This window comes from Contarinia nasturtii, unplaced genomic scaffold (assembly GCF_009176525.2).
Source record: "Contarinia nasturtii isolate CC-2019 unplaced genomic scaffold, AAFC_CNas_1.1 Cnas_scaffold_695, whole genome shotgun sequence".
NCBI classification, from domain to species: Eukaryota; Metazoa; Arthropoda; class Insecta; order Diptera; family Cecidomyiidae; genus Contarinia; species Contarinia nasturtii.
Window position 1 is genome coordinate 1,450,429 of NW_022198046.1, and position 72,089 is coordinate 1,522,517.

At 32.7% G+C, this 72,089-nt stretch overlaps 5 protein-coding genes, 1 long non-coding RNA gene and 1 pseudogene across 9 annotated transcripts; 3 read left to right on the forward strand and 4 right to left on the reverse strand.

The window, feature by feature from the left end:
- Window positions 1-1,012, reverse strand: part of LOC116341202 — a 1,650-nt pseudogene extending 638 nt beyond the window's left edge.
- Window positions 1,013-1,342: 330 nt separating this feature from the next.
- On the forward strand, window positions 1,343-2,762 carry LOC116341031 (mitochondrial ribonuclease P protein 1 homolog). The gene is made up of 4 exons (XM_031767877.1): window positions 1,343-1,566; window positions 1,630-1,782; window positions 1,846-2,000; window positions 2,066-2,762. Exons 1-4 carry the CDS (start codon window positions 1,414-1,416, stop codon window positions 2,631-2,633), a joined length of 1,029 nt encoding a protein of 342 aa, XP_031623737.1. The 5' UTR covers window positions 1,343-1,413; the 3' UTR covers window positions 2,634-2,762.
- Window positions 2,763-4,821: 2,059 nt separating this feature from the next.
- On the reverse strand, window positions 4,822-6,099 carry LOC116340505 (vacuolar protein sorting-associated protein 29). The gene is made up of 4 exons (XM_031767043.1): window positions 5,845-6,099; window positions 5,516-5,707; window positions 5,353-5,435; window positions 4,822-5,290 (listed from the first exon to the last, which is right to left on the reverse strand). The coding sequence occupies exons 1-4, from the start codon at window positions 5,845-5,847 to the stop codon at window positions 5,020-5,022; spliced, it is 549 nt and encodes a 182-aa protein (XP_031622903.1). The 5' UTR covers window positions 5,848-6,099; the 3' UTR covers window positions 4,822-5,019.
- A 615-nt stretch (window positions 6,100-6,714) lies between these two features.
- Window positions 6,715-19,875, forward strand: LOC116340502 (calcium uptake protein 1 homolog, mitochondrial-like). Of its 3 annotated transcripts, none has more exons than XM_031767038.1 (11): window positions 6,715-6,866; window positions 6,947-7,225; window positions 7,309-7,468; window positions 8,921-9,083; window positions 9,299-9,336; window positions 11,480-11,594; window positions 18,544-18,574; window positions 18,793-18,922; window positions 19,022-19,034; window positions 19,094-19,515; window positions 19,600-19,779. In XM_031767038.1, the coding sequence occupies exons 2-11, from the start codon at window positions 6,966-6,968 to the stop codon at window positions 19,777-19,779; spliced, it is 1,512 nt and encodes a 503-aa protein (XP_031622898.1). In that variant the 5' UTR covers window positions 6,715-6,866; window positions 6,947-6,965. The 3 variants fall into 3 exon arrangements, with proteins under 3 accessions (XP_031622898.1, XP_031622897.1, XP_031622899.1); XM_031767037.1 differs by having other exon boundaries at window positions 6,716-6,866; window positions 6,943-7,225; window positions 19,600-19,875; XM_031767039.1 differs by lacking the exon at window positions 8,921-9,083 and adding an exon at window positions 7,633-7,792 and having other exon boundaries at window positions 6,717-6,866; window positions 6,943-7,225; window positions 19,600-19,874.
- On the reverse strand, window positions 11,701-17,539 carry LOC116340504 (carbohydrate sulfotransferase 11). Of its 2 annotated transcripts, none has more exons than XM_031767041.1 (6): window positions 17,239-17,539; window positions 14,846-15,260; window positions 14,155-14,524; window positions 13,772-14,022; window positions 13,372-13,655; window positions 11,701-13,267 (listed from the first exon to the last, which is right to left on the reverse strand). In XM_031767041.1, exons 2-6 carry the CDS (start codon window positions 15,050-15,052, stop codon window positions 13,081-13,083), a joined length of 1,299 nt encoding a protein of 432 aa, XP_031622901.1. In that variant the 5' UTR covers window positions 15,053-15,260; window positions 17,239-17,539; the 3' UTR covers window positions 11,701-13,080. The 2 variants fall into 2 exon arrangements, with proteins under 2 accessions (XP_031622901.1, XP_031622900.1); XM_031767040.1 differs by having other exon boundaries at window positions 14,846-15,263.
- A 201-nt stretch (window positions 19,876-20,076) lies between the features above and the next one.
- Window positions 20,077-21,111, forward strand: LOC116341126 (protein cornichon homolog 4). The gene is made up of 3 exons (XM_031768004.1): window positions 20,077-20,261; window positions 20,358-20,680; window positions 20,756-21,111. The coding sequence occupies exons 1-3, from the start codon at window positions 20,187-20,189 to the stop codon at window positions 20,826-20,828; spliced, it is 471 nt and encodes a 156-aa protein (XP_031623864.1). The 5' UTR covers window positions 20,077-20,186; the 3' UTR covers window positions 20,829-21,111.
- Window positions 21,112-36,737: 15,626 nt separating this feature from the next.
- Window positions 36,738-37,532, reverse strand: LOC116341413. Its single transcript, XR_004201159.1, has 3 exons — window positions 37,389-37,532; window positions 37,247-37,299; window positions 36,738-37,105 (listed from the first exon to the last, which is right to left on the reverse strand). It is a non-coding gene; the product is annotated as an uncharacterized LOC116341413 (long non-coding RNA).
- Window positions 37,533-72,089: the final 34,557 nt, after the last annotated feature.

A 72,089-nucleotide genomic window follows, 5' to 3' on the forward strand; every position in this document is an offset into this window, starting at 1 on the left:
ACGATTGCCAATAAAACAATCGAATGACACTTGATTCGTACGTGTTTACCATCGATTGCACCACAACAAATAGGAAAATTCCATTTGATGAAGAAATCATCGATGACTTGTTTGAACGATACACTTGTTGGTGTCGGCATAGCTTTTTCGAGAAAATGAGTGATGATTGAGCCAAGACATTTCTCGACAATTCGACCGATTGTTGAATGGTGAGCTCGGTATTGAAATGCCAACGATCTGAAAGTTTCCCCAGTTGCCAAGTACCGCAATGTTATACACAATTTGTGATGCGAAGAGATTGGTTTCTGTACCCAATTTGTGGGAACACCTTCCAGGTCTTCCTTTAAAACATCCAACAATTTGGAAAAAAGAATCGGGCTGACTCGAAAATACTCTTTGAACTTTTTTTCATTGTCCATCAAGTGTCGATCAATCAAAATGTTGAGAGCACCTTCTTCGGCTCTTTGTCGGTACAATTTATGTAGACTCTTTCTTTTTTCTTGAGCAAAATAAGAAGAGCCACCAATGCTCTGAAATCGGATTCGAAGAAATAAATTGCAGCATTATATGCCGCAATTTGATCGGAATTTTGCATTTTTTAATCGAAAACACACAGACTACACAATGACAATGCAACAATGTAAAAAAAATTTATGGCTTTCTGTTCTGTTCTCTGTCTCACACCCCGAAAATTTTCTGTTTCTGTTTCTGAAAACAGATTTTTTGATTCTGTTTCTGGTTCTGTTTCTGTTTCTGTTGTTTGTGACAACCATGGTTTACTAAATTCTAAACACAAATTTAGACAAACAAAATGCAATTTTAGTTCAGTTTTTATGAATAAAATGGATTTTAAGCAAAGAATCTCCCTTTCTTACAGGAAATCGTATTTTTTTTTACCTTAAACATTTTAAATTTGTCAATTGTGTGAAATAACTAGCAAAGTTGGGAAATATTTAAAAAAAAAACCGTGTTGATCAATGACTTCGGCATAACTTTGTTGGCTATGATCAACATTTGACAACAACTGGTTCGGACAACAAATGTCAAATTCATTCTTTAAACTAAATAAATGTCTAAAGAAGTCGAGTGCGTGCGAATATTCAAACATTTATCTCATGAAATAAATATGTTTTTTTTATTGTTAATTTTAAAACTTTTTTGTTTTTATTTTTTCTCGAAAATTTTTAGTATAACATTTCAGTGTGAAAAGTAATAAAATAAAGACAAAAATTCAGTAAACATCAAAATAGCGATATGTGATTGATCTGTTATAACCATTTGAATGATCGAACCCTGCCCTGTGAACGACGTGAGCTGTCATTGAACAATACATTCTGTCAAAGTGTAACACGTGCATAACATATTTATTCATTCATTTATCATCGATAGAGCATTATTCCTTTGAAATAAAAAATGATCCGAAGCGTATTAAAAGACTTTTTGCGACCATTGCAATTAATTTCGTCATTGCATTTGCGAAGTTCGTATACAAATCAAACGGTTGAGGATTGGATAAAATCACTGCCAGAAGATAAACAAAAAAGGGTTAGATTAATTCAGAATGAGGTAAGTACAAAACGAATAGAGTCGCTTTCTTGTGGAAGGTATAAACAAGAGAAGTAATTTCAGATTGCTCTAAGACTGGCCGAAAAGAAAAAGATGCCACCAATAAATATGTTAACCATAGCCGATTATGAAGAAATGTTGGAGCAGTCAAACAATCGACGACAAAAGTATCACAATTATTTGCATTCATCAAAAATGGGCACTTCGAATGACGAGGTTTGAATGAACTCATTAACTATTCCACTATTTGATTTAATTTGAATTTTATCACATTCACAGATGAAGAGAATGATAGCAAAGAAAATCTATGATGAAAAAAAACAACTGGGCAAACTTGGTCAGCCGAAAACCGACCATATTCGATATGGCCTAGGACATAATACACAATTTTTCCAAATAACACAACAAACAATGAACAAATGGAGAAATTTCAAGTGAGACCCATATTAATGGCATATTCCTGCTAAAATTATCACAATTATTGTTATTATTTCCATAGATTGTGGCGTGCAATGAGACTAAATGAACCAGCTCTGATTTTGGACTGTGATTTCAATGACACAATGTCCAACTACGAACTTCGAGATTTGGCGCGTCAAATTAAATATTCCTTCAGTGAAAATCGGTTTGATCGTAAACCATTCGTACTAAATTTGTGTAACATGAATCCAAATTCAAAGCTATGGAATGAATTGTCAAACGTTATGCCAGGAGTTGAGAAATTACCGTGGAACATTTCGACAAACGACATTACGGATGTGTTTCCAGTTGAAAAACTAGTTTATTTATCACCGGATGCACCAGACGCACTGGAAGAATTTAATGCCGATGATTGCTATGTCTTGGGAGCTATTGTTGACAAAGGAAACCGACAACCATTGACACTGGCCAAGTCGAAGCGACTGGGAATTCGTGCAGCACGTTTACCATTAGAAAAATATATTAAATTCAATTCACACAAAACATTGACACTCGACCAAATGACACGAATTATGCTCGAGCTTAGGCGCACACAGGATTGGCGAAGAGCACTAAAACATGTACCAGCTCGACATACTTTTGGATAAATTGTAGTCCAACAGTAAGAATTAGTTACGAAAATTTTATAAAAACATTAATTGAAAAATTATCGACTCTGACTTGTGATGAAAAGATGTTTGACATAAATAAAAAAAATTGTTTAAGACTCATTCAAATGGGGATTTTGATTTTGTTGATGCACAATAATAGCGCGATGATTTGAACAAAACATTAACAATTTATGTTCACTAGATATATTGGTGTTAATTACGAATTTGTATGATAGAAGAATATTTTGAAATTAAACGAATAAAAACAAAGTGATGATAGGTACATATATCAGAGGAAATGCTTAATTTCAACTCAAACTTATAAGATCAGTAAACATCATTTCTTATGTGTATTGTCTAGTGTTTTTCATCATGGTCATATTTAAAAATTGTCATTTGAACGTCAATGACCTTAAACTCATAAGTAAACAATACACATAAGATTTTATGTTTACTGATCTTATAAGTTTGAGTGTAGTCGCGATTTTCGTCGATCATTTTCATCCCCATATTAACATGACCAAAAAACCGTTGCTCTGTGATTATCTCTAGGATTATCTAGACCCAAAACGCTTAGAAAAACAATCTTTAGCGATTTCAAAATTTTGGGCTGGTTACAATACTTTACTGCAATCAGTGCATGTGCTTAAAAGTAATAATGGATCTTACTGCAGTGAAACACATTTTTCACCGCGGTAGTCCATTCGCATTTTTCTTTGTTAGAGTGGTCAAAAAGAGTTTATGGTATCGAGATTGTCCATCCAGATCTCGAAAATACGACATAAATAAAGAGTCTTACGGGAGTAAGACGAACTTTTCCGCACGGTGGTAGATGCGTATGTTATTAAGCTAGTTCAAAATAATATTTGTTCGATTTTTCAAGCCTTTCAAGCGGCGTAAGGAAGACCAAAAATATAATAATAATAATAATATTTATTCACCGCCAAAGACTGGCTGAATCATGTATGTTTGAGTGTGTACGTAGTTTTTTATACATTTATTATATGTTCAAACGTTAGCATCGAAATATTCTTTAAATTAATAGCAGAAGTACTAGCAAGAGATTTTTCACACTTTCATGATGAACCCACTTGTACGACATTTGAAAGTATTCTATTTTCTAACAAAACACTATAAAAAAAATATTTCTGACGTTAATTTTGCCATGGGTGAAATCAAAGAAACTGTATCAAAAATTGATTGTATCTCAAAACTAACATCAGATTCGGTTTTCTCGTGCCAAAAGACCCCCAATACATATTTTTGAGTGTTTAAGTCTACATAAAGTATGACTTTTGGACGAAAATGGACTCTTTTTCATAAGTATCACATCAGACATGATTTATATTCCTCGCGACCTAGGGGACATTCATACTAGAAAAACTAGTAAAACTAGCAGCAACTAGCAGCGACTAGCAAGCACTAGCGTATTATAGTCCAAAGCAAATGAATTGAGGCATGTAAAATATATTGTAGCATGCGTAAGTCGCTTGCAAACGAACCAAGTGAATAGCGGAGACGCACGAAAACGAAGTGAGTGAATAGCGACAACGAACGTTGTTATCCGTTGCCGCAATACACTCATTTCGTTATCGTGCGTCTCCGCTATTCACTTGGTTCGTTTACAAGCGACTTAAGCATTACTGTTGTTTCTTTTATGTATCATTCTATCGTCTAGGTAATTTCAAAACACTAGAAAAACTAGCAGCTACTAGCAGCACTAGTGTACTCACTAGTAATACTAGTAAGCGATTAGCGAATACGTAAATAAAACTAGCTTACTAGAATTGCTACGAATGTCCCCTAGCTCGCGACCCCCGATCATCCTGTACAGTCAGATTTTAAATAGCTTTTCTGGGGGTTGAGAAAATCGATGGACAAATTTTGCGTACGGCGGTATAACGACCATGCTCAAATCGGCCTGATTCAGGTTCTCTGACCTCAGAAACGTTCAGAAAACATATTTTTGAGATGTTGTAAATTTTGACCCATTGCAATACTTTCCCCTTACATAAAAGCGTGTTTGGAAAAGTAAAAACGTACTTGAGACACTTTTGTTTAAAATACGTCATCGAATGCATTTACGAAATTGGAAAAATTTTAAAATCCAGCAAAAATGTCTTTTCCGCTGTAAAAAAATATGTATCGTTTATTGACACGATAAAATCGAATATCAAACAAAAAATTGTTTTAAAATTATTGTATATATTTGTTTATTGAGAGTCGATTTATATATCAATACAAATAAAATGTGTTTAATTCAGAAAGCATGTTTACAATGTTCAATTCATTCAATGAATTTAATTTGAAAACCGTAGCATAACATCTGTTCCAATGCAATTGATGGCCTTTATGCTCATTTTCATAAATGTCAATTTAATGCTCAGTTCTTTTTGTATTCTATTCTTTCGACCTTAACTTCATCACCGATTAATTGATACACATAAGTTACGACGATGGTACTTTGAATGTCCATTAGCACAAACGATGGTGTGATAAATGTTTCCAACGCATTATAAGCACCAGTTGCTGAACCAGGATTGATATAGAATTTATTTTCATGTTCATATGCTTCGAATTTATGTGTATGACCCGAAATTAGGATATCAACATCGAGTTGACGCTGCACCAGAGCTAGAGCTTCGGGGTCGGCCCTGAAATATGAAACTTTCGATTAATGTTCAAATTGAATAAATTTGAAATGAATCAATTTTACCACGGAACCACTTGATGGCCATGCGTTAATCCAATACGAAATTGACCAACAGTGACGACCTTCTGCTCTGGATAACTCAAATTCTGTAAAAATAATTGAAAGTGATTAAAATCCCAGCCTATATATAATATCGTTTCTTCTAAAAACACAACGCATATCATACCTCATCAAAATCACCACGAACGATGTGCACATCATTGGCGAGTGTTTTCAGGTAATCGTAGGATTCCTTTGTGCACAAATTCCCAGTGCATAAAATATGTTGAATTCGACCGGGAACCAACAATTTCTTGAATTTTGCTGGCAAACTACTGCAGCGATGTGGAATGTGTAAATCACCAAGAACTAAAACCAACTGCAAAAAGAAAACAACATAGAGCATCTGAATTAGTAACTTCCCATTCACTAGAAAAAATCCGATAACATTTATCATAAACACAAAGAAGAATTGACTACATATGTAAATCTAATTTACGTTCATCAAATACAAACCATTTTTAGCAACAAACAGATCCGGAATTAAAAGACAATAAAATCAAAACGATTTTAACGCGTTCGAGATACTGTGCAATGTAAATTTATTCCTGTAAACAATAAATGTATTATATTTTCTGGGGTGTATTTAAAGTGATATAGACGACGTTTTGACATTTACTATGACACATAATTGCTTCGTTCGGTTAGTCGTACTAGAACACAAACAACCATTTTTGTTTTTTGACATTTGACGGACATAGAGGTTATGTGTCATTGTTTTTCTTTTGGAATTATAAATTTTAGCATTGTCGATTGAACTGTACAAATAAAAAGAATGCGGTTCGTAGTTTATTCATTGCTAAGAAATTTTCCACGAAAACCAATTCAATACCATCGTTATGAACCAACAAATGTGCAAACAGTGAGATATTACAAAAATTTTGGTCATGCACGCCAAGAAGAGTCAAAGCTCAAAGTTGTCTGGACTGGATTTTTAACACTAACAATATTTGCAAGCACGCTTAGATGGTTTCAGTAAGTATATATGTGAGGAATATCTGTCTCTAGACACAAATCAGCATCGATAATAACGATCTTTCTTAAGTCGACATTTTTTTTTGTTGTTATTTTCTATTTCAGTGAGGTGAGTGACATATACGAGGAAGGAGATGATAAAGGAAAACCGGACGATGAAAGAGTGTACAAAGCATCATTTTAGAAATAAAAACGAATTAAATTATTTTTCTTTATTGTAGAAACTATGGAAAATAAAGTGAAAATCGATTAAAACGTTTTGAATTTACTTCAGGTTAAGAAACAGTACTCTTTTTGAACAGCTGTCAATGTTGTTGGAAAAAAACCATTAGATTTGACAGATCTCAGCTGTTATATTTATAAACTCTGATTTTTAATAGAGAAAAACGTCAAGACATAAGTTTCATAAAAGGTGCTTAGAAAAATGGTTTTTGTTATGAATTAACTCATGAAAAATTGTAAATTTTGTGTTTTTTAAGTGGCTTTCGATTTAAAACAAAATTGTAAGTAACTTCAAAAGAAGAAACATTTGAAACGATTCAATTGCCTGTATTTTGCTAAAATTTGTTGTTGTCTCAGAAAGATAGAGTTGATGCGATAGTATGTCGTCTGTGATCCGATTTGGCCAATTGGTTAGTGGTAATTTAACCACAATACAACGTCAATCAGCCCAAATAAATAAATGCCGTCGAATTTTGAGTGTTGTACCGATTTGTGGCCGTGATTCATGTGACATACGACGAAACTATTTCAATCAAAATGACTGGCATGAGAATCACAAACGAACATTTCCATTGGGATTGAACGTATTTCAACTAATTTCGATTGGGTGTGTTTCTGTTGCTCTTTATAATTGGAAATGGTAAGAAAAATCTACGAAAAAGCAATATTTTCAATGAAAATCAAGCAAGTATGTATGTGTAAGTAATATTGATTTTTAACCAGGTTCGATGAGTATATAGCTCCCGTTGTCAACGCAGATGCTGGAGCTGAGCCAAAATATTCATCAGTTGACGAAGACACAACCGACGATGAAGGTTTAAGCGACGATCAACAAGTGAGAAAGAAACAAAAACGTGAAAAAGTCGGCTTTCGAGACCGAAAGGTAATAAATATTTATGACGACTTGAAAAATTTACGGCAAACGGTCATATTCATTCTCTTAAGTTTTTTTTTTCGTTTATTTTTTTTAATGTTCCATTTACTTTTGTTCCATTTTCCTTTATGTGTAAAACCAAATTACCCATGACATTTTGATATGATCACAAGATTATTGAGTATGAAAATCGTATGCGAGCATTTTCTACCCCAGACAAAATTTTCCGGTATTTTTCAACCGTTCGAATTATAAGTGCCAACGCGACAGAAGTGTATATGACACCCGATGATTTTTTGCGTGCAATTACTCCGAATATGAAACAACCCGACGGTATTTACCATTTACTAATCAAACGGTCTACGTGTAATATAAGATCTATTGAAATTCATTCTCATTTGGATGCGGTATTAATTAGAGCTTTCGGTCGATTTAAGAAGAAACAATTGATTTAATTGACTTAATGATAAAATTAGGGCCATTTAACATTTAACGGGGTTTGCATCTCACTTCATTTTGGCTATTGGCTAAGGATTTCTATATCTGTCGTTTTAATTTGTTTTTATTTTATTTTTTGCATTCTCTTTAAAAAAAATACTTTTGTTTATCAATTCAATCATATCCTATTCTATCATTCGTTTGTTCATTAAACATTTTACACATACCTAATTGGCTAACCTTGCTCGTAATAATACAATAATAATAACAAAAATATTCGCTAAAACTATATTGTGTTGGGTAAGACCGTCAAATGTGAGCCGATGTTTTATTTTTTGGTCATAAAATTTTCAAATGGAAAGAAGTCATTTTTTCATTGTTCTGGAATTTTTACCAAAATTGACTTCGGACATGAATTTACCTTGAAAAATTGTTTAAGAAATTGTCAAATGTAAAATCAAAGAAAAAGTGTTATTTTGACATTTCAAGTGAACCGAAACCAAACCATTTCATTGGTTTCATTTACTGAACGAACCGGAGCAAGCGGAAAGTTTCGAAGATGGTTTGCACTGAGATGCGCAAATCACAATGTGCATAGAAGCAACGTTGTATACTCTTAAATTCAAAGCATCGCTATTCACGTACTCAAGCGTCGCCATACAAACCATTTTCGGAACGATCCGCTTGCTCCGTTTCGTTCAACACAAAGTGAAAACAATTCAAGATCGGTTTTTATGAGAAATGTCATAACGGTTCACTTTACTGGTAGAGATACTAAACATGCATCGATTCGCTTCGGAGTTCTACTAAAAATATGGAGTAGAAACGGTAGCGGTAAGCATTTGACCAAATAAAAAAATATGGTAGCGACTCACTTCGAACGATGGCTCACATTTGATGGTATTAACCTACTCTTGATTAGTCAATTCAAGGCGCCCCAATTCAATTTTGAATTTATCATTTTGATCATGGTTACTAAATCGGTAGCTTGCGTCTACTTGGCTTATATGTTTTTTCAAATAGATAATTGAATATGAGAATCGTATCCGACACTTTTCAACACCCGACAAAGTTTTTCGATATTTTGCTACGATTCAAGTGCCGCAACCGCACGGTGAAAATGAAGTATTTATGACGCCAGTCGATTTTCTTACAAGTATGACACCTGGAATGAAACAACCGGATGGTATTTATTTAAAAAAAATGAAATATTCAAACCGATTCAAACGGTTCTAGCTATTGCATGCATTTAATAATAACTAACTCATTCATTTGTTGATAACAATTTCACTAATTTTTAACTAGATTTATGCTATGTTATAGTTTGTTGAGATAATATTTTTGTAAGTGTAATTTTGAATTTAAATTAATATTTTTTTTTTATTTTCTTTTTCATCGAAGGATTGGGACTAGATCAATACCGGAAATACGACCCAAAGGTAAAGATTTTTTTTTTTGAATATATTAAATTAACTTTAGTTGGACATCAGAAATATAAATAATAAGCTAAAGTCAATTTCTTTTTTCACGTGGAAATTCTTTTCGTATCACTTGAGCCTTCTACTTCTTCTTGTTGCCTTGAGTCTTCATCATTGTATATGAGTCCATTTTTTCAATACTTGAACTCCAATCAATCTGAAATAATTTAAAAATTCTATGGAACAGATATTTTTTTATTCTGGAAATCAAACAATGACATTCTCTAGTGTATAGCACTGGATTTTCGGAGTGTCAGCAATATTTTTCAAAAAAAAAACGCAAAATATTTTCATTTTTGAATTTTGAATTTTGAATGAACAGCATTAATCACGTTTACATTTTTTTCTATTTTCTTTTCTGAACGCACAATTTTATTACAAATTCGAACGAAACAAAAATTACACAAATATAAAACCCAAATCAATAAAAAAATTCTAAAAATATGAAATCCCGAAGGAAGAGGTACTTCAAAGCATTATACTTTTTTTTTCTAGAAGTTTTTTTTTCGTTAAGCTTGTAAAATTAGCCCATTTGGAATGAATAGAAACTTTTAACAAATTCAAAAAAAAAAAAACACAAACAAACACTCAAACACTTTCTCTCAGTTCTCAAGCACAAGCATAGTTTGTAGTATTTCTAATGTGCAAATGAAAATGTGCAAAAAAAGTGAAACAAAGAAAATGCCAGCCCAGAATAACACAAGTAACTACAATGAAGTTCTGCCGGAAATGTAGCTGTATCGTGATACCAAACAAAGATTAGGGCACAAAATTCACATAAATTTTGCCAAGTTGACATTTCCATTTGTGCAATTTATGGCGACGTTTTCTTTGTTCCCTTTGATATTCAAACAAAGACATCCAGAAAATACACAAACACATTCATATCCATATGCATACACTTCAATGAAAAACTTGTAGTGCCTATGGCTTTCAATGAGTTACATAAAATGCAAAAAATCTTGAATAGAAAAGTCATCCGATTTACTTATTCATCTTCTTTGCAATTAGCGAAATGCAAATAGAGAAATACCATTTTTGTTTTAGACCCGCTATATGTATACGTATTTTTTCTTTATTACATTGTACTGTGAACTCGTTTATTAAAGCCGAGCAAAGGATTTACGAACACACTCACAAAATAGCAAAGTGTTTGTCATTAGTTTGCATAACAAGAAAATTTAACGCACTTAGTTACACCCCGAGTCATTATTATTCATTTTTGTTTTTCATTATCCATCTCGTTTGCATTGCAAATGATGTTCCACATGCACAGTTTTGCGCTTTACACTTTAGAAATAAAAAAACACACATACTTCTAGTGATGATAGTATATATAAGCGTATACCGAAATGAATAAAAGTAGTTGAATCTGCCATTCAATCTGCACATTAACTCGCGCTCACACCGTACCTGATTCCATATAGAGAGAATGATTTTGTATATAAATAGCACAATACATTTTAATTGGATGCAACAACAGAAACGGATGTGTCAAATTAAACCATCTTTTCTCACCCGTTAGCATCATTTTCTTTGCTGCTCCACACGCCCTCTCCTCATTTAATCTCCTTTGCTACTTATTATATTTCAAAGCACACTGAACGTAATGTTATGGCATGAAAATCCTGTTTAACACATTGTTTTGTCCTTTGTATTTAAAAAAAATTGAAATGATTTTCCCGTTTGTTTCCCTTTTTGTTTGAATTGGTTTATGTTAATGGGAATTGTAAGAAGTGTTTGCAGGACACGATTTTGTTACGCCACATAATTTTCAAATTTCAAAACCACTGGAAACTATAAACGTTCGTTGTATAATAAAGTTTTTTTTTATGTTGTCTCACGAGTAAATTTCTACTTAAAAATTTCTCTTATTTACATGCTCTCTTTTTTTACATTTTCTAGCTCTCTCTATATCTCTGTCTCTATAAAACTCTTTTATTGATTTTCGAATGTTCCGGTTTTTATATTCTATCTGTTCACTTTTCTATCTAATGAGAATGCTTTGTGGTTCGAAGGATCTTTATTGTATCCATTTGTGTAGATTTAAAAGCATTAATGCAATTCCATTGAAATGTATTCGATTTATTTCTTCTTGATTTAGACCGTGACGCAACGACTCGAGCTATCATTAGAGAAGGACAGTATATTCTACAAATTGGGCTCATATGGACTCATTTCGTTTTCGGATTATATTTTTCTTCTCACAGTTTTAAGCAGTAAGTAACACAAAATGAATAAAAGCTTTTTTTTCATCAGTTTTGTTTAATTTTATTGATCAGTCTGTTTATAAGAGATTACAAATTGAAAAAAAAAAATACATATCAACTCCAAGAATAGATGACACAATTTTCACGAGATAAACTTTTCAGTTGATTAACTTTAATTAGATCGGCCAAAAAGCAGAAAAAGAGGAAAAAAGCAAAAACAATTTCGTATATATACATGTCATGAAGTCTCTCACATTTAAATCACCGACAAACAAATACAATCATAAAATCATGGTTGTTGGTTTTTTTCCCTTCACTTTGCATCGATCGCAATAAAATATATATGTATATCTATAAATTTCTCAAGTAAATATCAAAATTCCAAAGGCGAACTTATTTGCAAGATATCGCGTTCGCAATTGCATTTGGACCAGAGCCAAAGTAATTCATGAAATATTCAAAAGCGTTATTCAGTTTCTTCATCCATCATGATTTTCGGTTTCGATTGTCTTTTCTTGTGCTTATTCCTTCCATTTCACTCGGTTGGTAGTTTTCGAATGCGTTGTTCTCAAAACGAAATTAAATCGTTAAAAACATTTTGGAGCATATAGATGATAGTGTTTTCCCTTGGTTACCAATAAGTGAATGAATTCAAAATAACTGCTGCTATCGCGCTTAAACCAAAATCGATCAAGTTTTCATCATCTAGTAGATCATTAAATTTTGTATGTTAACTCTCCCACAAACGTATTTAAATTTACATGAATCACAAGTTTTTTTTTTTCTTTTTTTTTGTTAGTTAATCAAAACATTTATGAACTTCTAACTACATCACTTACTAAAAAAAATCATGCCTCTGAAATTTGATTCACAAATGTGAATTCCAGCTTCTCTCTTTGGTAATAGTTTTGTTTGTATAGATTTTTCTTTGTATTTATGAAATAGAATCTATCATCTACAGATTCTCCTGTTTATCAATATACATAGAATAAAGATATATATATATTTCGTGCACTTGTATCTAATTATTTTGTGAAAAATATGGTTTACTCTAACGTTTCAGTTTTAAATAGATGTATATATGTATGTTAATGTATATATAAAGTTATATCAATGAGTCAATACATTCATGAGTCAGGAAAACGAGCGAATCAAGAGAAAAAATCAAGTTTTTCTGCCAATGGCTAATTCATTCAATACTATAGTATAAGTTAGATTAATTTTTAATGCAACTTTCATGAATGAATTGAACAAATATGGCCTTAAATCTTAAATATATATATAGAAAGAGCCGAAACAATGGTATTTTCGTAGATGATTCGTGTTTTTTTTTGGCTTGTAGAAAAATACATTCTAAGTTCACAAATCTATAATTTATAAATAGTTTTGCAGTATAAAGGTCCATTGCAGACGATCCTATGTAGTAAGCCTTCGATTTCATGTTTTTCTTTTTAAATTTTGTTTCGTTTAGTTGGCCGTTTGGTATTTTTTTTTATTATTTCAGTTTACTACACGGTGGTGATATTGCTGTCGCTATAGTTGTTACATTTGGTGTTATTGGTGGTTTACTCGATTTAACTATATCAAAATACTTTGTACTGTTGTATCCGAACAAATCGAAATCCGGCCCGTATATTTTTAATAAGTCCCTTAACATAACGTCGTCAAGCTTCGAAAAATACCTTGTTCAGAGAAATTGATAAAAGTGAAATAGATGTTGATGAAAATTAGGGTATTAACCTCATTATTCTATTGATCAATAGAATTGTGATGAATTTAAACGTACTTGTTAATAAGTTTAGCCGTTTGATGCGTAGATTCGTTGGAAATTGAGCGAATTTTTTTGCCAAATGGCATTTTATTCAGAAGTAGTGTCTCTAGGCCACTTTGACGAATAATGTATTCCGTATCACGTTGGAGCGTCTCCACTTTGGCAATTAAGGTATAATTAATAGTGCATGGCGTACAAAATGAATAGTACGGCGAAAAGTGTTCATCGAACCGTTGACCTTTCTTATAGTTATCGATTAAAAATAGAATAAATTCGGTGAATGTTGGTCCGGGCGGTTTCTATGTCCAAAATAAAAATGGAAATAAATTGTATGTAATTTCCGTCAATAAATACTGAACATGAAAATAAAGAGCAGATCTGCAATAGCGTGTAAAAGCAAATGACAGTAACTAACCCGTTTATTTCCTTTGCGAAAATCTTTAATGATTTGATCTCCCAATAATTTGTAGTATTTGTTACGACGACTTTCCAATTTATTACGATAACCGGATAACAGTCGTTCAAATGGTTCGCGCACTATAAGAAATGACAATGAGCTAGAAAGTGCTTCGTTAAGTTCGGTGGCTGATGGTCGTGGAAAGCGTTTTCGTGCCAATTCGAGTGGTGATGCTTTCGTTCGTTGCAAAAATTGCACATCATACCCGCCTGCAAATAAAAAATTAACAAAGTAAATCAAATTTAAAAATGCAACACGCGCCACCAATTCGCCCAATATGAATCAAATATTTCAAATTACAAATGAATGAGCCGTGTGCATCAACAGCTATAATAACTTGCCTAAAATATTAAAGTAGTACATCCACGTTGAGCTTGCCGCTTTAAATATATTACACCATGCTATGCCCGAGCCGTGGCCCATTGAAATGAAAAATTCCCATGCATTTGGCGGATATTGGTCGATCATATTGTATTTGGTACACATTTTCCATAAGTGGTCGCGTCTTGTCGTAAAATCCGCTTCGGCAACAGCGACTTTTTCCTCCGAATATTCATAAATTGGATTGACAGTCGTACTGGGTATGGATGGTAAATTTTGCGTTGCTGCTTTGCCCATTGCACTGATTATTGATTTATTTGATACTCCTGTTTGACCAAATTTATGATGGTTATATCGTTTGTATTGCAAACGATTCATGGTGTAGTGCTTCTACAGTGGACACAAATGAAAAGTTAAAAAAAAAACAAACGAAATTCAAACTGAAAATGTTTACTCGTTCATAAAGCGATGCCGAAACGACTGTAAATTATTCAAATGGGATTTAATATGCATTGCGTATTTGTTTATGCTTTTCCCATTGATGTCAATTTGAACATATTCAAATGGAAAATAATTGCACTACAATTTCATATGAAACAAAACCTTGCACAGTTTGCGAGTACTACTATTTGTCGTTCACACTATTCACATATGGTGTTGTTGTTGACATCTTCGATCTTGATACTAGTACTTAGAATTACAATAATTTACCTCATCGCCCAAATAGTTTCCGTTCCCATTGATGCTATTTTTAACAGCGGCGGATGTCATTGGTACCGTTGACAAAGACGATGATTCCCATGCGGCAAACGATTCTCGCAGTAAAACAATAAAATAAATTCCAATGATTGACACAATGAGCAAAATTTTCAAGCAAAAATGTAGCCGCTTCTTCGTACATTGTATCGATACCAACATTTTGGATTTGTTGTATTGCACGTGCTGTTTTCGTTTTACTCAACGTTCATTTGAAATATTGCTGCCTACAGTCCAATAATCATTGAGATTATTCATTATTTTAATGCAGTTTCCGTGTTGTTCTTCAACGCCAACCAATAATATTTATCGTATTTTTAGAGTGCATTTCTTTCCATATCAATTTTCCGCTACTATTTTCGAATCGATTCTACTGAACGAAAGAAAAAAAAGGTGATAGATAAAAAAAGTGCACCCCTTCTATTTAAAAATGAAAATATTTTTATACAAATTATCGCAAAATCCATTTAAAGATATTTTCAATCGCGTGCTGCACACTTTGAGTTCAATGTGCTTCCCATTAATTTGCTGTAAGCTTAAATTAATTAGACGTTTAAAAATCGATTTTCTCAGTATCGTGAAATTTGAAATAGTTTGCAGTTTACCCAGTGAAGTTTCGGGCAAACTTTATTCTCTGCGGAGCACTTGCTATTTGGCCTATTTAATTCACAAAGTAAAGCCGCCAATTCACACATAAGAAAATTACAACGGCGAAAATGTTGGCGAAGAGAAGAGCTAAGAATATTTGGCACATGAACAACAAAGAACACCTGTAACTAATAATTTATGAGAGCATTCTTTTGTTTGCCTTCGATTTTCGATTTTTCATACTTTAATTCTTTTCTCCACATACATAATTCGGTGGTTTTCCTCCACATTTTATTTTCATCATTCTTTTTGCATTTGATAAATTACATACATTTCAACCCAATATATCGGACAAACACAATAATGTGGTCTTTTATAGTTATTTAACATGCCAACGTAAAGTTGATTGTGAAAGTGAAACGCTGTTGTTTTTCGATTCCGATTCCGATTTTTCTCCAGCTTTCATTCTTTCTATCCGAATAATGTGTGGCTAACGAAGCAGCATAGTATTAAAGAGCCTCATGCGGCATGCAATAGCATTTACATTAACAGTCAACTCGATTAAATATTTAATGGCATTGTTGTTGTTGCTATCCCAAAACGTATGCGTCAAAAAAACTCGAATTAAATCGTGTAAATCGAAAAATGCGATAAATTCCAGCCGCTTTCATTCCGTATATCATGTGTGTACGTTTTAATTCATTACAATAAAAAAGTAAGCTGCTAGTGACACGATTGAGCTGTGTGTTTTTTCTTCTTAAAAATTGGCATGAAAGCCTATAAACGGGTGCGTGTGTGGGAGAGAGCGAGGGAGAGAGAAAGTTTTGTTTTGTATTTTGTCACGTGAATGAATAAAAACAAGAACTATTTTCAAAAGAAACGTACAAACCATAATGAATTTCGATGGGGTGTTGCTACTGTTTACGTTTTTTTACTATTGGGAGTATGAATTGAAAACAGATTTTTTTAAATCTGGTTTTTCAACTTGCACTCCCAATATTTTGACGGATCGATGAATAAAATGCATGTTGTTTTTTCTAATTTAAACATTTTCAGTTTTTTAATATTTTTAATATTCTCTGGTTGACTTGTTCCTAGTTTCGATTACTTTTTCATCAACTCTATTTTGAGTACATAATGAAATTAAAGAGTTCTTGTGATAGAAAAAAGTCAGTTTCTGAAAAGGGGGCATGATTCGCACAAGTCACATGAATGACGGCATTGTTTGACGTCATCATGGAAATGGTTATGGTAAGCTTTTTCCTGGCAAACTGCGTTGCACACAGCTACTGCGTGTATGCGAACAGGGGAGATTGAACTATGTAGAACGCCTTACGTCTATTGAATTTCAAAATAAAAAAAAAACACACACTCACATTTTTTATGTGTCGACCATCGTCGATTTCAAATAAACGGACGATTTAAATCATCAAATTCATATCATTGTCAAATGCAACAGTCATCGATTGTATGTGCCAACATTTCTAGAAACATCTGATAAAGAAATAATGTAATTGAAAGCTTCCGAATAAATTTCCAAGTTTGAATCACGCGCATCATACAAGTAGCTATTACGATCGGCAAAAACCATATATGTATGTGGTGCTATAGTCATATTTGTTCGTTCTTCTTTTATGATTTTTTTTTCTCGTCTTATCAATTTATGCCGTTGGCGCAGGAAATTGTAGGCTTCCTTTTTCTCAACTTCTATTCAATCTATTATCTATGCAAAGTGATGTATAAAAAAGTAGTAAACTTACTTGTATTTTTGTACGTCACAGTGGTTTATCGATGATTTGAATTCGTCTTTTGTTCGGGGTGGTGGAAACCAATTCAAATTTTCTCTTTTGTTCAATTTAAATTGCTTATTCACTTTTAACTAGGCTATCACAAAACAAATTTGACTTTTTCCTTCTTTTTTTTTTGCAAAAATTCAGAAATAAAAATCAAAACTAAACCGAAAGAAATGTCGAGAGCTACTTTTTTTTAATTCTAAAACGCACTGAATGTAAATGCACGATTCAAACTGTTTGCACAGCGATGGCTGTCTGAGAACAGAAAGAAAATGAAGAGAATTCCTAGCACGGTAATTTCCAAGCACTTATGTTTTGCAAAATTCACGCACACAATCAACCAAAGGATAAAATGATAAAAGCTATATGTCTCACACATAGACATATATACCGTGACGTGGTTGATGTTTGTACGTGTGCGTGAATGTGGAAAAGCTGTTCCACCATCTGATGTATGGGATTTGCGAGACTTGTGCGATAACACATACTTACGTAAACCGCATCAATATTCCCACTCGAATGGAGCAGATTTCGGTGTATATGTTTATGTGCTCATATTGACGCCACTTAGTCGCTTCGCATTGAGGGGCAATTTTTGCTGTTGCTTTCAAGCGAAATTTTCACAACAATCGTCTATTCTGTGCGCTCGGTACATGAGGAAGGTACCCTCCCGAAAATGGATAACGTGGCACAAAAGAAAGCAGAGCAACAATAACAAATACAAAATATCTTGCTTTTCCTTTTGTTTAACAAACAAAAAAAGAAGAATTGGCGAATCGATGCAGTCTTGCGCACATCCATTATTTTCATTTTGGGAAAACGTGATTAACATGTGGCCGAACAAACTGTCGAGGGTGTATAAATTGTATAACAGTTTATCTTTGTTTACTATATTCTTTTTCTCTTTCATACACATGCACACATATTTTTGGTATAGTTAAGACAGCGAGATAAGAATGTACATTTGTATATATAAAATCACATGCTGGAGGTTTGAAATCCGTGCCAAGGAAATACAAAAAAAAACTTCCTAGCACGAAACAAAGACCATATGGTCATTGATATGTCAGCTTGAAAAATAGTTGATCGGGAATTTAAATATCGCACTTCTCTTTTCCACCTATTGGAAGCAAAGACATTTCTTTAATTCACAACACAATAAATCATTCTGTTTGAAAAAGTAGATAAGAAACAAACGACATCAAACAAAACATTCTATTTTTTCCTATTTAATTGTTTCATTTCGATTGTTTTTCTTTGTGTTTTTTTCAGCTTCGAGGCGCCATTTCGAGATTGCATTTCGGTATGATATTTATTATTATTAAATAGAGAATAGCTAATTAATGAAAGACGACTTGATTTCACCATTTACTTGACACATATAATTTGGGGGCCAAACATTAAAAAAACAACTCACTTATAAGTTGACCATTGAAACCATTAAATTTGAATTAACATCGGAATAATTTCCATGTTTGCCCCAACCCGATTCTCATTAGTTTCTTTTCCTACCTTTTGTAGACTTTTCGACTTGAATGGCGATGGTGATGTTGATTCTTCGGAATTTGACAAGGTGGCAACCTTAGTTCAGAAACAAACTTCAATTGGTAACAGACACCGTGATCACTCAAATACAGGCAATACTTTTAAGGTAACTAATTTTATCATTGTTTTGATCAAGAATAGTTTCATATTTTCGACATTTGAAATGCAATTAATCATTAATTTTTCTGTATGTTTTTCTTTATAGGGTGTCAATTCAGGTATTATTGGTTATTTGACCAATCAAAACCCATTTGTATCAATTTTTTTATATTTTCAGCTTTAACGACATATTTCTTTGGAAAAAAGATGGACAAGAAGTTAACGATTGAAAAATTCTTGGAATTTCAACAACAAATTCAAAAAGAAATTTTGTCATTGGAATTTAGACGAAAGAATCCAAACGATGAAAATAAGATATCTGAAAGTGATTTCGCCGAATTGCTTTTGGCCTACGCTGGTTTGTCTGAAAAGAAAAAGTCCAAGAAAATGAAACGAGTGAAAAGACGTTTTAGAGATCACGGTGTTGGTATTTCATTGAAGGAATATTTGGATTTCTTTCACTTTTTGAATAATATCAATGACGTCGATACAGCGCTTACTTTTTATCATATTGCCGGAGCATCAATCGATCAGCAGACACTTAAGCACGTCGCAAAAACTGTTGCACATGTAGAATTATCCGATCATGTGGTGGACGTGGTACGATTTTAAATCAATTCCTTTCCTGTATTAAAGCATGTTGTTAAAGAATTTTCTAAAAATGTCTATTTTCTACAACTTTAGGTTTTTACGATTTTCGACGAAAATATGGATAATCAACTTTCGAACCGCGAGTTTGTGGCTGTAATGAAGAATCGACTATTGAGAGGATTGGAAAAACCAAAAGATACCGGCTTCGTAAAACTCGTTCATTCGATGTTGAAATGCGCAAAAGATACCAAACCTGTCCTCCTTGATATTTAAATCGAAAACAGTCTTTTCTCACATTGAAATCATTCTCATCTTTACCTATAGCGAAATTTCTATTGTTATCCCTTTTTTCTCGTTTTTTTTTTTTTTGTTAAATTTTTATGCAAACATATTTACAATTTCAAATATACGTCTAAATAAATCGATTTATTCAATAGCGTTAAAATATTTGCCCGTTTTTAATTAAATCTTTTTTTATTCATCGTACTGAATTTAACTGATATAACACTTCTGAAAATCTAGTACTTCAACATTCCACATGATGGGAACGTACTCCATGCCGGTTGACAGTTCGCTCTCATATTTCTATATTTACATTTGTTTTGTTACAGTATTTATTTGCTTGAAAAAGTGACGATTTAAAATAATTAAATAAATTATCAAAAAACTGAATTCAAAAAATGATTCCCGATCCATTGCTGTTTACATTTTCTCTCATTGAAACAGGCGCACTTCTCTTCTTATTGGTGTATTTTGTATCCTTTTCAAAAGAATAATATTAGCCTATCGGTATCATAAAAATGAATGTTTGGCGTCAATTATTCATTCCTTACATTAAAATAACACAACAGACTATTATTTTATCCGATTTAGAATGTGATTATATGAATGCTCAACATTGCTGTTCGAAGCTAAATTTTTGGATTATACCAAAACTAGTGGCACATGCATTTTTAACATTGGCTTTTCTCTTCACGGGTCACTATTGGTTATTTCTTTGCAATGTACCGATGTTGGGATGGAGTGCGTATGAACTATATAGTCTTCCATCTGGAAATATGGGCCTATTTGATCCAACCGAAATTCACAATCGTGGCATGATCAAAAAACATATGCGCAACTGCATGATATATCTCGGATATTATCTAATACTTTTCTTTGTCTATTTGTACTGGTAATCTAATGAATAATTTAAATCAAATGATAAAATGCAGTATTTTAAATAGAAAAATTGTTCGTATTTTTTCAGTTTAATCAACGCTTTGCTCAAAGGGGATCCAATTAGACGACATGAAGATGGCGAGATAATAACTGAATTTTAAGTTTGGCATTCACAAAAGATATTATTTGAACTATGTCAACATCAATAATACTCAAATTAGACTGAATTTTATTTATTCAAACCAAAGTATTGAAACTATTCGTCGGAACATAAAGTTTATATTAGAATTCATTTCATGAACATATTTCAAACCAAAAAAAAAATTCAAAACCTTATATCACATGGGGGGCGAAGTTTATAGAAAATGCACATGAAGTAGTGCCAAACTATAGTTTTTTATCTGCCAATTCAATTAAAAGACAAACAAGAACGACTAAGCTAAATTGATTTTGGGTTTTCTTGTTATTTTATGTATTATATTTATTGAATTTAGCATCAACAAATGTCATTGAGATATTTCCTAAAATTAATGCAAAAACAAATTTAGCCAAATTAAACAAAATTGATGGTTGTTTAGATTGTGTCACAAGAAAATGTGCGATTTTTGTGAAAAAAATCGTTATGAAATATTTGTCATTTAATTAGACCAATTGTTTAAACAAGTTTTTTAAAAAATTTCCATTCAAGTCGTATTTGCAATAAAAATTAATTAAAAATTGAAGCAGTTTTTTTCTCTGTCAACCTCATTTTCGCACATACAATACAGTGAATCAATTGTTTCGATAGAATTTGTCAGTTACCAAGTAAGTGAAATGTGAGATTGCCGTTTTAAATTCAATTGTTAATAATATAAACAGAATGAAAAACAGCAGTCTGTTATTCAAATTTCTGAAGCTTGTGACAAAGCGGAATTGTAAATAAGGACAGGTCATGCATTAAAGATTAAAATCGTGCTCGAAGCTTGGCCAACACTTTGATGATACGAAATACAAAGTTAAATAACAAACATACAAACAAAGAAGCAACGAAAAAATAACAATATGAAAATATAAATAAAAACAATCACAACAAAATGAGTCGTCGGCATTTGTTCGCATATGTGTGGAATGTTTTTTCTTCTACTCTTTAACGTTGTGTTTGTATATTGGTTGTACATTTGATACCTGTATGTAAGTAAGTAACAAGTGTAATTGTTGCTTGCATATCAATGTCATATACAAATAAACGCGCACACGCAATGTCAAAGCGATTCCAATCCGTTTTTGTCTCGACAATACCAACAACGCAAACATTGCCAGAAAAAAAAAGAAATATGTGCGGTTGCTTTTGTCTCATTCTATCTCTTTCGCACGAGTGCGCCTCCGCTTTTTGCCACAAATACTAGCGAAATCCTTTTCCAATTTAAGATCCTGTTGTTATGAAATCCAGTCCAAGTGAAAGCTTGATATTGGCGGGTACGTGTACAGTACGCATCGTGCCAAAAGCTTCTCCATGTGTTTGTTTCTCATCTTATTCAAAATACTAGCGCAGTTATCGATTTGGTGTATGTGTATGTGTATGGTTGTTGAATATTTGGGCTCACAACTGATAAGAACAGTCAGGGGAATGTATGTAGGCAACGTGTGTGTATTGTGTTCATTCACCTATATTTTTTTGTTGTGGTTTTGGACGCGTTCAGGTTCATGCGTCTCATTCATGTATGATAAGCACGATGAACGAATACATGAAACAGTAGCTTGATATTAGTAAATTCTTACTCCTTCTATTTGCTTATACTACTTTAGTTTACTGTTGTTTTCAGTCACGATTCAGTTTCTCTCTCTCTCTCTCTCTCCTTTTCTGAGGTGAACCTTTTGCTGTCATTCTCCATCTGAAACATTAAATGTGTACGACTGTGAATATTCTGCGTTGAAGCACACATTCAGGGACAAATACATACATAGTAAACATTTTATGACGGTAGCACTGCCGAAAACAGTCTTAAATTGAATGAATACTGTGAAATAGTGAGAGAGCGCGCGAGAGATGGACATTGTGAGCGAGAACACAACAAGAGCTCGAATTCAAATTTGAGAGAGATATGGTTAGTGGGATATTGTGAAAGAGAGATAGACCAAAAAACGCACGCAAAGTGACACGCTCGCGTTCAGCATTTGATACGGAAACGGTGATGTAGCGCCGCCGATAAAACGTGTATGTATATGAAATATGAGACGTAAGTTGCTTGCGTTTTGGCTGGTTTTTCGTTCGTCAAAATGGGATTGTCTCTCGTTGAAGTATCACGTATAAACTTCGTCTGAGTGTTTAAAATCCGTGTATCCGAGTCGCTTGTTTTTGATTTTAAGGAATTTTGTTTTGGTTTCAAGTTTTTTTTCTTCATTTCACTACTTCCACATCATTTCATTTTGATCAGTGAACATTTACCATTTACGACGATACATATTCACAAAAACCAAGTGCAAAGAGAGACAAACGACAAACAACAAACGAAACATCATTTTGCAGAAAAATCTACGTGTTTATCTCGAATAAAACGAGCCCATTGCAATATCAGCTAAATTCATCCAGTGTCTCGACGAAGGGGTTCTTTTTTTGTGCGAATGGTGCGTTACATTCTATCGGTTGTTTGAATATTAACGATTCTTTATGTTTATGCGTAACACGATACACTGAACCAGTGTATTATTATTTTTTTGCTCTCGTAAACTAAACGCCAAGATATCTGAGAATATATTCATTATAACATAATACGACGAGATTTGATACAGAACAATTCTCAAATCTAAATAAAGGTCTGAGTGCGAGAGATTTTGTAAGTGATGCTGAGCGCCAATTGTTAAAGTGTCAAAAATGTATATCGGTTTTAGTTGCAATGATGTGAAATCAGAAATAAAAATTACACACATTGTACGGCACATTCATAAAAACCTATAAACCGAGTAATATTTGGATTGTAGTCGTTTTTTCGTCGGTGGCAGTTTGTAGTTTCTTTCAACAGTCAGCGTGCAAAAGCAGTGTCAGACTGTGTGTTCTGTAATGCGTATCGTGTGCTTGTCAATCGTGTGTACACTTTAAACCTGAAAGAGATTGAAAGAATACGTAATAAACTAAAACCAGAATTACAAAAACAAAGTCAAACGCGATAACGAACAACAGTGAGAAAGTATACAAACACACAAAACGAAGAAAGAACAAACGAGAAATATGAAACAGTTTCTTTTTTGTCGTAGCGATGACACACCAAAATCACATCCCAAATTATAGATAATACACAAATACTGTGAATCGAAACAAGTTTCAAATCGGTTTTATATAGAACGATACAGAGACAAATACGGTCAAAAGAAATTGCCGCACTTTCCGCACAATGTTTTCAAATCAATATGACCATAGTATTTTTTTGAATGATTTACGACCATGTAAGCCGTCGATTTCACCAAAAAGGCAGCAAAAACTTCATGTGAATGCAACAACAGCTTGACTAATAAAAAAACACCACAGTATAATTGATTTAATGGCGTTTCAATCAACGGTTCTGTAAAGGCGCACGACTTTGGTGATACCGATTATTATTACATCATGATTTTTCTCTCATCCAACTGAAAACCCCACTGCGAATCAAGATTTCAAACACTGAAAACGAATTGAATATTATTCAATACATTTTCTTGTGTGCGTTTCAAACAACTTCGCATAAAAAAATCGTAAAAGAACTGGTAGACCAGTCATAACTATTAATCGGTCGCAACTTTGAAATTAAATCACTGATTCAACTTAATTAGTTTTGGTTTTGAGTAAAAGAACACTAAATCCATGTGCAGTGCAAAACAAAAAGGCTGAATAAACAATCGTATGACATTTCAAGTAATAAGAAGAAGAAAAAAAAATTGTCGCCTTTGAAAAACAAACGATTCACCGTAAATTAAGCTGGACACTTAATTAGAAACTTATTTCAGAAACGTAAAGAATTAAGAGACAGTGAATAAGATAGAGATAGAGAGAGAAAGAGACAAATCAATAACATGACAAATGAATGAAATCATAACAAGATAGTTGTAGATTATTACAGCATTTCAAGTACCAAGTATCTGATTCTCGGCAGTTGATTAAGAGTCATTTTGTTGTTGGTGTGTGTGTTTTCTCAATGTATGTTAGTTTAAGTGAACAAAAAAGCAAATACACGACGCCGCCAGATGATGAATTTCACTCGATTTATTGATACAAAGTGAGTTACTCAATTGTGCAACCAAAACAAGACAGTTCAAGCAACTCGAATCTCTCGTTTTGAATGGTTATAAACAAGAATAAATTATCAATAGAGTACACACAACACTGTTGTGACAGCAGTAGAACACATCACATAGCACACACACACAGCCGGTGATATTGCCCGTATTGATTGTTCCGTTTACATTCCGCATTCATTTTATCGATATTGAAATCGAAAAGTCCAATTAAAATTCGACAAACTTACTTTTGCTCCGTAAGTATCATTTTGTTTGCATAAATTTTATGTTCATGAGAAGATATTACTAAAATTCGACTAATTATTCATAATAACATTAACATTTATTGCAATGTATCTGAAAATGTGTGACAAAATTACTAGGGGGAAGACACGAATTCTTACTAAAATCAGAGCATACGAGAAGAATATTTGTGAAAAAATGTTCATGTCGATTCTTTCCTATTACAATACATTTTTAAATGGATGGAATGCGTCGTAAGGAATACAACTTGTTTAGAAACTAGCGCCACCGCATTTACATTTGATTGGTAGATAGCTGAGACAACAAAAACTCACTAGAAACTTTAAAAGAAATTCGAAACGCACTAGCATATCCCCTAGCAAAATCATTTACCCCGCAATCCCGTAATTGTTCCACTATAATTTTGTAGCATTCACTCAGCGAAATGACAATCGTATAACAAAAATTGTTCAATGCTATTTAAATATTGCAGTTGTTGTCTGCACCGACGGCTATACATTCAATACAGACTGAGGTAACCCCGGCTGTAATTCCATGCATGTACATGATACACAACGATTATTAGCGATGTATTATGAACAAAATAAAATAATAATACCGATATACACATGAAAATCTGTGCAAATGTTCAAAGTAATCGGACAATATTGTCGCTTAATATCACCGAAGATCATATACGAATATGCATAATATAGAAATGTATATTGCGTGCGGTTGACCGACTATAGTTAGTTTGAGTAAATCCAAAATCAACACAACAAAAGAGAACAGCACTCATACCGCGCGTCGTTAGAAGCTCAAAACTATAAATGTAGAATACATTTTACATTTTCAATATCATTTCATTTCATGTTTACATACACACGTCGCACACTATATGACGCTTGCTTTATAGACTAGGTCATTTTGTATGTTCGTTCATTTTCGCAACGTAAAATACGACACATCCGCACCTATGCAAGCCGATTATATATTTTGAAAATAAAAATATTATTTCTTTCTATTTTTAATTTGCTGCTGCACTATCCGAATATTTTGACTCAGAAACAGTTCGTTTATACGTCCAGGGTATTTATCGAATTAAAATCAAATGAATTGATTTTGGGATTAACTCAATATTTTTTTTGCACTAGCACTCTTATTTCACCTGTTTTTATTTCGATGGCAACATGAAGCACGTGTTTGCCATTTGATTTGAAAATAGAAAATGACCATTTCATAATTCATCATATTCCGAGAAGAAAGAATTTATTTTTAATCTGTTGCCATTTTTCATCCAATTTTCCGTCATTTTATCCGATGGCAAAACATTTGACATAATCAAACGCTCGATTTTTTCACGATGTTTAAATGATTAAACTTTTCAATACTCACTTGAAGTATTCACTTCTTTACACTCAGAGAAAAACTGACGCAGATGATATGAATTCGATATGTTTACAAAACGACCCACAACATACACAAACGTTATTATTGATTGGTTTGTTTTGAAATTGTTTGGCGCAAAATTTGTGTCATTAAATGAATATTATAAACCTTAATGAGATAAATCATTATTGTAAGTATAGACAGCGAAATTTGATTGCAACCATGTGTATATGCATGTGTGTGTGTGTGTGTGTGTGTGTGCTGTTGTGGTGATAGAATCATCAATCGTCGGCATGTGTGTGATAAATAGCTTCGTGTCGTTTTTTGGTGTCATCAAAGAATTTTTTCGCATTTGTCAGTTTGGGCATTTGGAAAAATAAAGTATATATTTTTAGTTGGCTCCGTGTTTTGCAACTGCTATTTCTAGCACTATCGTTTCGAGTTCACATTTACTGTTTCCATGTTTGATGTATCGTATTTTTTTGACGCAATTTTTTATTTGTTCATTTTACTCCGGTTATAACGACTTTGTTATCATCTCCCATTTTTTTTCACTTTCTTTTCCACTTCGGTACTATATTGTACATATTCAATTTTTCGCAACGGTTTTTGTATACATATCAAACAAAAACCTAATTCAAGGTAAAAATAGAGAACACATAGCTGATATCAATTGAGTGACGAAAATTATTCACATACATAACATTTTTGCAAAATAGTAACCTCGAAGAGGTTTCACACACAGCTTTAAACAGATTGAGTATATCTCCTAGCGAACGTCGATGTGACCAAAATCTAGACTTGCTACTTCTAACTCTAATATTCACTTGAAAATTGTACTCAAAATGCGAATTTTTCGTGCTTTCGTCACTTGTGTTTAAGGCCGTAATTATTGTTTCATTTGATTTCGGCAAATTGCGCTGCATTTCATTGTGACCTTAAACCACATTAATCGATGTATTTCTATAATTTGGAACAACTTATCACGCCAACCACATCCAACGATTAATTATTATCAAAAATCGGCACGAAAAGAATGAATTTATTATAACATGGTTTTCGGTGTTCCGAACTATGGTGCATAATATTTATGTGTGCCATTGCTTTTTTTTACCTTTAATTAATATTGCTTTTGACTATATTTCAGTGTGCCATAATTCAGTAATTTGTTTTTGCCACTTCCAATTTAATGACCAAGTATTACTTATCCATGACATTTATGAACAATAAATTTGAATTTTTCCGGGGCGCAAAAACACATTTTGTTGCCATTCACTTTAAATGTCATCAGAACATACCTTCTGACTTCTGACCAACCAATAGTAGTAATCAAAGTGACTGTACCACAGTAACTCTTTCTCGATAAGATTTAAACGCATATATTTAATTTTTTGCGCAATCGAATCGATTTAAATAAGTTGTGTAAAGATGTTTGTTCGAGTACATAAATTCAAAATAGCATGTACATGTATACAGACACAAAATCCAATAGTACGGAATACGTCCTGCATTTCATGAAAATTACATTTATTTTTCAAGAATTGAAGGCCAAATCTATATTCCGCCCGGCAACACTGAACATGAAAAAAAACCATTTGCAATTTGCGGTCTTTCTGTGCAACCGATTTAGTGTGGTCAATCAATAAGTTTTCCGCGTTGACGTTCAAAGGAGGTTCGTTAACTGTATTTTAGCTGCGCGACTGATGAATTAAATGTGACAGGGATTTTTTTTATCTGTTTTTCGCTTCGCTTTGTGGTTTTTGGTTCATTATTTGGATTTGTCAAGAAAGTGATAAATATATTTCCAGTTCAATTGAATGCGGTGGTGACAAATTTCGGTTGACGCATTGATTAAACACATGGTGATTTATTTCAGTTTGGTAACGCACTTCAACATCATCTGAATCTATATCTATAGTCAAAATAAATCAATGACAATAATTGCACAAACAGTAGCGATTTAGTTTATAAAAGATTGAATGATTTATTCTCCAAGTAGAACTCATATTATGACAAATACGCTCCCCGTTGGTTGACAAACCACAACCAACACAAATGTACATGGATAAAACTGAAAATGAAATTATGTTGGTTAAAAAAACACGAGTGTTATAAGTTTATATTGTTTATGATCTATCATATGTTGTGTAAATGAAACAGAAAGCGGTTGTTTTATTTTGGCTCATGTCTAAAGCAAGCAAACAGATCTGATTTTGTGAAGAGCACAAGAAATTAAGTATTTTTTTTTTCATTGGCAAATACAGTGTCAATATAGAAACGTGATAAACTACAAGTAGATGTCAAGTTTAACTTGCACACACATAGAAGTCGCACAATATTTACCTCGGAAAGCTATAGCTGCTTAGCTCAAAAGTATGAATTTAACAAAATGTAAACAGAAGCAAAATTGGGAGAAAACAACAACAATAACAAGAGCTCACACGCTCTCGTTCACTGTTACGTTAACAATTAATTACATACTATAATAGCGTTCGTTGCCTGTCAACCAAGCTTCGACTAACGATACGTTACAACCGCACGCGTTTTCATCATATCGCTCTTTTGTGATGGAATCTCACAGCACATTTTCGATCTTGAAAATCATTAATCTTGTCTGTATGCATGTATATTGCGCGTATTCACTTTCAAGTGCTGTCTCCGAAAAGCGTTTTCCTTCATCACACATTCGCATCTTAACCGCACACACAACATGCACACATTTAACACTTACAAGCATATCGCATTGAGATGACGACGTGATTAATCTGAAAGTCGCTTGACTTGAGGTTTTTTTCCATTCTAATAAATTGGTTATTGAGTTTTCATATATGTAAGCCGTTGTAACGTTGTTCACCGTAAAGACAATGCACTAATAACAACAAAAGACACTACAAACTGTTGATCGTCGTACTCTTTGTAATGCATAACTACGAGACTGTAGTGACTAAGAAAAAAACCATGCCAACGATTTCATATTAATTGATCGCTTAATGGCACTGTAACATTTTTTTTTATTCCACTCGACTTTAGCCAATTAAGTTGAGTTTCGCTTGGATGTCAATCTCTTTTGTTTTTGACAAACGAGAGAGTAAATGCCGACTTTGAATTGTGTAAATTTGAGATGTATCAAGTTTGACTACACATTGAAGCCGATATGGATTAAAAGTCTTGTAAAAGTTACAAGAGGAGCTTGCACAAAACAATGCACAGCCGTTTGAACTGAAATCAATCATTAAAGTTGCGAAAAGGCAACGTAATTACTCTTGAAAAAGCATACCAATGGTTGCTTATAACTTCAACACAGCCAAAAATATCGAGACTTTTAAGTGTCATGTGCCAAGTATTAAACTCATGATTACAGATGATAATTCGATATCTACATAGTCACAAAATAATCAATTAAATTGTTATTATTTTAACAAATGATGTCATCAAGTTTGATTTCGTTCAAATGTTAATACACAGGATAATAGTTATATTCAATGAGTCAATTAATTCTGCTTGATGTTTGTGAATGATAAAAAACACATAAAACATATGTTACGATCATTTTTCAATTTCATGTTCAATTTACTTGGTTGTGCTTCCAAAGAATCAGTCCAATCGTGTGATTACTATATCTGTGTAACGTGCAAGCAAACTGAATGGAAATTCTCAAGGATTTTTTTATAAATGCGTGGTAGCAACAACTTGGAAATAAATAATTTGAATATTAAAAGATTTAATCAGCATAAAAATCGATTTGTTAGCCAAATGTATTCCGATCGATTAATGATAAGCCGTTTTAATTAGGTTACTTTGTTATTTACACCTGATAAAAATATAGTAAGCGCTCTACATGTATTTGATGAATGTGAATAACGTATGCATTCATTCTACAAGCGGATTAAATGAGATTTACCATTTAATTGTATACTCACGTTCAATCATAACGATTGAAATACTTGACAATGTGATTTTATGTACATTAAATTGCAAAAAAAACATCAAACTATGCTAGATTCTATTAAGAACGTGTACACATTTAAATATAAACCATGTTTACAAGTGCATAAATAAACAAATATTTACTTCATTAAATTCGAATCACACGAATTGCGAATATGCATTTTTGTCGTCATTCGGTCAATAGCATAACCGTTCCAGTTTTTTGTTCGCCATTTCTCATCGTTACAGTCCATCAAACGTTATCGATGAGCTGTTTATTTATTTAGTTCGAATCACTTGGAGTTTTTGGTGCAAATAAAAACGGAAGGTCGTGATGACCGTTGTTGAAAGAGTTATTCATTAATATTGTAAATTGAATGGCAGTGTGAAAGCAAGAGAAAAAACTAATTTACTTTCTTTATGTATATTTCTTGATGGCGTTTAGCTTGTCCATTATTCAAAAAGATCGCATCATCATTTGAAATACCCATCCAAAGAATTGGGCTCGTTCCATTTTGCCGAAATTCAAATAAGTAAAGCAAATGAATCACGAACTAGGTGTGCGCGTGTAGATAAAACAAGTGTTAGAGACGCGGAGAGTGAGGCCAAGTATCGATTTACCTCTTCTTGGGCCAGCTTTTGTTTAAATATATTGAAGAAAAGCGACGTCCATGACGTGATTTATCAATAATTTGTGGGGCCAATTCGTTATTCTTTTACTCTTCCTTGCTCTACCCAACGCGAAAATGGTTGATGTATGCTAAAAAAAAATCAGCTGCACCTTTTCCTCGAAATAGGAGAAAGTAAACATCGCTCCATTCTTTAAAAAAACATACCCATACACATAATATATATATATAAAGCAAACAACCAAAGTTCCAAGCCCTAATTCATATTTACCATAGATTCGAACAATATTTTTCCTATTTATATTTTGTCGTTGTTTTGTTCCGTTTTCGTTATTGTGATATCCTGTGAACAACCTATAAATATAATTTTTTTCTATGGTTTTACTGACGAGCACATTTTTTTTTGCCAACACTGACGACAACAACGATGGCGATGCTGTTGCGAATGGGAGGGAGAGAGTGTGTGTTTTCTTTTTATGTTGAGCTTGTGCTGTTGATTGGTTGTTTAGAGTGTGTCATGTACTGAATGATGCTATATTGAAAAAGATATCTCGAGATCCAATCTATCAAAATCAATATTTTCCATCATAAACCATATTTTATGTGTATATTTGCTCATCCCCTTACAGACCTATAAAAATAAATGCGACCCACACAATAAAGCTAGCGCACAATACGAACTTACTTCCAACCATTAATACCAACACAATAAATATCCGCAAATAACTTAACAGCCTCACATATTTAACGAACATAAAAATTTCACTTTTAACATTTATTAGAAAAAAATTACACATTTATTTCGTTTCGATTGTTGCTGTTTCTCGGTTTTTATTTTCGTTATCATTCAATCACTTGTAGCACTCCTTTGGAGTGGACAATAATACAATAAATTACTCGATTGAAAAATACATAAAAAATGTAATAAACACACAATTCCCAGCTGAAACACACTTAAGCGATTTGACTTTATTGAAATCCCATTTGGCACCGGAACAGTTATAGACATGTCTTTATTTCTTGAAAAATTTACTACCCCACTTGAAATTCATTATGTTCAGATGCAACGAATGAAAAATCGCATATGATATTTAAACAAGTGACGCTTATTATAACATCAGCACATAATTATCAATATTGCGAATATTGTATGCGAATAATGGAATCCATTTAACATTTTGTGTGTTTTGAAGCACGAAAACACTGGAGAATCTTATCGTGCAGAAGCAACATAAACTTTTCCAACGATATATATTAATTTAATTTTATACATAAACGTTGCTTCGAAGCATACATATAGCTTCAGTTCACTCATCAAACGAGGGAATTACTTTTTTAATGAGTTTTAAATTGTCAAAATCTCGATCATATGATGAAAAATACTATCAAACTTTTCATGATTTACGTCATCATCTGAAAGGAAAATAAGAAAATGTGATTGGTGCTTCATTCAGCACTTAATTTCACTCACTCAATAGCCGAATATCAATCAAGTTAAAAGTATGTTTGTGTTACGTCGAGTGTTAATGAAAACAAACCGTAATAGATGTTGAAAGTGATTGGAAGGGAAATAGACGGCCATAACAAATACAAGGAGATCCAAAAATGGATTTTAAAGAACCATGATGCTGACAGAGGCAAATATCCTTCAGACGGAAAATTCTACATTATGATTTTATAAAATGCTTTATGGAAAGCAAATTTAAATGATGAAAATCAATTTGTTTTTTTTACAAGCTCTCAATTACAAAAGTAAATATCAACAAAGAACTTGTTCTTATTGGAAGAGTGTGGTTTAAATTCACTCAAATAGCAACGAAGAAAAACACATTGAGAATGTTTTTATTTGTGGTGTGACTTTGAAAGAAGAAAAGGTGCCAACATTAAGTTGACAAAATGGGATTCGTGATTCTTTTGAAAATTTGTTTTTTCGAATTGTGACGAATTTGACTTTTCAAAAATTAAATTCATTTAATTGTAAAGGTGCAAATTGTGATTGAAACTAGTGAAACTTTTTTTAATTGTATTTTTTTCATTTAATATTTACAGATGCGTGATGAAAAGCTGAAAAGTTGGGCAGAACCAAGGAGAATATATTTTTAAATGAGTTTTACGGAAAAGATTGAGACAAAGTGTCTCAAACATAAATTACTATTAATGAAAAAACTGTCACTTTGTTAAAAAAGAAACTTGAGAAACATAAAGTTTCATTTTTGATTAAACACATCCAACAAAATCAGTAGTAAACGGGGTAAACGGGAAAAATTCAAGCAGTTCACTGAAGCGATTTTGTTCTTTCACTCTCCATTTCGTTCTCTTCGCTGTGTGAAAAGTAGTTTGAAATTTAAACAAGTTGACGATTCGTTATATATTATTAACGAGAAAGTGTGGTGATATATTTAAGAATATAAGAAAAAAAAGTCAGGCCGCAAAAATGGCAACATCAGCACTTTCAACCAAATCAGAACAGCAATCACCGCAGCATCAAACACCGACCAAGGCATCACCATCATCCTCAACCCCTGCATCGACAAATCCACAGCAAAGCCCGCGTAACACATCCAGCAATGCCATGTCAACTGGAACATACGTATCATTTGGGTCTGTTGAAGTGTCGAAAGCTCTTCAAGATGGCGAAAAATTCGTAAAATGGGATGAGGTACGTTGAACCGTTTCTTATTTTAACTTTGCATTGTTGAACAATTCATTTGAACGGAATTTATTTACTTTTGGCCATAACAACAGCGCTATACATTTCAGAATTTCGCGCAGTTCTATTTTTATATATCAAATACATTTTTGCCCGAGGATTGGAAACGAATCGAAAATAGCACTTTTCATTGATAATTTCAAAACATATTCCATAAAAAATCGATATTCATCTATACATTTATGATGATAGCATCGAAGAAGAATAAAGTTTTACAAATTGACTTAGTTCTTTGCATTTTCTTTTGTTTCTGATGTCTGTGTTGCTATGGAAGAAAATGATTTTCTTTGCCATTGTACATTAGGGTGTTTTTCATATCTGCAAATGAAAAAATGGTAGTTCTCAATTTAAAGAGGGTCAAATTTCATGCCAATTGATAGCAATCACAAAACATAGAGATTGGCATTACGACTTCCCGAAGCAAACAAAAAACTATGGTCAAGTCAATGCCAATTGCCATGCGGTGAATAAATACTTACATGAAAACTCTTCCCGAATGTACTCTATCTATCCATGAACTATTATCGAAGGACTAAAATATTGGCATAGGAATTCAATACCTATTCTATGAACATCAAATAGAATAGATAGAGAACAACCTATACATATTCTTTCCTCTAAATTCTATCGATAGAACCTGGGTCACTAAATCGACCCAGCTACATATAATATCCTATTACATTAATTAGTTTCAAATTTTAAATTCATCGATCTTAATTCTATCTCGTTAGTGGATTCGAATCCATCTTGGATAGACGAGGCGTTCAACGGTGAAGTTACGATGCAGCTCAAATCCGAAAAGTCCACAATGGCCTTGACAACAAAGAGAAAACACACATAAATTTGTTAATTAAAACAAAATAGTATTATATGCTTCAATTTCAATCACTTTCTCATTCGGAATCCAATTTTAATTCAATGAATAAATTACCTTTGTACATTATCAGCTTTGCAGCTGCAATGTCCCGGTGCCAAATAGTGTTCAGGATGGCTTCCTCTTCGGCGACATAGAAGTCATCATCAAGAAGCATGTAATCCTCTGTAAAATCGATGACATTTTCGTCGCGAATAATGCCTGGTAGCTGAGCAACGTTGTTAACCGCATCGTATGCCGCGTTTTGTCGCCAGTTTTTTCGGTAACAAATGACCTTTGACACAAAACCAACAGCTTGATTTGGATTCGCAACCATTGCATCGCGCAATTCTTGTCGTTCCGATAGCAGCATTCGTTTGCTCTTCATCGTCACGATTTTTTCGGGTAGTTTCAATCCTTCTGGCCAGTCGTTGTTATCTGGCACACACCATTCGCACACTTTGAAACGATGACCCAATGTTTCCAAAGGAAATGGCTCGAAGCAGCGTGCACACAGTCGAGACGTTCGGAACTCATTCACCATTTTCACCACGTTGCCCAGCATTTTCTTAAAACTTTTAATCAGCTTCCGGTTACCAGGGCAGCGAATGTTCTTTTTAATCTTTATCGGCGAGTTGGGTGAGATATTCGCCGCTCCCAAGAAAATTATGCAAGGCTTACCATTTGTCTATTTGGACACAAGAATATATTTTTCTTATTAACAAATCAAATATATTCAACAAATGATCTATGTTTTGTTCTTACCAGCATGGCAGCAATCTTGTCACATACTCGATTCGATTCGATATATTTATCAAATCGTAGACGGGTGTATCTTTCGCTCGTATACACGTCAATGGCTTTCTTCATAATCCTCAAGCGATGACTTATATAGTCTCTCCAATTTTCTCCTTTTGGACTCGGCATTTGCGGATAACGGGTTCTGTCATTTCGATCGTTTTGTTCAAAGGCGACAAACCCACGTGTCCACCGCTTCGCTTTTCGGTTTCGTACTCCTTGCTTCGTCAGGTAATGATATTTCTTACTGCTGGTCTTGAAATTCATCTGTGTGTGTGTGTGTGTGTCAGAGAGAGAGAGAGAGAGAGAGAGAGAGAGAGAGAGAGGGAGAGAAAATGAATGGAATAAATCACACGATGAAATGAAATGCATACTGAGAAATCACAAACACATACCTCTTTGCCGGAGTCGATATGCCGTCTAACGGTCGCGTTCCACGTTTTCATGCCCGGATCGATTCCCAATTCGTAGATGTAAACGCCATCTTCGTAACGCTTTTTTATGAGTTCATCGCTCACCAACTGTTCCAATGTATTTCGCGATACGTCGTATAAAATCGATGCTGACACACCATCGGTTACAACATGATAATGAAATTCTTTGTTCGCGTTCAATATTCCATTGATTTTGTTCATGTCGAAAATCTCATTGAAATAATGAACCTTGTTTTCACAGACATGTGTAACATCAACTTGGCGTCCATACTCATCTAACGGGATGATTTTGGTTTCACACATCATTCGATACAATATATCGGCATCAATTTTAATATTCTTTCGCAAATGTGTGCAAATTGGTAATACTGAAAGATTTTTGATTATGGGAAGCTCAATGTCAGCCGGAATATTTTCGAGGTTGTTTTGTACCCAATTGTGATAATCATCGATCTTTTTTTGCATGTGAAGCCACATTGGCAACGTCGCGAACCAATTCTCTTTTGTATCTTTTGCGATGTTGTCGTCTTTTGGTCCGCCAATATTTCGCACACAAGTGAGCAACCGATTCCGTTTGTCCAATCTAATCGCATCACCTCTGGTTGAATCGTATCTTTCAATGGCCCACTTCACTGCATTGTTGACATCATGTTCATCAAATACGTCGTTTGGATCCAGATTGTCAACGTTGTGTTCCCACACCAACAATCTCAGGTACTCACGAAGTCGTTTGTCATCGTGTGTGGTGAGGTTGGTTATGGCATTTCGTGCATGTTGTTGGAATGAATATCTCATAAGATTCCCAAAATAATCATTATTGGGCCATGCGAACCTCGACTATGTCTCGAAATTCGGGCACCATGTCGTTCTCTTCTTTATATTTGCGCAACACAGCAAAGAAGCATCCTTCAATTATGTGGATACCATCACCTTCATCGAAAAATTTCCAGTTGTTCGTCAAAATGGCCTCTTCATTGGCAAGTTTCACTTTGTGTAAAAACAAAAGCGACGCCAGCTCACAGATTTTTGTACACTCGATACTCTTCTTCGCAATCCATGGCAGCACAATATCGTGATATTCCTCTTTGACTGCCGTTGCGGCGGATACCTTTATGGCTAACAATCCACTTTCTTCTGGAAGTTTGCCCACTTTACGTCTTTTCGGTCTCGATCCACATATAGCACCAACTCCTTTTCTTTTTCGTCCGCTCATTGTCAATATCGAATTCTAAAAATAGAATTTTAATGCAATTGCAATGAAGAATAAATTTTTTCGATACGACATAAAAAAATGCTACTGAACACAATGACTTTCTATTGTTTTTTTTTTTTTTCTTTGAGAGCACAATAAAATAAATGTCTAACTCACTTTAACTCAATTCCGAGTGCAGCAATCAGTTCAATTCAATTGGCACAAAAACACTATAAAATGAATGTTCAAATGAATCTAATTGCGGAATAGAGAAGAGATAAATATGCACACAAAAATTCAAACTTCAAAATGATCTTACTTTGATGAACTCAGCGACATAACTGATGTCTGAATTTTCGTCTTGTTGCGAAATTCAGATGGCGAACGGTTCAAATACTCAAAAAGATCGAAAAGTGTTGAAATATTACCATATTGTTTTGCAAATATTCTGCCCTCCATTTTATAAAGCAGAACCAAATACAAAATTAACGGAAAAATGACAATAGAATGCATTATTATTGCAAACAAAACATTTTCTTGACTCGAAATACAGTAGTGGAATTTATTGATTATAATTGTTGTGTTCTTTTGCACATTCAGATGACAAACTGAACACTATCGAAAGAGTTGTCTCAAGTTTGATGTAAATGAAACTGGAACGTTGACTGTCAACGAACGGTCAAAAAACGAGACAGTCAGCAATGTATTATGTACAATCGAATCAATGGTATTTGATATTCAAACAAACGGATACATATTGCTTGCCTTTTGACGATGCTAGTCAGTGACTAGTAGTCACATGTATGTGTGTGAGTGAGATGATGAAATTATAGGAGAAAAATATTAGCATACAAAACGCAATACTTTGTTGATTTGAAACAGTAAACACAACGCTCATTTGATATAAACAAAATTGAAACTGCGAAATGTCATCGCAGTATTGATGGACTTTTGAAATTTGGCCGTTAACAAAAATAAAAATGTATGTACATTTTCCGATGTTGTTCAGAATATTTATTATTATTTCATTAGTTCGGCAACGCTATGTTTATGTTTGTTTATTTTGAATTTCCCATTTGGAGCCTACACGACTTTATATAACTAGAGGTGTACGAAATTACGCATGACTCAACAGTCCGCTTCGGGAAGTCGTAATACCAATCTCTATGTTTTGTGATTGCTATCAATTGGCATGAAATTTGACCCTCTTTAAATTGAAACATACCATTTTTTTAATTATAGATATGGGAAACACTCTATTGTACATATTATATCTTATAAAGTATATGATGATAAGATGATATTTCAACGATATCGATATAGAAAAAATGAATGTGTCAGAATAAAAATCCGACTTGTACGCAGAGTCTATAAAAGTGGAACAAAGAGTTTTTTTTGCATAGTTTATTTGTTGCAATACAACACCAATTCTATGTAAAAAAAAACTCTGTGTTCCACTTTTATAGACTCTGCGTACAAGTCGGATTTTTATTCTGACACATTCAAATGATGGCAAATTACAATGTAATAAAAAAAAATCCCCGTTACATAAATGTTGCATAAAAGTAAATTTTTCTATTTGTATTTTGTACATCATTCCATTATTATTAAACATAAAAACATTTTGTGAAATATTCATCTAACTTTTAATAACCATGCAGCGATATTTACATTTCAATTTCGTTAATGATAACGAAGGCGTTTCAACAGTTTAAAAATATTGTTGAAATAATATTTTTTTCATGCTGTTCGATGATTTTTTTAAAGGCAGATAACATTTACCTGTTTATTTAAAAGATTTTGGAGGAGGGTAGAATGAAAAGATAATATCAATAAAACAATGCTTAAACCTATATACAAGATTATTTTTTTCGGCTATACCATTTTTCAACAACATATAACCTTTTGGAAGTATGCGTATCACATGTCATTAAAATAATCAGAAAGATTTTTTAATTTGACATGGATTTTTCTCAATGTAGATTTCCGTAGGTCATTTTTTTATTTTGAATTATTACGACAGCGTTACTCGAGTTTCCAAATACACTTACTTAATCATAATAATTTGCGAAAGAATGAAGTTGGAAGAATGTCGAATGATAATTATGTTCAATTGTAAAATGAAATGATACCATATCAACGTAATGAAAAAAGAATCGTAAACTTCTACGGCAACGGTATTATTTCAATCCAATTACAGCAAAAGTTATCCCAAAGCAAAAAAAAAATCTTTTCATTGGATTGTTAAGATTTTCTTTAAGAGTTTTATAAAAAAAACTGGTCCTGAACAGACGAAGCAACGTCTTTAAATCAAAACATATGATTATAATAAAGGAACATTTCCTGTTGCAACTTCGTTCATTCTGTGAATATTCCACCACATTGTTTTCAGAATCGCTTAAATTCCGTCGGTTGTAACACACTGTAAGACGAAATGTTTTCGGTACGTGAGTTTTCCTTCCACGTAAAATAATTTAATGGATGTAATTTCGGTGGATGGATGTTTATGGGTGCGCGCCTGTGAGCATTTTTTCTTCAGCCTCCAACGATGATGACGACGGTAAAATCGTATCACAACATTTCATTTTCAATTCGCCAACTGCTGAGTATTTTATTTCCATTCGGCTTTGTATTTTTTTTCTTCTGCCACTTTTGATTTCGTTGCCATTCAACTAGCGTCAGCTGTGTGACTTTTTTTTTCACTGAATATGCGTACGGAGAATCTAATCGTCTTTTTTCATATTTGCGCACAAAATATTAAATCTTATAAAGATTTATACACGCCAATAGCTGTGTATATGTGGTTTTTGTATGTGCCATTCAAATGCGACGACTTTCAGAAATCGCACATGCAAAGCACATATATAACGCATATACCACTGGCAAAAATGGAATAAAATAAATTATATTATAGCAACAACAAAACGATAAAAGATCAAGCGGCGACTGCAGCAGAATCCCTTGTATTCTCTTTCTCTCTTGGTGCCATAGAAATGTTGTGTGCCAATTTGTGTACGCATACTTTTGATGCAAACAGCGACGCAGATCTTAATTTCTCAATCGTCTATGATCCACATGAATCATCATTAACGTCATACAGCAAAATTTCGATGTATGTGTTTTGAATCTTTATTCACAGTTTTTTAATTTGCAACAAGATTTATTTATTTATGTCAACGTTTTACTAGCACAACCATGTCAATATAACTAATTATGCTTAAATTTTTTGAAAAACTGTGCAGTTTTCACATCAAAACACTGTCACTATTTTTACAAACGCACTATTTAACAGTGCGTTTTTAAATCGAATTGCGCTTCCTTCGATAACGATTCTTTGATAAAACTTCAACATGAAAAGGATTTCATAATCTATTGATTTTTTAAATATTTTCAATGAAAGTGAAAAATTATAATCAATTGTTATACATTTGATTCTTTATAAATCAAAACGAAAATTTTCCGGTTACAAACGTTTCTGATAAGAATCAAACTTCGACCAGAATTGATAGGTTGCAATTATTCACCAACTCAATTCATGTATTAAAAAATGTAATTTTTGCTGACATTTCAGGCTAGCATAAAAAATGTAAAAAAATGATTTTTTTTGCATTAAAAAATAGGATTGAATTGAGACAAAAAGCAAACTAACGCACATTCAAAATGATTCTGATGAATGAAACATGACAAACAAGCCATCAAAAGTTTCAAATTAAATTGAATAAAATTGCTATAAATAACATAAAAAGATAGAATTTAAATCCGAAAAGCCAAATTCAGGCAGTTTTTATTGAAATGGTCTGATAGATTTTCGGTGACATATTCCATATTTGGACTACTACTGGTGAGAGGAAAAAAATAAATAGAAATGTTTGAAAAAAATCATTTAAATCGTTGATATTTTATTTCGAATTGGAAACAAATATTTACCGCATCAATAATTCACCAAATGTAAAACATTTGAATATACGGGTTGCTTACATTTTTTTGTGTTTAATCATAGTGAGACTCTTTTTCGCCTGCTGTTGGAAAACACATCAAAAAAAATGTATCCACAAAATCAGTTTTTTGGGAATAATTTTGTAGTGGTAGATGACCGGAAATTCTCTTTTTTAGCATATACTAATTTTCTGTCGTCCCTGTTATTTTTAGTAACCATGTGGTTGTTTGTTTATTTTCGAAAGCATTGTTTACAAAATATTTGTCATCATACTGAACCATAAAAAAGTTCACGTTATTTCAGTTATAGACACATTCACAAGCACTGGCCCCACACTTTTTTTATTTGGTTTTTATTTTGTTACACATTTCATGTCACTTGTAGTGTTATTTACTTTAAAATGACGAGAAATTAAGTTAAAGGTCAAAGGATCGTGTCCCGTTTAAGAACATATCGCGAATGCGAATAATAGCATGTATAGTCTAGTGAATACAAAAAACTTTCTTCAGCCAATAGTATTAGATGTATATTATAATTGTCGGATACAAGTCTATTTATAATTCGATGCCGACATGTTTCAATTCATAGTGTTTATGCATTTTCCAGCGTTCTTTTGCTACAGGCGTCATGTTGCCATGCGATTATGCAATTTTGAACATCGATTGAATATTCATTGTTCTGGCATTTTTTTTTCTTTGCAATATATTTAGGGTACAAACTTCCCTTTCTTATTACATCGGAATTTAAATATTGAATATTTTATGAGATGACATCTGAGTTTTTTTGGTGAAGCAAACTGCTTTTGATAATGTAAAAAAAAGTCAATTGTTGTGTGTAGGACGAGTTTATAAATAAAACCAGAAGCAGTCAGAGAGGAAAATAATAATAAGCGATGTGAAGTAAGGATTGTGTGTTCAATAAAGTCCCGTGACAGCTCACAAGTGAAAGAACGAGCAAAAACGAGCTCACTTGAATTTCGATCCGGTTTGGCTTCATATTGTGAATTCGCGCATTTGAAACTCAGCTATAATTACAACAAATAACAGAAATAAAGTGCTGACATTCAAATAATAATTCATCTCTGAAAATGATTATTATGAGCTCTTGGCAACATTTTAAAGTAGCACTTGCCTTACTTTGACAAAGATACAAACTGAAAATATAACTAATTAGCTACGTATGAAATATGTACTTTGAAATACAATCTAAGTAAGCATATATGTATGAGTTCCAATTTAATGAATGCGCTTTTTTCATGTGGATACGAAAAAAATGAACGATAGTTTGCATAACGGATACATTTAGTTCTACGTTTAATTACATTTTTGATATCCAACATTTTACAACACATGGGTCCTTTTTGTCCATTGCAAAAGTGTACTATCCATTTTTCAAAGAGCAAACAACACAGTATCATTCAATGAAAAATTAGCGTTTTATGTAATAATTTCCCATTAACGTTTTCCTTCTTGCCACCGACATACCCGTGTGGAAGAAAAGTGACTGACTGACTGACTAGCTGAAATCAAATAAAAATGAATTTTGTTAGCTAAAACCGACTACCTAGTCGACTTCAGTCGTCTATTCAATCACACGACTTATTTGGGACGTCAACTATGATTAAAGTCGATTTTAGTTATACTTTGCTATATTAATATAGTCAAATAAATTAACTCAAAACTTCTTCGATCTCAGTCGGCTTAATCTGAAAACATCCCAAACTAGACGACTAACTAGTATTTTCCACAAGGGTATAAGTACGGACAAATGTTCATTTCCATCTCTGCAATTCACATTTTGTGCTCCAGTTGACGTAGATCGTCGCAGAGTAACCAATTTTCAACAACTACTGTGCAGCAGGACGATTTGAATAGAAAACTCAACGAATTAACTTTGTCCGCATCATGATTATCGGAGTTGTGAGCTAAATTATCCATGTAATAAAAGAGAATTCACATTGAAATTTAATTTTTGTAATGTAACTATAATATTAGGGTGGTTTTTTTTTTGGTCATTTTTCGGAATTTGTTGGGCAAATATTTTTTTTGTGTCTATTAGACGTCAGAAACAACATACCGGTGTAATTTTTGGTTTTCGTCTCACCAGTAGGTAGCGCAAGAGCTATATCGATTCCATGGTGGAACCCTTATTTATCCCTTGGAACACTAGATTTTGTGAAAACATAATAACATCTTTTCTCAATCATATCGGTCCGAAATGAAGAGTAATCATCATTTATGACCAGAATTTAGGTTCTGGTGAAGTTTTAAGCGATTTGGATGAAAATAGAACTGTTTTTACTTAAAATTTACGACTTTTTTTCGATTTTTCCTACCAAAAATTGGAGAATGTACTAAAGGTAATACACATCTCCATAAATTGATGTGTATTGAAGCTGGAATGCTTTTAAACCAAAAATAATTGATTATACCTCTGGTATACAATCATTTGGACATTCCATATTGGTCGAAGACTGATATTTTTATTGAAAATTGGGAAATATAGAAATATGGTCGAATCGGTTCGAATGATCACTTTTTGGTTACCTTACAAAGTTACCTAAACTGACTTTCCGAAGTATTCCAATCACCGAGTTTGTCCATTTTGAGCTTACAAACAATTTTCATACCAATTAAAAGCATTCCAACTTCACATTCATATTTCTAAACTGACCGAATTGAAGCTATCTTTTCACCTCACAGTACAAAATGTACAATTTTTCTGAATTTTTCAAAAACCCAAAATTCACATCACATTGCTTTGGAATCATTATTTTTCGACTAGAATATAAAGAATTCCATAAAATATCAAAGATATAGTCGTATAAATTGTTTTAAGTTGTTATTGAAATGTGAAGATGAATCATTCTTTTGTATTTGCATTAGGTGAAAAATTGCGTTATATGGGATTTATGAGTTATCCAAAAATTGAAACAATTTATATTTAGATTACATTTAAACGACGATATCTTTGATATATCATGGAATTCTTTCGATTCTAGTGCAAAAATATTGATTTCAAAGCAATGTGATGTCAATTTTGTTCTTTTGAAAAATGGTACATTTTGTACTGTGAGGTGAAAATATTGCTTCGCACCGGTCAGTATGGAAGTGTGACAATGAAGTTAGAATGCTTTTAAATGGCATGGAAATTGTTTGTAAGCTCAAAATGGACAAACTCGATGATTGGAATACTTCGGAAAGTCAGTTTAGGTAACTTTGTAAGGTAACCAAAAAGTGATCATTCGAACCGATTCGACCATATTTCTATATTTCCCAATTTTCAATAAAAATATCAGTCTTCGACCAATATGGAATGTCCAAATGATTGTATACCAGAGGTATAATCAATTATTTTTGGTTTAAAAGCATTCCAGCTTCAATACACATCAATTTATGGAGATGTGTATTACCTTTAGTACATTCTCCAATTTTTGGTAGGAAAAATCGAAAAAAAGTCGTAAATTTTAAGTAAAAACAGTTCTATTTTCATCCAAATCGCTTAAAACTTCACCAGAACCTAAATTCTGGTCATAAATGATGATTACTCTTCATTTCGGACCGATATGATTGAGAAAAGATGTTATTATGTTTTCACAAAATCTAGTGTTCCAAGGGATAAATAAGGGTTCCACCATGGAATCGATATAGCTCTTGCGCTACCTACTGGTGAGACGAAAACCAAAAATTACACCGGTATGTTGTTTCTGACGTCTAATAGACGCAAAAAAAATATTTGCCCAACAAATTCCGAAAAATGACCAAAAAAAAAACCACCCTACTATAATATATACAATTATACATATAGCTATAGTATCTGGTTCCTTTTACAAAAATTCAACAGTGAACAAACATTGAATAAATTGCATGTTTGATAAACTTTAATGTTTTTTTTTTTCAGAAAGAGATTCTACGAATTTTTTTATTAAAACATTACGCTTATTATGCAGTAATTTAAAGAAAAAAATGATATTTGGACAATTTTCAAAATTTCGATAAAGTAATACGATTTAATCCTCGATTGAAATGGTTGGAATTTTGTTGCTAAATGAAACGAAACTTTGCTTTTTGCATCTGAAAATGCAATTTCAACTTGTAGAAATGAATTCACATCGCATATATTAATAAATGTAGGAAAACTAGCGTGATAAAATGATAAAATATGAATTCTTAATTGTAAGTAATTTTTGGAAAAGATCTTCAGGAGAATTAGAAGAAACGTAGTCGAAATTTGAGTGCATATTATGTAGATTGAATATATGAAAAAAAATGTTGTGCACTATTTCTATTTAAAAAAAAAACAATCATGTTTTCATTTTGGACTTTCATACTCTTGAAATTTCAACATGGCCCAGGTTATAGAAAATATAATAAAAACATTTTAATGAAATTTAGTTCATTATAGTCAGTTGCATTTGATCTATGTATTATTTGTGGTACTAATTAGCTGTGCTTTGAATTTGGCAAAAGTGGACGAACAACCCATATCAGTATGTTTTTCTATACTTTAATTCCCTTTTGAGTACAGAATAAAAGAAAATTCTACTTTGACCATAAATCTATTTCTCTCTTTGGGTATCCATGTAGTTTTGAAATAACAAACAAAATACGCACTGACAATAGGACTCCAGCCACATAACCTCTGGGAAATGTATGAACATATTCGATAAAATGTTTAATGGGTCAAATTTTGCGAGATAAAAAGGGCTAATAATAAAAAAGTATTTTGTCGCATTTTCTAACTCAAAGAAATGTATAATTTGGGTGGCTTCTGAATAATTTCGTTACTGATCGTTAATGCATTTCATATAATTGACATATGTCAGCAACAACATGTGAACATTTCCAATTGATTGCTTAAATTTAAACCGTATTTGAATTTTTTTGATTTGAATTTCAATGTTTGGAAATCAAATGCCATCGATATCGGTCTAACATTTCAAAATGTAAATCCGAAAAACAAAATAGGAAATAGAGAGAGAGAGAGAGAGAGAGAGAGAGAGAGAGAGAGAGAGACGAAATTTGAATAATGTCTAGTCAGTCAACTGATTATGCATAGGTATCAATTACTTTGATGAATAAAATTGTAAAGAGTTCTTATCGATTTCACTTGTCACAACCAAACGTTTTCGGTAAATTCAAATATATGTGCTAAATAGAGCACTTCTCAATTGATTTTGGTCACATTCGAAAAGATCTCTTTTTGAGCAAAGAGATTAACTAGATAGGTAACTAAACAAATCAGAAGAGATATACCACATATGCAATTTCTTTGAGTTAACTGATGATACCACTATCTTTTCATCATATTCAACAGTTGTTAAGTATTATAAGGGAAGCTTTTTAAAATTCCAAAGGAAAAATAACCATAAAAGCGAGCTAACTATATATTTTTCATTTTGTTCAATGACTGAAAGTTTAAATATAAATTGCAAACCTCGAACTTTTGCATACTTGAAGGCGTATCTATAAAAATGTTAATTTTAATTAAAGAGAATTTTCGATGTTACGGAGATATCTGGTGATATAGTTCGCAATAAATTATATTTAAAAACTCTGGTGACCAACACACAAAACTTTTAAAATATGTAAAATTGAATTTCTCAAATATATAAAGAAGTTTTTGGCAATCATACCTCTTTAGCTCGCGCAAAAGACCATATTTTTAGTTTGACAAATGTATTACTTTTGCCAGTGGCCCTTTAAATTTTTAGTTTCTAGAAATTACCTCCAATAATCGCAAACAAATTCAAACTCAACACCCTTGCTAGCTTCTACGCCATTTTTAGAACGAATGATCGAAAAATGACATTTTTTAATCAATTGAAAAGATTTTTCAACAAAAAAACCGTTTATCAATTGCAATCTGTAAAAGATACCGAAATAGAAATTTAATTATACGTTTAATTGTATGTTAACGCAAGTTCATTGAAAAAGTCATAAAAAAGTCGGATAGAATAAAATTCTGATCTTGATATTGATATAATTTTTCCATGCAATTATTACCACTATTCCATTTAACTTTCAAACCTTGAATAATGTCACAAAATTTTCAATATAAATATGCCCGCAAACTAACTGGAGTCAGTGTCATTTAAAATTTTGCTTGCGTCGTACAATCCGAAAAGTAAACATGTTTTTTAAACCAAAATTCTGTTTTGCACTGATAGTGCTAACGTTGTGTTTGCTTTCATTTAAAACGATCAACGGAAGACCAACGAGCGGAGAACTCAAAGAAGTTTCTGACAATACCAGAAAACTTGAGGGAGATTCTGATATTGAAACCTATACTGGTAATAATAGAATAAAGCGTCAGTATCAGGATTGTCAAAACCGGCGGTTTGGCTGTAGCAATGGCTATTGTTGGTCACAGTGTGGATCACGGAGAGTTCAATCGTCAAGTGGATATAGCTCTTCCAGTTCATCGAGTTCTTCCAAACGGTCATACACCGGTTGCTATCGCGATATTGACTGTCAGAACTTTAACTAAACACTTTTTTTAATATTTGAAAATCTCTTGTTCAATTAATTTCCCTTGCAGCAAAATGTATTTGTTACTTGAAATCTTTTTGTTACTGTTGTTATTTGATATGAGTAAAAAAAAAGAAAAAGAAATCAAATAGTTTTTTTCATTTCAATATGTGTGGTAGCTATGACCAACCGCTTTAAATTGCTGTCATTGCATCTGTCAAAAATATCAACAATGTACTGTGATATGGAATGTTTTCCTCTGTCATTGTAGTTATGTTGACATCGCACAGAAATTGTTATCGCCATGAATTAAATACAATACGCTTTTTCTGATCAATGGTTTTTTTAGATTAAGCTTGGTATCGATGGGCTGACTTTTGAACCTTGACATTATAAATGAATATCAATTTCATATGCAAGGTAAATTGACACTCCGAAAATAATTTAAAATATTGATAAAGGTTTACCAACGGGCAAATATCTACAAAGGATCTATCACGACTTATAAATATATAAACAAACTTGTTTAGTGATTCATTGACATTGTGGTAATGTTTCAGACGATTTTTTTTCTGCGGCGTTGATTTCTTATCCACTGAAATTGCTGCAATTAAGAACTTTTTTTTGGTGGGGGGGGGGGGGGGTATAATGGTTTGTGACTTGAAATAAAAAGTGTAAAATTCACAACATTGCGAAGTAGACTGTCAAATTTGAAAAACCACTGTTGCGCATAAAAGATTCAATAAAAGTTTATGACAATTCGTTTGGTTCTGTCTGGAAACATTGTGTTCATCTATGTATTCATAAAAATAATTCGCTTAAGTTCAGCGAGACGACCATGAAAGTGACTTTTTTTCTTGGGGTTTTAGAAGACCAATCCATAGATAAGAAACAATTTGGAAGTAAAAAATGTCAAAACAATACACCAATGAGCTTAAATTTTTCCGACTTTTTCGAAGTTTTAAATCGGCTCGGGGAATATGTATTTATTCTCATTTAAGATTTGAAGTATAATTTCTGATTCATGTATACTGTTACAAAAAGTTTACTTTATATGCACTTTGATTACCAAAGTGGATAAAATTGTTAGTTGAAGTAGGAATAAAAAGTGCGAATTTAACCGCCAGTATGTGCTTATTGCTCGTTCAAGTGTTTAACTGTGCATTGTATACATAAAACATATAAAATCCGAGAATTAATTCGATGTTAGAGAAAAAATTCTCTGCTTTAAAATATCATTAACGCAGCAACAGTGTGAAAAAAATAGAGCAATTCATTTTGATTTGTTTTTAAAAAATGTACGCATGTATGCCATCTAGCTCGCATGGAATTGCCTTGCTTATGGCAATTTCTGCATTGTATACTGATGCCACAACCACGTGAGAATCATTGATGCTCGGATGAATGTTGATGCTTAAAAACAGAGAAAAGCGAGTGCCATGAGCTGAGAACCATTGAGTGTGTGAAAAATATTCATGAGCTTAAAAAATGGATACTGTGTGTGTGTGTGTGTTTGTGCGGGAGTGTTTGTTCGCTGTACTGTTGTGCTTTCTCAGTTGAAAGACATTCAATATGTTATGTGCATTTTCAACAGAATATATTTATAAAAACATTTACACAACAGTTAGCATGAGTTTTTCTTTTGAATTGAGACCAAACTGTGTACATATAAAATGTTTGATATTTATGTGGCGTTCCCATATTGTAATATATATAAATTTTTATGTGGTTGGTCGCGTCTGGAAAATTTAGCAAATAAGCAACAGCACTCCCGCGACACTTCGATATTGCAAGCGTTTCAACAATAAAATACATTCACCAAATGTTTGGCTCTCATTGCCAATAATGCCCTCGAGCAATTTTCATAAAAGCTAATCTTTTGACTTGGTTTTTACTGTTGCAAGTTAAAGTAGTAACCTACTGATAAATTCCTTTCTCTCATAGAGAGAAGAAGCATTCCCGATTGGAAACATTTGTGAACAATCATAAACTGATGAAAAATTGATGGTACCCACAATAATTATGAATATCACTGGCCAACATACTTGAGTACAAAACTCAAAATGGTCTGTGTTTGCATATGAACACCATCTTTGACATTACCAGCATACTAAAATTTCGCATTTGGTTTGCTATCAATTCGGTTTTGGGATATACCACAAAATCAATTTCAATAATGTTAATCTCAAAATCTTCGAGTATTATTGGTTATACATACCAAACATTCAATGAAGTGTGGCACACACAAGGAATGCAAACACTGCTTTCGACAAGTAAATTTGATGAAGCTGGAAGGCTATTTATAATTGGATATTTACTTTTGTAAACCATCATTAAAGGAAACAGCAATAATATATTGTGTACTTATCTTTAGAAATAACACATTTTGATGCATCTATTGTTTATTGTCTTCTACCACACAAAAAAAATTGTTTGTCTTTAAATGACTAAGTCTATCTTCATTGATTCCTACATGCAAAATGTTCTTCCTTCAGGCAAAAATTGGAAATATTTCCAAATGGGGCAGTGATAATTCGAGGAAAATCGGCTACTGTACTTTATCTTCAAATACGAAAGGGATCTTCTTCTGCTACATCTCCGATGTGTATTCAAATTGTCTAATGGAATTTGAAAAAAAAAAAGAAAAATAATACATGAATTGCTCTCGAATTTTGCTTACTCGGCATCATGAGTCATGACGATATGCAAAATACCAAAATATAATGTTTGTGTGCTTGTTTGTATGCAAGATAAGGCAACCGTTGTTTTATGTTTGACATGGTTTATACATTTCAATTTGTGCATCATATATTTAACATGTTGGTATCCCATCTAAAAATAGAATTTCCTTTTTGATCCATTTCATTTCATTTCGTTCCTTTTGCCATCAAATCCAAAATAAAATGAAATAAAGCATTTCTTTGACGATGTACATTGTACAAGTGTGGAATGTCTATATGTTCTTTTTTGGATGAAAACAACATCGAACATGACCTAAAAATGACAAACCAACTTATGCAAGGATGAAACATAAAATGTGAACGCAAATAAAGCGTATTTGTTTGGATGACTTTTTTATCCATTGGATTTAAAAGCAAAAAGTTTACGTTTCCATGAAACTGAAGTAGCTCATCATCTTACTCATCTTAGCTAATAGGGTGTACATATTATTTTATTCGAATACATTTGCGATTACTGGTCGATCTGGCCGAAGTAATTTCTCTCTTCTGCACGATGTACACTAAACGCTGTCAATACTTTAGACGAGAGAAAATATATACATCAATGGCAATGACGTTCGTCATGACCAACATAAATTCACGTCATCTGAAGTGTGCAACAATCTTTAGATTTCTTATTGGGACTGTTTTAATACCCTTTTTTTCTAAATCTAACATCTTATGGCTATAAAGCCTAGTATGACTTTAAATTCTCTTTTCGGTGGTTAGCTCAACCAAGTGTGAATCCGAATTTGTTTTGAAAGAAAACTTTGTTTGGTCGATGAAATGTGTCTAATAGATTTTGATTTTAAATTTATTAAGTGGCTTAAAAAGCTTTTAAAACTTCCAATAAGTCAAAGCCTCAAATTGGGGAGGCGGCTTAGAAAACATACTCGGTACATTTAAAACAGTGCTGCCCAATAAAATAAATGTGTTATTATTATAGATTGGGGTGAGAGGAAAATGTTTTTAATATTCATTTCGCTGTATTAGCATTATCCCCTTGGTCAATTCAAATAGTGTGCATCAAACGGGCTATTCAGTGCAGAAATAAAAGGCTTTAATATTGATTGTATTGTTTACCACCCGAGTTTGTTTCACCGAGATTCATTCGACGTAAGTATTATTTCTGCGTTGACGCATGCTATTTCAACACACAATGCTTTCCATATTGTGAACTGTGGAACCAACCCTGGATATACATACATACGTATATGCAGTTTGCATTTATCAGAACAGATAAAACATTAAGCATTGATCCATGGGGCACCATAAGCATATGTTGTCTATACAACTTTTTTTAGATATGACACACAAAAGGTTTGTGTCAGTCAAAGGCGTGCACACAACAGCAATAAAGCTTTTCAAAACAAAGCAAAAAATGGTGATGTATAAATTACTGTTGGTATCACTATCACATCCGACCACATTAACTATAAAACAATGACAATGAGAGCAACGTATGTATGTCATTTCAAAGTGGCCTATTTTTTGCATCATGAATAAATGTTTGATGCCTTTGGGAGAATTTTTGAATGCCGACGCGAAAAAAGGCATAACGATGTCGCGAACACAAAATTTCAGCTTTTAATCGATTTCTGACAAATTCAAAAGTGAATGGTGTTGCAAAGATCCTTCGTTCCATTCAAAGCGAATAAATTGCATGAAATTGCTTGTGATGCTTATATGCATCGTGAACCAACACAAAATGAATCTATTTATGGTAGTAGACAGTGCATGAAACTACCAAGTAACTCTGACAAGGGAAAATAATTTATTATTATCGCTTCGACGATTTTTCCGCGCGTTCGTTGGGATGCCGTTATCGATAAATTATACGCATCGGCATATCGGATGAGTGCATTTTGAGAAATTTGATTCACCTTGAAAAAATATTCTTTTCATGCTTTTAAAATGTATACGTCAAATATATTCATTGCAAAGGAATATAATAAAACATATTTTTCGAAAATCAACTCCAAAATGCTCATCAATGGATTTATATGTCTGCAAGAAGGTACTCGAATTCGATAGACAGTTCATGTTGTTCAATTTTGCATTTTAAAGTACGAACATGTCGATTGAATATCAGTAACGATTGATATTAAGACGTGTATTGACCGTACGAATATGTAATGGTGAAGCTAAAAATCAATAAAAAAGAAATAGCGACTGCTTTTTGGAAGTTTTGTGCACGTTTCGTGGATAAGTGTAGTGCTATTCATCAACTAACCACTACAAATCTGTCTTATTTGCGTCCATTTATGTAATCAATATTATATCAATTAGAACAGAGCTGTGTTTTTCCAAAATATAAAGACATATGAATGGGGTAGAATAAAAACTACTTCTCGAAAAATTGCTATTTTAAAATGAAACCTAAAAAAAATTTCAATAAAAAGTGAATCAATTTTTTTTTGTCCAATTGAAGTGAATCAAGAAAATTTTGTTCAATAAAAGTGAACCAAAAAAAAAATTTCACTCGGTTTTTTCAGTGTAAAATACACTAAAATGAATTTTTTTTTTGGGTTCACTTTTATTGAACAATTTTTTTTTGGTTCACTTCAATTGGACGAAAAAAAATTGATTCACTTTTTATTGAAAGTTTTTTTTAGGTTTCGTGTTTAAACATTTTTCGAGAAGTAGTTTTTATTCTACCCCATTCATATAATTACAAATCATCGCTGTTAGAATGAGAAAGAAAAAGAACATTTGGAATGGAAACAATTTCAAGGCAAATATTCATTTAACCTTATTATCAATACGAAACAATAACATTGAACACTGGTTAACTGGCCAAGTAATAACATTGAAGTATATTCTCTGTTTTTTTTTTCCTTCTTTTAATGGAAAAAGTTTCATTTATGTTAACGAAAAAGTTTGAAATTGTTCTTAATGCTCTCAGCATTTCCGTCGACATGACTTTGATGTTGGAGTTGTGTTAAAATGTATTCATCACTGTTTTGTTCATCAAATAACTTCAATTATGATTAAACGCTTTCTTAATCACCACCAATATTCGTCTTTTGTCGTGGGCTGAGATTTCAAACTTTTCAAGTAAATTGAAACCATCCAGAAGGCAACGCATAAATGCGGGTCACGCGTACCGAACACGATACATAAAGCACTTTTTCCAATGATTTGCCGCTTCAATTCGTTAATTTAATACAATACAATACACACGAAAAATTCTTTGTGGTCGGAACATTTTCAATTTCGAAGTGATTCTTCGAAAACACTGAAATGTAATTATTTGACTGAACAGCGTAAACCAGTTTTTTTCTTCAATAAAGTCAATCGCTTGTGGAATATATAATTAATTTGAATTCTATGCTGTGTTGAACATAAAGTTTGTGTAATGTGTATAACATAATCAATCTCTGGGTGACAACCTGTTGGTTGCATAGAGATGGATTATATATTTTTAAATGGATTGTATAAAATACTACATATTATAAACTTTGGGTATGTCGTGTTACGATTTTGCCCACAAACAAAACCGTTTAAAACTTTATTGATAGCAATTTCGCAAAACTATACTATAACAATTCACTCGCATCGAAAAACTTTAACATCGGCCACTTGCCATTGGGAACCTTTGGAACGTGGTGATTTTATGGTACTGTTTTTTTTCTCTCTTTTTTCAAAGGTATTAAATTATTTTACTACACAACAAAATTAAGTGAACGGTGACGATGTTTCGGAAAGCTATGAGCAATATTGCCACAGGTATACGAAAAAATAAAAAAAAAAACTTTACAAAATACGGATTTTGTTCCATATTTGTATGAGTAAGCGATCGTTATTGTAAATCTTTTTTATGTAAAAGTATGAAAAACGAATTCTCGTGCCAACGAGAAAAACTCAAGTGACTTTTTTCTGCAACGTAATCATTTGAAACTATTTTGCTGGCTTTGGTGAAATGGTACAAGGTATAAATCGTTCCAAATTCTTATTTCTTTACCCCGTGTGGTATAATAGTTCAATATAATTATTCACATTGCTTTTTTACCTTCAACAATAAATTACGCTGGCCAAAGAGCGATTTGCCACTACTTTTTTGCACACATACTAAACAATTTGATTCCAGAATTTAAAATTTGCATCACTTCCTATGTGAATTAATATTCGACATAGCACTAAGTTTAAAATATAATACACCTTATTTTTAATTATCATCTGGAATTTTTTTTAATTTTCTCGATACGTTTTTTATGAGAATGTATCATACTACATGTTGATAGTCGAGTAAATGGTTTATTTGTTGATGACCAAAATATCAGACCAAACGAACCACTAAATAATTTGTTTTTCATTCTCTTTACCAACTGTTTTTTTTACATTTTTTGAGCTTCGATGACGAATAATACCTACAAATTTGCAATTCATTTGGCTTCATAATTCATGACGAAAAAAATCATGGAATTATTTGAGTTTGACAGTTTTGCTCATGTTTTCACCACCTTCAATTATTACATGTTGTGGAAAAATTCATGAACAAATTACACGTCTGATAATAATGAACCTGATTCAAAGCGAAGGATATGCGAAGAAATCATGTAGGCATACAACACAATTCACTGTGCGCATAATTTATTCTTTCATATGAATGAAGGAAATGTACAAAAACTCATTTAATGTATGAAAAACATGTTGTATGTTTTCTTTTCTTTTGACGTTCACCGTGTTTATGTGGGAATTTGGTGTACGCATGAGATTTCAGTTTTGAATGGTTCTTGATAAAGCAAAACGAATTTAAATCTTTCAATTTACAAATTTGTACATGTAAAGTGACGTGAAGATGTATAAAGGTGAAAAATTAACAGAACGAAAATTGAATTTTACATAATGAAATGAAAACAAAAAATGCATACAAATGTCAGATTTTGGTGGAATATGTAAGTCGAATGTGTATTTTAACGTGTGCAATATTTTTCGTCAATGTTTTGAATTGAATTTTTGCGCACGTATTACATGAAACAACATTCAGCTGACGAATTCATGCTGAACTTTTCATCTTTATTTTTGTGAATCTTTTATTAAATTTCTGTCATAGAAGATTTTTCTGTCACTCTTTCTATATATTTTATACCTAATCTTTCAAAATTTTGCCCGCTTTGGTGAAAACTGAACAAATGTTTTTGTACAAATATGGCATTAGTGACTAAATGTCGGAAGAAAATGTTTGATAGAAACAATGTATTTCATTTTTTGCATGACTGTGGTGAAAAATCATTACGTCACTTTTTCCATTAAAGAATCGTTTTGGTTTAATAAGCAAAGTGGGATGATGTTTGTTTGAAATCAATGGAATGGATGTAATTTAAACATCATTGAAAAATGCCAGATATATTCAAACAAAATAGTAATCTGCAAGTTTTTGATAGTAGCATAGCAGATGAGATGATTACAGCTTTAAATGGTTCGGTAGTGAATAGAAATTCGATTTTCTATCAAACTGTCTGTTAATTGCATATTCTAGGCAAAATCAATTTTGAAATGGGCGCAAATGTATGATTTAAGCAGCACTATTGTGCGATGATTTTGCGTTTTGTGCGCACACAAGTATTATATATGCTAAATGGAATAAACGAACGCTTGTGGCAAAATAATTCGATTCATTTGCTATGTGTATACATCAAATTTTAGCCGATTCAATGTACACGTTTTTGTTTTTTGCGTAAACTCATTCTTAATACTTAACTCACACTAAATGTCGAAATTCTAGAATGGTGTTTGAAAGCTTGAAAAATGTTTTTTTTTGTTCATGTTCATCACCCCAATATATTTGTTGCAAATACGATCGAGTTTCCGTTAAATGACGTAAATCCGGATTATTAAGATTAAGTTCACTTCAATGCGATTGACTGCATTGCCCAAGTTGCAATGACAATACAATAAACGGCACGGTTTCGCAAAAATCGTGCAAAACACAATTGGGTCCGATTTTTTTTCGCAGCTGTCGAATGTAGCGAATTAAAAAGTAATTTTCGCCTTCATTCAAAAGATCTTCATACCATATATGTGGCGATTCATAAGCTTCAGAATTATTCGGTACAGTCGACGAATGTCGCATAATCAAGTCGAGAACAAAAAATATATTACTCTCTCGAGACTTTTCACTGTATTTGCCAACTATGTAGTGAAGTTTTCGACTTGTATGGAATTCCAAATACAAAATGAAAAAAAAACCATTGTCAAATGTTTTTTAATGAATTTTTTTCTCTCATCTTTCTTTATTCAATAGGAGTCCACATCAGGAACACCAGTAACGATGCGCGTCGATCCAAAAGGCTTTTACTTGTGTTGGGTTGATCAGAATAACGAATTAGATACTTTAGACATAGCCACCATCCGAGACGTTCGAAATGGGCAATTTGCCAAAAAACCAAGGGTAAGTTAAGCCACATATTGGTGTGTCATAAACACATATCCAAATGATAAAAAAAAACCTTGGAAGCTGGAGTGAAAGTTTCACATTTTATTTGATTTGCTCCATTCTTACAATTACTAGATTTTACTGCATGCTTTTTATGCTGAAACGATCGTGCACTGAACAAATATTGCTATTCATTTTTGTTCGATTCGTTTAAAAAAAACAACAACAACAAAAACTCAGCCAACGAAGTGTTCATCCAATATGCTTTCAAAATGTTCTTGTTCCATATATAACCTACTGATTTTCGATGTTTTCATGTAATCCGACAAATCGTGTGTGTAAACATTCATATCCAGCATTTAAAACTAAGAACATTGCCATTGGACATGCCCAAATGTATAACGAAAAAAAACTCCATCTTTCCTCGACTCTAGTATAAGCAAATCAACCAAGACAAAGAATTTATACCGATGGTTTTAGTGGAAATTCGATATTCTACTGAAGTAGAAACATTGGAAGAGAAAAGGCAAGAGAAATCACCAGACAAAGTAAATGATTTGTTTTGAAAACTAGGCGTTCAAAAGCTGAGTTTACAACTGCTGATTTCGCAGTACTTAACATATTTGAACATGTGAGCAATTTTATTTCAAGTTTCATTGACACTCATTTTTTTTAATTATTTTTGAAGAATTTTGAAAAAAAAAAAAAATCGAAGCGATGAGACAGTTTTTTTGCGTACTTGAATTCCTTCACTTATAATTCAATACTCTTAAATCTATTTGGTATAAGAAGACTATTTTACTAGAATAATTAATTTTTCTCTGATTTACATTCGTACATTCGATTTTAGTTTCGATTTTGTTGCAGTGCAAATCACTAACTTTCCTAAAATTTATGTTATAATCCTTAAAATTTTCATTACCATCTCTATATGTTAGCAAGTTTTAATATCATGACCATCACGTAACATCTAAAATACAACAATTGCCTATAAATTAGATTAAAACGTTTACGAGCGATCTACGGCGATTCAATGCTTCCTTGACTGTGTAAAACAATAACACGGCTATGGCTGAGTGATTTAGTAATACTAAATTAGTTTTATGGGCCTATTGCAGTTGTATATTTGAACGTGTGTATGAGCATACCGTAGTTTTATCTTTGAGGTTTTAACGATGGCACGAAATGAGTAATTTAAAATGTTTACAATTTGAATGTAACGTTTGCTAATTATTTTGTTCGTTGTTGTCGTTTTTATTAGGTTTATCTGGTGCAAAGAATAGACCTTGTTCGTTTCATTTGTGTTTATAAACTAATTATAGCTAACTAAATCTGTTTTTGATGCGATTCCAATCAATTTTCATATACATATTACACAATGCAAGCAAACTTAAAAAATAATTAAAAACTCGACGCCAAATTCGAATAAATAATAGCTGCAATTGCTGTGCATTTCAAAATAAGAATATGATCGATTTCTATTTTCATTTTGTGATTCGGTTTAATTGCAAAAAACGATTTTATATCAAGATTAATTATTGCGGTGGAATGACCATCGATTTTCGATTAAACAATAATCAATTGAATAAGAGGAGAACAAGACTTTGCCAACATTGCAATAAGGCTAAAGCGAATGAAGATGTGGCAAAAACAGAGTCAACGCAATTCAATTGAATAGGGTGGAAAATCGACCATATTCTACAGCATGACAATTCAATTAAGAGTGGGGTTCTTAAATAAAAAAAAATCAGTTAAAGTCATGACCGAAGAGAGATTTCTCATTCACAGATTATTCGTGTTTAAATGAAAAACTACGGATATTCTCACGTACCGTTTGTAAGAATGAATTGATTTTTTTTTCTTTTGCGAAACTTGAACGACACACATTTTGTGAAATCATCGGAAGAAAGATCTTTGCATGGACGGAGAAAATAAGTTTGAGCGTAGGAAATGGCCACTTATCATTTATCGCCAAGCACCCACACATGATTGTTTCACCAACATCCACACATATGATACATAAATCAAACCCAACGATTCGACCAGTTTGAATTGGAGATTCTTTTGATTGTATCATAACCATAAATACGTATAAACATTTCGGTATTAATATGAATGTTCATTGACTTATGACCTTTATTCTACAACGGCATCGTTTTCTGGTTCTGTGTTATTATGTATGCATATATGCAGAGGTTCATTTTACATGTTTTGTTTGCTTACACGGATATTCAATATCATATTTATTTGGTTTTGTTTGCACTCGAGAAAATCCCTTTTTTCTCATTTCCATTTTGTTTCTATTCTCAGGGTTCATTTGTTTAGGCAATAACATATACAACAATATTTGGGATCGTATATGCGTATCTCATTTTTTATTCTAACTTCGATGTCTCCTAATTTTTGATTCGAATTTTACCACATATTCGCTGGAAATCAAACGTTGTTACCAAACATAATTTGAATGTGTTTAATTTTGTGGCACTCAGAATACACACAGATTTTGGAATATAGGTCATGATATACGTATTTTATTTACAATCTCTTACAAATCTAATGCAAAATACGATTAGGTTGTAAATACCTAAAGTTTACCGTTTTATTTAAGAATTAAAGTACTTTAGACGTTTACCATAATCAATGTACTTTCGTGCTGATACGTAGATCCGTGGGAGGTGATAAGGTTTCCACGTTTCTTCTTTGAATTGGAATTAATTACAGTGCAAATGTGATTTTCATACGGATAATATCCAATGATATTTCATTCATGAAGTAATTTTTCTTAATCTGACATTCATAAAATGAAAATTGTCAAAAACGATTTTCGATTACATCTTAAATGCAATGTTGCATCATAATTCTAAACACGTATAATTGCACATAAAGCATTCGAAATACAAAGTGAAACATATGTCTTGCGCTCCAACAAAAATTTATTCGGAAAATTCCAGTTCATCCTTTATCTTGTAGCAATAATTTATGCATAGCATTTACATGTGCAAAATTAACATATATTTATTCGAATTTCGAACGTTCACTTATACGGTGCCGACATCGGCAACAGCCAAAGGCTATGAACGGAAGATGTACGAGATAGGAAGCACAATTAGCATGCGTTCTTTCGGCTTAATATTTTATTGACAAATCTTCTTAGTGCTTTTTTGCTACACAACTTATGAATTCGTAATGGTTTCGCATACATCTTCGAACAACAAACATATACCAACGATGCGAATAATTTATACAAATATTTTTTTTTCTGTAACATAAAACTTTTTATGTTAGATAACTATGAAAGGCATGGATTTTACTTTTCCCGGGAAAAATGTGGATCTAAAGTGACACTCAAAACAAAATGGCGTAAACTTTGCGTTCACTTTTTGATAGTTTGGCTGTTTTCCATTTTACCATCTGTCTTAAGCGATAACTACTACACGACTGAATTAAAAGAAATACAACTGTGTCCGAGAATGCATAATATACATTTCACTACATGTATAGAACGCTCTTTATCTCTCACAATGAAAAGCCTATCACGCAAACTTGACTTGTATTTTATAACTTTTGCAAATATAACACAACAAAAGAAGGTACACCACTAAGACTGGATTTTTGGTGGGACATTTTATTGTCGGGAGAGAGAGAGAATGGGAATGATGCTCTAATTACATTTTCAATTTCCGTATTTATCTGATGAACAAAGGAGACGTACAGTGTACACCGCTTGAGTTTTTGAGTACACACTTAAAAACAAAAACGTCTTTTGTTTGCTTTCTTCGCTTGTCTCTCTACATTTACAATACGCGAAAACTTCTCAGCTATAGCATCAATTTTAAAATGTTGGGTAGAAAACTTTTAAAATAATAATGGTACAATTGTGTGATATTGATTTCGTGTCAGTAAATAGATTTGCGAATATAAAAACTTTTTTATTGTATTCTTCAACACAATCTCGTCTGACGTCACAACGTGCCATTGAGTACCATAAACCTCATCCAGCAGCAATTTTAAAAGATGTAAAACAATCTGGCAAAATGTTGCTTTAGTCCCTTCTAACAGGTCGTAGACTTATTATCTTTCTTTTCTTTTTTATCATCTTTTTTTCAAGCATTGAAGGTGATTTATTCTCTGAATAAGGACGAAATAACAAAAAAAAAAGGAAACTCAACGAAACAAAACTTTATTCATTCCATGCCAAATTGAAGCAACATACACAGCTTACTCTGGCTGAATAACAAAGTAAAAAATAAAATTGCTTGTTAATTATTATTATAGTTGAAAAGAAGAAAGTTGCCAAATATATACAACCATTGTGTGTAGTAATCAATGTACTACTTGAACAAATTTTCTCAGCTGGATTTTCGCACAGTCCTTATAACTCTCATCTTCTTCACAATTTTGATTGGATGCTTTCGCTTAAGTTCTTTTGAATAAAATTCAGAGCGTGAAATCGCACTTTTGAAGCGCATTGCTTAGTTGGCAAGTACCACAGAAGCACGAAGTGTTCTTGTCAGGAGCCGCTCCTGAGTTCGTATTGGTACACAATTCGCACTAATGCAAACGATTGTAATCACACTGACACATATATCAGTAATGTGCGAAGGGGGGGGGGGGTTTCCCCCCCCCCTGTGATTTGGATGAGAAAATTTTTTTCGCGAAAATTATTCGAATTTGCTAGGGTTTTTCACGAAAAAAGTGAAGACCTTTTTTTTTTTTTTTTTTTAGCTCTTCACTTTGTTTGGGTGAGAAAATTCTTCCGATTTGCTAGGGATTTTCGCCTCAAAAAGTGACTTCCAAAAAAAAAAAAAAAACGATTTTATTGGTATTTCCTGAGGTTTTGCGCGGAGAAAATTCTTTCGATTTGCTAGGGATTTTCGCCAAAAAAGTGAAGAGCAAAAAAAAAAAAAAAAACGAAATTTGTTGTTCAGATGAGAGAATTTTTAGTTTTTGAAAAATCACCCCCCCCCCTGTAAAATGTAGCTCGCACATTACTGACATATATCTAGCTATTACGCTCTTCGTGATTGACGATTTTATGCTCTGATGAAATTCCCGTTTCTATTGTTCAAAAGTCCATAACATAAAGATGAAAATAAATGAAAAGAGCTAACAAATTGGCATCGTTTTTTATTCAGATATTGGAAAAAATAGAACATTTTTAGCACTCGATATTGCCTTTATACAGTATGTTTCATTATAGAGAGAGGTTGATTTTTTATAAAAAAACCCAAGAGTTTTACAAAATTATTTTATATACATTTTATTTAGTATCTAAGCTACGGCGCCAAAAATTAATATTTAATCCATTCTTCTTCTTTCTCGATCACAAGGGCACATCTGTTGGGCATACTTTTGCTCAAATTTTCAGCATATTCACGTTGAAAACATTTCCACTGGCGCTAAATGAATGAACTGAGCTGCTTCAAATTGCGGTGTGTTTTACCACGAAGCCTTGCCTTAATAAAATCCCAAACATTTTCGATCGGATTGCAATCGGGTGACTGTGGCGGCCACTCCATTTGTTTTATGTCCTTTTCCTCTTTCCAAGCGGAGCAGAGACGACTTTTGTGTTTTGGATCATTATCTTTTAGTAGAAGCCAATTCGAATTGCCGTTGCCATAGAACTTCTTAGCGGTGGGTAACAGTGTCGATGAGTAATGTTGATTGATCCTCACGGCGTTTGCAAGGCCCGTGAATACGGTCAACCTTCCAAAACCAGCTTCACAGAAGCAACCATAAGCATGCACCTTTTTCGGATACTTTACCGAACGAACGACCATTCTCTTTTCGGCTCTAGACTAGGCATGGGTAGTGCTATTCACCAGCCAAAAGAATGGCTCGTCAGTGTATATAACTTCTCTCCAATCTCTTGTTGAATTTTGCTTTGCCCAGTCAATGCGTTTTTCTTCTAGTTTTCTGTCAAAAGTGATTTCTTCAATTTACTGCGATAACGAACACCGGCAACATCTAATTTTTTCTTGATTGTGGAGCGCGAGACGTCTTTTTCAAGATGGCATAGCCGTTCAACACCTTGGCTCAACGAAATACCTGGATTTTCGTCGAACAACATAACTATTGGCTTATCTTGCTCTGGCGAGGAGACTCGGTTTGGCTTAACATTGGGCTGATCGTTCACATTTTTTTCATGCTTATACTGCTGGATTCACTTTGTTACGAACCTCCTAGACTTTTTAATGTATTTAGCAGTCGATGCAATCGACATTCTTTGTCCTTTTGGATGCAAATGCAAAAAAACGGCTTCAAACCGTGAATGAAAATGTTCGGAATTAATGTTTTCGTTGCACAACAAACACTGTACTGATTTGAAAGCCGTCAATGTTAATTGGCGTAGTAGCTTAGAGTCTCATCTTGCAACACCAGAAATATTTTTAAGATATTTGAAATTTGTGGTAGTTTAATCAACCTCTCTCTATAATGAAACATACTGTAGCACTACATGAAATATTTTTTTTGAACTAATTCTATGTAGTAACAAAGCAATATCTATACATAGATGTCGAAAATCTGAATGAACCATTTATAACCGGCAAAGGTGGTACACATACAAAGAAAATTGATTAAGCTCTCCTCAAAGGAAAGATTACTGCCATGAAAATCAAATGGAACAATCCGCACAGCAATATAAAAAATAAATAAAATCCTACGTTCACTTTTACTCGTCTGTTATTCTTATGGGTTTCGAAACCTTGTATATTGGACCATTTGCACTTCATTTATTAGAGCTATAAACGAAATAGCATTATTGCGTACATAAATTGCGAACTGACAAAGATTATGTTTTATAGAGAAAAATTGACATATCCACTGGTTGTTTCCATTGTTGTATTGAACACCGGAAGTGAATATTTTGCTGAAATCTGCTTTCGATGGTTTTTGCTTTTATTGTTCGTCCATTATAAAAAATGACTAAAAGTGCTTGTCGAATAACTGTGCTTTTTGCCGAGAATGGAAATTTTTGGGGTCGACTGTGTTCAAATGAATCAAAATATTAATAGTCTAGCAACGGTTGGTGATTTCGTCATTTTAAATAATTGCGATTTGTCAAAATACTCACCACAAAAACCAAAACATTCGTTGAATGTGGAATCTTTTTTTTGTCAAATGACAATGAAAACAAAAATGTCGGATTCCAACTGTTTCACTTTCCGCACAAAAATAAAAACAATTACACTGTAAAACGCGACGCTTAACTTCACGGTGGGGGATTCATCGAAATAGACATTTTTTGGAATATGCTTTTAAATTCTTTTTTTTTTTTTTTCATTATAAAATGTTGATTCTTATGTTTTGTGGTTCAGAATATTTTGTTTTTATTTTATTTTACGTAAAGGAAGTTTGAAAAAAGAGAAAAGCAAAACTCATTTCCAAGAATTCAAACATGATTTCATGACCTATTTAAATCTGAAATTTATTGCACGGTGTACTCTTGGATAATGTCAATCATCAAGCCCATCCATATTTTAAGTCGTCCATTCAATTGCTTCCGTTTAGAAAAATGTGAATCACATTGAATGTTATGCAGCTTTTCCATTCGACAACCTCTTTCCACCATTAGAAAGTTTTTGATTGAAAGCATTTAATATGACATCACCTCACAAATCAAAGTCACATGCACTGCATAGGAGAATCTATGTGCCTCACGGCACGAACACGCACAATTGCAATGAACATAAAAAATGGTGTGCCAATATTTTTTTCTTCTCGACAAAATGTGGCATAAAAGTATAACGTTTAATTAATAGCCACAGAATTTGAATAACGTTTTGAGCTATAAAAAACGACATAAAAGGTTAGAGGATAAAAGCTTATTCAAACCCCAGCATTCTTGTTAATAATCCATTAAAACCATTTTATTGTCACTAATTGAAGTCGCAATATATGTGCTCCCAAAAAATTGGTCCCTTTGGATAATTGTGACTTTTCTACTTCTCATACTGTCTCTCAATGAAACTTGCTACCACAGTGGCATTCCGAGAAGTTTCACTTTATTATAATTAAAGTTGCTACATATTAAATATGGTAACATGTTCATAAATGGAGTGCATTTTTCTCATTCAATTTTTCTAAAAATATTTCATTTTTAAACTCGTTAATCGATACACACACAACTCTGTATGAGTGTATGTGTGGCTGTCAAACAGACACCGGTGATTAAGAAGAAGAAGCTTGAGATACTGACGTAAATCGTGCACCCATTTTCAACATACTTCGTTCTGCTTTTCATGCAAGTACAAAGGAATCACGCGCTTTAAGCATTCATTACCATTTCGTATGCGTTAACCTAGATCCTGCTATGTTCAAGGCACCTGCTCCAACACTCGTGAGATGTAAATGTATGCGAAACCTCGTTAATAGCATCTAATGTGATTACACTCAAAATATTTTGAGCGCAGATTTCAGATTGCAAATTTCAAAAACATATAAAAAAGTGATAAAAACGCAGAAGAAATTTTTTATATGATATACATAAAAGAAAACTTCCTTTTGCATACCAACCAAATTCATTTCGTTGCAATTACATTGCAAAGTTTTCAACCGATTCCTACAGTCTTCACAGGAAAGAAGAGTTTTTACTTCCGGAAACAATAAAAGAAAAGATATTAATTTTTTATGCAGTAAGTGGGTCTGAGTTCGATCATGAGTAGAAAGTTTTCGAAATGCGACAATAAACATTTCTGTAATTTGTAAACGCATTTTTTAAACGTTCAACTAAAAAATTATGTGAAACGTGCACAACCATCTTTAGATTGTAGTATGTCATTTTTACGATTGATGACACTCCGGTAAAAACACAGAGTTTGATCCTAAGTACATCTAGTAGATGTGGTAGTCTACAAATGTAGACTAGATTCAACGACACCCGATGTTTGCCACAAATAAAATTAAAATAGCTACTCCCCTACGTATGAAATGAAGTAAATATGAAAATTATCCACTTTCTTGATTTCTTCAATTTATTTAAAATACCTGCAAATTTTTAGTGGCGCTATAGAGAGGAATAATTTAGTAATCATATGTGGAGTTATGGCGGGGTGTTCAGGAATTTATAAATACAATTTCAACATTGCATCAACAATGAAAGTACACCAAGCAGCACTTAACATTTAATCACATATTTGTATAAATTCCCTACTGTGGATATTTTATCCATGAGTAATTTGATACACTTGTTGAAAATTGTTCCGTCATTTTTAAAATGTGTTCCACTTTAGATAGAGACGTATTATCTGCGTTAAACCGAAATTCGTTCATGCATAGTATCTCGTATGTGTATTTACATAGTAAATAGACTTGTTTCTTTTCATGTAGTTCGGATGTAGAATACATGCCATCATCAAATGAGGGGTTCCGAGGAAAAATGTTACGTAGAAAAGTTCCGCGGAAAAATCTTCGGAAGCTAAATGATATCATTTAGCAAAGCTAACTGGTACCAAATAGCTTTAGTTGAGATATTTGGTACCAATTAGCTATGCAAAATGATATCATTTAGCTCCCGAACATTTTTCCGCGGAACTTTTCTACGTAACATTTTTCCTCGGAACCCCTCAAATGGAATATGGTTTTTTGTCACAAGCAAATTGTGGTCAATCCAAACTAAATACGTTCACAATGTCCTAATAATCTAATAAACATAGTTTTCTGTCATGCATAAATGATGGCAGGCCTTGAACCTAAACAACTAACTCACTAAAACAAAAGTTGAATATTTCAATTATACATATTATACATGTTAAAATGAATATTGACAAATAGAAAGCAGAAATGACATGTAGTGTTACTCATTAAATGTATTTCATGCTACATGCTTAAGTTGTGGTATGAGATAATCAATTAACAAAGTTTACCGAGCTGCTGAAGCTTTAAAGTTTATATCATTGATTTATTCGATGAAAGGAACAAATTAGGTTTTAGATTTAGTTGAATTCACTGCTTCATTCGAAGCGAAAGTTAATATTAGGATAGAAGAGTCGATTCAATACAAAAAGGCATACACGTATCACTTTTCAACTGTTTTAGCGGTTAAAATTCAATTTTGGCTCATGGTTGTTCTCATTCATTTTTTATGGATTTTGATATAAGTCCCGTGTGTACTATATGTATAGTCTATATCACAGACACTCCATGAAAACGAGGGTATGAAGTGGGAATGTCACAAATGATAAGGAAATGAGCGTATTCTTTTGGGCACATCTATCGTGATATTAGCTCAACATACATGAAATAATTTTATCAGTTAATAGTCAGTTTGACATTGAAGGGATGAAAAAAAACTGGATTGATAAACACACATATTTGTACACTGCAACATAAAAATGTTGTATAGTGAGCGAATATATTCGCAATTTTTTCACGCTTGAAATTTGTTACGTCAAGACGAAATGAAATCATACATGCTCACCTCATATTCAACTCATTATTGGTGACATACATTTGTCGAATTGCGAGCAATGGTAAATGACAACGCACACATGAATATATATGTCAACCGCAAATATATGGAAAATATTTTGTGTTCGAAAAGGAGAAAATAAAAGAACATGTGCGGTAGCACCCTCGATTCAAGTATATTCTCAAAGGCAAGATTAAAGATTCAGTCATACATGAAATACAGATTTCACCTTATCAATAGAGTCTTGCAAATTGAATTCCGGTTTAAGCTATTCTTTGTCTACGTATTCACAGATTTCATACATAAAAACAATGTATACATATCTATAGGTTGCGCCCTCGCAGTTCTCTTATTACTTAAGGAGTCGGAAATGGAATTTGAGAAGAAGAGAAATAACCCGTTTCAAAAATATCCAGCTACGTCAAACCATAAGATCAATATGACGAATGAAAATGAATCCTTTCATATTTATGGTCTTATTTTCATCACACTTTCATGAAATAAACAAAAAAGAGTTTCGATGTGTTGCTGGTTGATTATTTATATTATTCATACTTTTTGTCATTTTGCATGCATGAGAAAAGAGTGTGGTGATGCACATGATTGACAGATGATTGACAGTGGCGTTCTACTCCAGTTAAAGTATTTCCAAACTCTTGTTTGTTCTTCGCTCATCTATATTACAACAGATATTAACATGTGTTTTATATTCAAAGTTTATACATTCCGTAGAATGTGTTCGGAAATATTTTACAGCGCTCAATTTAACCAGACCACATTCTTTTTGAAATCCCTCCTTTGAAATGGTTAGGTTACATAGGGCGAATCACGCTAGTGAATACTAGAAAAACTAGTAAATCTAGTGCGAAGAATGACGTCACAAACGAAGCCAACTTCACACCAAAGGCCATATAATTTATATGAAAAACTACTGAGAGCCAACTTCACGCACTAGAATTTTCTAGTTTTCTAGTGAAATCTTATCAAAAACTAGATGCACTAGAATTTCGTGATTGACCCCATGTTAGGTTATTAAAATTTGTCAATTAATATTGATGCAAACACCAAATGAAAATCACCTGACACAAATAATGCGAATTATTGTCATTTTATACTGGGAATGTTACTTTATCAAAGTTAGCTGCGAACTATTGTATGAATACCTAAATACACAGATATTAGTTCACTATCAACAACTTGCATCTTGATCTTCAGACACAAGTAAGCGAGTCGCTGCTTTTGACGTGTAGAACATGTGAAAATGTATCACGAATTCACTCGTACCAATATCATAAGATGTAAGGATTCTGCGAATTATTGTTAAGATTCCCATTCGAGTTTTTAATGTTTTTTTTGTAAAATTCATGAAGTAATTTCATTACAATAAAAGTGAAACCATAAAATTTAAGAATTGAAACAAGAATCGATTTATATTTGGCGGTTGAAAGAATTGAAAAAGACTGAATTATATTAACTCAATGAAAAAATTCGAATTTGAGCATGAGAGAGACTTCTTAACATGGAAGATGAAAATTGCGATTGTTTTAGCATGTCTTCATTGTGCAATTGCCTTCCGTGAAAATTTTATTGTATTTCGGAACGAATATTCATGGCATATGTTCAAAACATTAACCTCATTTCTAGGCTGCTGGGTTTTAGTAAAGTACGAAATACAATGGAAGTTTTAGACATGAAAGGCCCGAGCATAAAACTTTATTTGACGACAATAACAATTCGATTTTACCACTTGCTTGAAATAATCAGTACAAAAAACCCAATTCAAATGCGATTGTTTTGTCACTTCGTGCACAGAAACTTTTAGATCCCAGACGATTTTAGTTTCGGATAACTTGAAGCCGGCGATAATATTGACGGTGAAGGCAAAAAATATCCAAAATCATTCAGTGAATCCCAAATGAAGTTGACAATACTTTTTGAAGTACAATCGCATTTTTCATGCCACATTTTCTCTTCTGGATGCATGTGAAACTTCTTTCTAAAGTGTACAAAAAGTGTTCTTTTTCTCACTTCATGTAACAACGGTGAAGACACTTCGTTGGGAGGAAGATTTGAACGTTACTTTCATCTTGAAACTTTCAAGTTGAAATAGAAAAAGAATATAAGAAGATATGCTGCTGAATTTTCGAATTCTTGTGCGAAAACTGCATATCAACTTTCTAAACAAAAGCAATAAAATCTGATCTGAAAAGGGCAAACTCATCTTTTAAAAGGTGTATTATTTCCCAAATTCCATTTCAATTCCTTGCGGGGTATTCGTTTTCACTTGTTGTTTTTATTATGATTATATTTCTGTGTGGAATATTTGTGCAGTCATGCAATGTCATCGTAAAAATACAATAGAAGCTGGGACATGAAAACAGTGAATTTCCTTAAATCAAACGTAATGTTATTAATCAAAATATGCTTTTCTTTCTCACACAAATAATTTTAATGACAAATTCCAAAACTGATCAATTTTCTATGAACCCATTTGACGCTTGACTAGTTTTTTTTCTTCATTTATGCGTTTCTTTTTTTTTTTTTATTTATATCTATAAATATCGAATTCATTATTTATTTTATTATTAACTTAAGCTTTTTTATGGACGAGTGATAAACGATAAGCTTATCTATAGAGTCTTTGTTCGTTCAATAGATTGAATTTCGCTCTACACACAATTCATCTTTGCAAAGAGGATTGCTCTTGAAATTTGAAAAGAATGAACCACTCGATATAACAAATAGTGTATTGAAATTTAATAATCAATTTCCCGTCTACGTGAACATCTAATATACAGAGATGAACGATAATGGCTTTGAAAATATTTCAAGTATCAATGGAATGCCATTTTTGACACAAACAAACTGATCAGAATTTCAAAGATAAGCTTTTTGCTAGAATTCGTAAGATGTTCCTTTTTCTGCATTTAATAAAACCCGACACAATCATCTAACTTTTCATACGACGCATAACGTAAAAAAGTACACTCAACCGTATCTTTCTTTTATGGGCGTTGTTCTTTATTTGAGTCATACATAGGACGTTTACACTCTTTCCTTCTCTTTTGTTGTATTCTTTCTGAAAACAAGTACATGTTAGAAAAAATTCAAACTACCAAATCAAGTATCTGACGCGCAATCTTGTATTTGACTTTTAATCATTTATTGATGGTTTTTTTTGCCAGTACACAAATCAGTAGTGTTTAACTACCTTCCCCTAAAGGCCAACATAAGTTATTTTTTTCGTCTGTTCATGAAATGAATACAAGAGAAAGGCAATTTGGTTTGATGATTTTCATCACATAAAATATAGACCTTCTCATATGCTTTGTAAAAATTGCAAATTCGAAATTGAGCTCATTGAGATTGTCTAGTGATATCTCTCGACAGTGGAAACTGTAGACGAAAAGAGATCACGAAACGCGAACGCATAAAATGCACACCCCCAAAAGTATTTAAGCATATTAAATTGCACACATTTTGTAAATGACTCATTTAAAATGAGCGTAAAAAATTTGTAAATTAATATGCTGCTTGTGTTACAATTTCAACATTGATCGCATAGCACTTTCAATAAAACATTTTTTTTTTACCTTTCGCATACATTTACTATTTTAAAAAACATGTACGTGTATATATGGTGTCATATTTTCGATTATAATACCGACAATGACTGTGTAAAAATAAAAATTAGCATGGATTTTCTAATGACAGGTAACTGTCATTGAGCATTTTTAACATCATAAATGTATATATGCATGATGACTTCATAACATTATTTTGCTTGACCTAATGACACGTTGAATTATTCAATTCGTTCATTTGGTGAACATTTTGTTCATAACTCAAAATTACTTAGTCATTTCATTTGAAGAAGGTTGAGTAATTTAATAAGTTAAAATGGATTTGAGTGCAGACGCCTGAAAGTGAAAAGGATACAACAGATGCAATGTGTTGGGAAAAAAATGGAACGAAAAAAATATTTGCCAAGATATGTTTGCTTGTTTCAACAGAATTGGCGCCATTTGAAAATATACGCCGTCATGTTTATAGTCATGTAAAGAGATGAAAATAAAAAGAATCGCCAGGCTTCATTTGTGTGTGACGTTGGCTAACAAGCGCTGACATATCATACATACAAGCTTCCTCAACATAAAACGTGCTTCGAATTGAAACAGAATTAATTATAACAAGTCTTTTTTCTGTGTTTATTTGTATCGCTTCAAATAAATGTTTGCGTTTCCTATTTTCAACTGTTCAAGCCCGTGCTCACGATTTTACCAAAGAATTGCTCGGTTTTTGTGACATGTTCTGCATCAGTCACCGAAAAGCGTGTATTTTCTACTATGTAATATTCCATATGCAATTGATACAACGTGCTCATTTTCCCTTTTTTCTCAGCAACATTGATAATGTATTGGTTGTTTACTGACTTTCTTATTTTGCAAACACAAATTGGCCTTTGAACAGAATAGTCAATGCAAATAAAAGTAACTGCGCGGTAAAAATGAATATTGATCAATATTGACTCAAATATTCATAACAAATTGATATATTTATGATAAGTCTGGCATTAGAAATGTCTGTTTATTAGCACTTTTTGGAAGAAAAAAAATTGTATCTCTCTATTTTGCACTCAATTCAATAAATGGATTTACAAGTGAATGGCACTTTAGACATTTGCGAGCACTTGGACGTAAACATATAAAAATGCCATTTTTGAATAATTAATGGAATTTCTCTCTCTCTCTCTCTCTCTCTCTCTCTCGTGAATTAACAAGTAAAGTGACACAGAAGGACATTTTGCTAAAGCGAATGCCATTTGAAACCATACCAGTCCCAAATGTATTTTATCTTTTAAAAAAAATCGAGCAGCAGTGAAAAGCTCGTGGAAAAAATTTACGATTTTTAATAAAGTTCTGAGTGATGTGACAATTAGATGGTGAAGGCTATGATAATAAAAAGCGAAGCACAAAAACATTAACTCCGACATATGTTGGCACTTGTATTCGTCGGCATCCGAACACATTCAATTCACTTGGCATATGACCTCGACCAAATATAGTATGCTGTCACATGTAATTAAATCAAACATTTAATGGT

Bases quoted from the DNA above. Each gene is read 5' to 3' on its own strand.
- LOC116340505 (XM_031767043.1), bottom strand. The intron at 5,436-5,515 runs GTATGATATGCG...TTATTTTTACAG, and splicing joins TTCGTGGTGATTTTGATGAG to AATTTGAGTTATCCAGAGCA. The intron at 5,291-5,352 runs GTAAAATTGATT...TTCATATTTCAG, and splicing joins GGCCATCAAGTGGTTCCGTG to GGCCGACCCCGAAGCTCTAG.
- LOC116341031 (XM_031767877.1), top strand. From the start codon at position 1,414: ATGATCCGAAGCGTATTAAAAGACTTTTTGCGACCATTGCAATTAATT. The intron at 1,567-1,629 runs GTAAGTACAAAA...AAGTAATTTCAG, and splicing joins TTAGATTAATTCAGAATGAG to ATTGCTCTAAGACTGGCCGA. The intron at 1,783-1,845 runs GTTTGAATGAAC...TCACATTCACAG, and splicing joins TGGGCACTTCGAATGACGAG to ATGAAGAGAATGATAGCAAA.
- LOC116340502 (XM_031767038.1), top strand. From the start codon at position 6,966: ATGTCGTCTGTGATCCGATTTGGCCAATTGGTTAGTGGTAATTTAACC. The intron at 7,469-8,920 runs GTAATAAATATT...TTTTTCAAATAG, and splicing joins TCGGCTTTCGAGACCGAAAG to ATAATTGAATATGAGAATCG. The intron at 9,337-11,479 runs GTAAAGATTTTT...TTCTTGATTTAG, and splicing joins ACCGGAAATACGACCCAAAG to ACCGTGACGCAACGACTCGA.
- LOC116340504 (XM_031767041.1), bottom strand. From the start codon at position 15,052: ATGTTGGTATCGATACAATGTACGAAGAAGCGGCTACATTTTTGCTTG. The intron at 14,525-14,845 runs GTAAATTATTGT...TGTCCACTGTAG, and splicing joins GAAACTATTTGGGCGATGAG to AAGCACTACACCATGAATCG. The intron at 14,023-14,154 runs GCAAGTTATTAT...TTTTATTTGCAG, and splicing joins GTACTACTTTAATATTTTAG to GCGGGTATGATGTGCAATTT.
- LOC116341126 (XM_031768004.1), top strand. From the start codon at position 20,187: ATGATTCCCGATCCATTGCTGTTTACATTTTCTCTCATTGAAACAGGC. The intron at 20,262-20,357 runs GTATCCTTTTCA...ATAACACAACAG, and splicing joins TCTTCTTATTGGTGTATTTT to ACTATTATTTTATCCGATTT. The intron at 20,681-20,755 runs GTAATCTAATGA...GTATTTTTTCAG, and splicing joins TTCTTTGTCTATTTGTACTG to TTTAATCAACGCTTTGCTCA.